We start from the raw sequence: 72,089 nt of genomic DNA on the forward strand, positions 1-72,089 counted from the left end.
GTTTAATGCACCGTCAGTGGAGTGTTGCATCTGGAGTAGTACAGGGCCATGCAACCCCCACTTTCAAATATTGGCCCGTGGAGGGCCAGCCAGAGTCATTTAGGGAATGACCAGTCCAAAGGAAGTGGAAGAGTCCAGTCCGCAGTCTGATAGCAGTGTCATTGGCGATCAAACAGGTTCTGGCAGTCCATGTTGAGGTCCAAGGTGAGTGTCGCAGAGTGTATCGGGGACAGTGGAAGGTGATGATGCAGAGGGCAGAACCAAGCTGAAACTGGCCATGATTCGGAGATGGATGCTACTGCCTCCTTCTGACCATGAGGGTAGATTCATCTGCATCTTGGCCCTCTGCTGTTTCATGTGCCTCACGTGTGGGTGGTGCTGGCCTTTCTCCAGCACTGTGTGGCAGTGACACCTCAGGGGCCGGAGGTGGAATGTCTGCCGCACTGTGTGGCACTGACACTTTAGGGGGCGGAGATGTGGATGTAGTGGTAGCAGCAACATGCATCAGTGCCAGGCCTTGTGGCAGCAATGCCATAAGGATGGTTTTGAGGTAATTGTGGAACCGCCGGTGTGCAGCCGTGGCAGCCGCTCCTTCCGCATTGGCCCACTCCATGTTCTCCATGAGCCTCCGCATGAGTCCAAACAGCCGGGCGAGCTTGCTGGAGCCACTCTGACTAGACAGTCGTTCTTGTCTCACAGTCAGGACTCTAGCGATGTCAGCCATGGTTCGTTGGAGTGCATGGAGCGGACTGTGGGTGTCCGTTAGGGACTGTGAGTAGTCCCTGATTGGACTTAGACAACCACATAGTTTGTCTGCCATGCGGTCGAAGCCCACCGGCACCTGTTCAGCCAGCTGCTCCTGGCATCCCAACACACGGCGTTGGAAGGCCTTGTGTTCTTTGTCAGGGTTCTGGGAGGCAGCCGTGGTGGTGGGTGCTGCCTCCAGTGTGGTCTGTGCAGGGGGGGGTGGGTTCTCCTCATTGCAGTTGGGCTGTCCTGCTCCTGGAAGTGTGCTGTGGAGACTGTCAATGAACTCTCGGAGGGCGTCGCAGTCAAAGATGTCGTGGTCCTCTTCGTCATCAGAGAAGAGAGGTTGTGACTGCTCTGCAGGAGGTGGTGATTGTTCGTCTACAATGTGAAGGGGAGATGCATTTTAACAATGTTTTCACATGTGTTGTCGCATTGTACATGTTTACAGACAGACTGCATGACTGTGTACATCATGGCTGTTTCGGAGGGGCTGCCCATTTGCTGTGGGACTGTGGACATTTCAACAACATCACGGCTGTGTGTTTGCACTTGTACATTATCAACTCACATTTCCCTGCAATGCCACTTATGATTGGCCAGTGACTACACCCAGTCGGCACCAGTTGTGTCCTCTGTTCTGTGGTGAACGTGTTGCAGTTTGTGCCACTTCGTTGTCAAATATTGATGTGCTGTGCATGTGAAGTGTGTGTACCGCATTTTGGGGGAGCCGCCCCTGCAGCTCTTATTTGGCTGCCCCTTATCCCTGACATGCGGTGTGCCTCTGACTTCTGTGCTCATACAGTGCTGAAATGTTGTATATTGGGTACATATTTCTCTTTGTGGGAGTTGGGGTCTGGGGCATGATTTGTCCACAGCTGTGCTCTACTTAATTGTGCACTGGTGCCATTGTGTCCATCTCCCCCCGTCCATCCATCCCTGGTCGTTACTCACCCTCTTGCTGTTGTGTCCGGTCCTGTTGAGCAGTGTCCGGTCCCCCAACTCCTGCCACCGTCTCCCCACTGATTATTGTGGCCACCATTTCCTCCATGTCGTCCAGCTCCTCCTGTGGCGCAGGGCTGCCACCTCCAGTCTGCATTGCTGCCTTCCGGTTGTTGGCGAGTTTCAGCTTGGTTTTGCGCTTGACATCATTCCAGCGCCTCTTGACCTCGTCCATTGTCCTCTTCAGCACTCCAACTGCATTCACCTTGTCCACGATGGCCTGCCATAGTCCATTTTTTGTCACCAATGACACAGTGGAGGTGACGAACAGTTGTTGATGATGTTCGACCACCTCCGTTATCAGGATCCTGTTCTCCTGCGGACTGAAGCGCCTCTTCCTACTCTTCTTCTCCTTGGCCTTCCCTGACCCCGCGGTCCCAGGCAGGTCCTCGGTGGGGCTTGTGGGGTTCTGTTTCTCCTCCGTACTTGCTCCGGCAACACCCATGGTTCTTCGCTGTAGTTTGTCATTTGTTTGTCTGTTTTTTTCACCTTTTAAGGTGATTGTTCCCGCCTGACACATGTGTAGTGCAGGCCTGTGGCTGGTTTTCGCAGATTTTTGTATCGCGATTGGCCTCATCGCAGCTTTTTTTGCATTTGTGTTTCGCATTTTTGCGACGTGGCGTTGATTTTAACGCGACCATTTGACGCGTTGTCTGGTAACTATCGCATGGTACTGCCATGTTGTGAATACCTGATTAACACGGTGTAAATTTCCCGCGATGGACTGCGATGTTGATGGTTGGATTAAGTAACTTTTGTGATGGTTATCACACGTTCTTAAGAATATACCCCTAAGTCTCTAAACACAAAGGCTTTCAGAAAGAGACAGAGGGGCATATGTATCAAACGATTTTGTATTTGCAAATGCTGCGAATCGCAAAAAAACAGCGTTTGCGAATACAAAATCGCAAAAGGAGATGTATAAGGAATTTATGCCTCGCAATCTTAAGGAATCGCTAAATTTGCGATTTCTTAAGTTTGCGTAAGCATTTGAGAAATCGCAAATTGCGATTTCTTTTTTTTTTTTTTTGAAAAGATTTTATTGTGCATAAAAAGGGTTACAAACACGGGCCTACAACCACCAGGGCCGGCCACTAGCAGTCGAAGTGTTCCAGCATATCAGAAAACAATGACTGGCCCACAGGGGCTCCGCACTATCACAGTAGATCAGACTGCACATAAGGGAAATCAGAATACACACTTTTAGTATAAATAACAACAATAAAGAAAAATACAAAAATACAACAGACAAGGCGAAACGACTTATAAAGGGCGGCGAACACCAGCCGGGGGAGTCAACACACCAACCACCCGAGGGCGGTCAATAAAAAGAGACCTGAGAGGGAGGGGGGGGCCACGAGAGAACCAAATCTGCAATCCAAAGTACGAGATGCACTAGGAACCCTCAAGGATCAGGGGGACGGGGCAACCCCGGACGTTTCCACCAAAGGGGGAGCACAGATAGACCCACGATACGCATTCCACTGCCCCCAAATTTTACCCCAAGCCCCCGGTTTACCACGAGCCACATACACCGTTTTCTCCCTGAACATGCACCAGTCCATGTTCTCCTTCCAGACGGACACGGTGGGAGGCCGCTGGGAACCCCAAAGCTGTGCAATATCTCTCTTTGCAATCATGTTCCCCGAGGCCGCCCACCGAGCCTGAGCCGCATTGCAGTCATTGGGCTCCCATACATTCAGCACACAACGACGCACCTCCGGCAGCAGAGCGACCCCGGTGACTCGTCTCATAATATCATGCACCCGGCGCCAGTATTCCGCCACCTCGCGGCATTCCCATAGGATATGGAGAAAGGTAGCACTGAGCCCGCAGCCACGCTTACAGAGTCCGTCGTCTGAAAACCCCATCGAGACCAGGCGGGGGCCCGTCACATATACACGATGGAGAATCTTAAGCTGGACCAGGCGGAGACGGGCCGGGATGGCCACCTCCTTAGGGGATGACAGTGCAGTCTGCCAGTCCTCATCGTCCAGCTCCACCCCATCTCCCGTCCATGCCTCCCGAAGACGCACCAAGAGGTCAGCCCGATTGTTTATCAGTTTTTTGTAAATCAGGGAGATAGTACTGTCGGGGACGTGACCATCGAGTATGCGGTCCTCGAGAGGCGAAGAAGAAGGGACCGTGGTCCCCTCCCCAAAGACCGAAAGCAGGGCGTGTCGAACCTGTACATAACGGAAGAACTCTCTGTCACTAAGCTCATACTCGCGCTGAAGCGCCGCGAAGGATTTAACCGCACCTTTAACCCACAAGTCCCCCACTCTGCTGATGCCGATCGTATCCCAGCGCTCGAAGCCTTTCGTTGTCCAGAGGCTTCCCAAGCGGTCTGAGTCGAATAGAGGAGTGGCGCACGTTAAACGCTCACTCCAGCCCATCGCAACGTTAGCCGCCCTCCACACACGGACCGCAATCCTGGTAGGGCCCGTAAGGGCCCTACCAGCAGACCGCGAGTAAAGCGCTCTGTTATAGTTACCGCCGGGGAGCAGGAATTTATCCATCTCATATGCCGGGTTCGAACCAGGAGCATACGTAGCATGATTAATGGCAGACAGCTGGGAGGCCCAGTAGTACCGTCTAATATCAGGAAGCGCGATGCCCCCGTCATACCAGGAAAGAGTCAGCTTGGCCAAAGCGATACGCGATCGCCCGTCCCAAACCAGTCTCCGCTGCAAACTCTCCACCTCCCTAAAGTAGGCTGCAGGAATGACATCGAAGGAGTTCTGGAGTGCATAAAGGAATCTGGGAAGGGACATCATTTTAAACAGCGCCGCGCGACCAAGCGGAGACAAGGGCAGCTTACACCACCGAGCCGTGTCTGCCCTCAAACGCCGAAGTGGAGACAGGAGATTCTGCTCATAGCGGACCGCCGGATCCAACGAAACGTACACCCCCAGGTATTTAAAGCCGGACTGAGATATTTGGAGCGGAAGCCGAGGCGGAAAGAGAGGAAGACCACCAGAGATAGGATACACACAAGATTTGGACCAGTTGATTATCAGACCCGAGTTTTCCCCGAAGGAAGTAAGGACATCAAAGAGAACATTGAGCGACTTCCGTGGTGAGGTGAGATACAAGAGAATATCATCCGCGTACAATGAAACCCGATCCTCGAAGCCCGGGGCCCACCGAAGCCCTCTAATCGAGGGCTCCCAACAGAGCCAGGCAGCGAGCGGTTCCAGGGCGAGAGCAAAGAGCAGCGGGGACAACGGGCACCCCTGCCTAGTTCCCCTCCCGAGAGCGAAAGGTCGAGAAACCCGCCCATTGACAACCACCTGAGCCATTGGTCCAGCATAAAGGAGCTTCACCCAGCTAAGGAACCCCTCCCCAAAACCAAACTTCGCCAAGACGGCCCAAAGAAATGGCCATTCAATGGTATCAAAGGCCATCGTGGCGTCTAGGGAAACCAATATGGCCGGTTCAGCGAAGTACTCAGCCCTAGCGAGGACGCCGTGCAGACGCCGTAAGTTGAGAGCGGTATTACGATGTGGGATGAAGCCACATTGATCCGGATGTATCAAGTCACATATAACGCTCAGCAAGCGGTTGGCGAGGACCTTAGCAAGGATTTTGGGTTCGGCATTCAGCAGGGAAATAGGCCTATAGGAGGCACAGCGGTCACGTGGCTTACCCTCCTTGGGAATCACCACTATAGTAGCCAGACGCTGGTCGTCAGGAAGGGAACCCCTCTCAAGCGATTCCTGAAACATATGACGGAGGAAAGGCGCGATTTTATCCGGGCGCAACTTATATAGTTCAATCGGCAGACCGTTGGGGCCCATAGCCTTGCCCGAGCGGAGGGAGCGAATCGCAGTAGCTATCTCTTCGACAGACAAAGGGGCATCCATCAGCTCGCGGTCCTCGACGGATAAGCCGGGCAGGGCAATATCCTGAAGCAGAAGACGAGAGTCGTCCTCGTCTCTATCAGACACCGGGGAGTACACTGCACGGAGGTGGTCAGCAAAACACTCAACAATCTCACCAGGCTCAGTCACACACACTCCATCCGACACCCGAAGCTCCGGGACCACACGATTCACTCTCTCCTTCTTGTCCAACCAGGCAATCAGCTTACCCGCTTTGTCTCCGGCGTCATACAACCTACCCTGCTGCTCCCTATACATAGTCTTGGCAGCATCAGTGACGAGAGACTTATATTCAAACTGCTTCAGGCTGAGGGCATGCAGCCCATCCGGGGTGACACCCGCCTCCAAGGCTGCCTCCAGCCCCGATATTTCAGTCTCCAGCGTCACAACCGCCTCTCTCTTAACCCTCTTGGCCTCGACTATCTGGGACAGGGCATGCCCGCGGAGCACTGCTTTGAAAGCTTCCCACAGGGACACCGAGGACAACACCGACCCCTCATTCTCAGAAAAATATTGATCAATCGACTTAATCAGGCTATCACGGATCCCGGGGTCTCGCAGGTACCAAGGGTTAATAGGAGCGATCCGCCCAGCGGACCGCGACCCGGTGTCAAAGAGCAACCACAGTGGGGAATGATCAGAAATACCCCTGGCCAGGTGTTTGACCTCTCGAATCCGAGTAGCCTGGGCCGCGGGCATAAGGAAATAATCCAGTCTGGAGAGACTCCCATGGGCCCCAGAGTGAAAGGTGTACTGACACTGTGCCGGATGCATTAACCTCCAACAGTCCACCAGACCGAAGGTCTCCAGGAGCCCGCCCAGCCACGCCTGGGCAGCAGGGAGGGCCCTGGGCGGATGACGGTCCAGGTCACCCGAGACAACCGAATTAAAGTCCCCACCCATAAGCAAAAGACTGTCAGGAAGCCCAAGCAACATACGACCCAAGTCTGAGAAGGTGGAGTTCTGGAGGCCCGGGGGAACATAGACCGAGATCAAGGAAAGGGACTGCCCCTCCCACCCCCCAGTCAGAGCCACATAGCGCCCTCTATCGTCCGGGACCACCCCGGTGACCTCCAACGGAAGTGAAGCTCGCAAGAGAATGCCCACCCCTCTCGAACCAGTGGTGAAACCAGAGTGGGCCACAAGTCGATATCCCCCCCTGTTCATAGCCCGACAAACATTGCCAACCAGATGCGTCTCCTGTAAGAACACCACATCAGGAGTCAGACGACGCAGATATTGCAGCACAACACCCCGTTTGATACGGTCCCCCAATCCATTGACTCTCCAAGACATCAATCTCAACCCGTCCCCCCCCATCCCCTCCAGTAGATCAAGGGCCCCCTAGCAAAGAGCTCAACACCCAAAGATGAACCATAACCAATACTTCGCCTTGAAAACAAAAAACACAAATGCAAACAACCCCACCCACCCACCAACCCCCCCCCCAACTCCAACACCCCCCACCCTGCACCCCTGCGGTCCAAGAAACCACCCCAACTTGCAGTGTGCCTGTCGCCCTACAAACCCCATTCTACGAGAAGACCCCGGAGGAGGGAGGGGACCCGTCCCCGCCCGCTCCCCACACACAACATAGTGAAACAAAATGCACAAAAGAAGTAGAACCCAGCCGAACAGTACAACATGGCAAAGTCCGGGACCATAAGTCACTCCAAAGGAGACCCGCCACCCTCGGTACCGGCAGAGGGCCCAGTCCGGTCACCCCGGTCCGGCAGCGAATCCAGCCAGTCACTCACAGTCGCAGGAGAGTCAAAAAAGGTAGTCCGATCAATTGCGATTTCTTAAATGCAATGTAACACGCACCCAAGTTGTGCGATTTCTCCTTAAGAAATCTCAAATTACCACCAACTTCAAGTTGGTGGTAAATTGCGATTTCTTTGAAATATGCACTTTTTTGCATATTTCAAAGTGCCATGTGGTGCACATACATGCCCTTAGGGCATGTATGTGCGCCATATGTGCACACATGCTGATTTCAGGGGTGCATCAGGGTGTCATCATGACACCCTTGCACCTTTGAAAATATTCTCAATTTGCGATTAGCAAATAGCGATTCGCAAATTGAGAAGGACTTCCCATTCATTGCTATGGGCCTCCTGGCCCATAGGAATGAATGGGAAGGTATTCCTTAATTGCGATTTCACAATTTGCTAATCGCAATTAAAGAATTTTAAGAAATTGCAAAATTTGTGCAATTTTTTTAAATACATCCCGTTTTGCAATTCTCGAATAGCGATTCTCTAAAAATCGCTATTTGAGAATCGCAAATGGAGATGTTGATACATATGTCCCAGAAATCCTGAAATGTTAAGGCGCCTTCTCATAATTAGCAGGGTGCACGAACTAATGCATGCACTCTGCAGCTATAAGCATTATTGTTACCGTGGTTCATCCATGGGGCATCATTATGAGGCCCCCGTGATTGGACAGGTCATTCCTGCACCGGAATGACCTTCACCGATTGGTATGGTAACTCCGATGGTGAGAAAAAACACATCATTACGCCTTGGGCTCTGGTGTCCGCATGAAATGGAGAATAACCAAACTTTCCCACAATTTACTGCATCCGAGTCCCCTGGTTATTCCTCATTGTCAGCCACAGTTTCGACTGAAGATTTCAGCTGCTTTAAAGTGTCTGATCTCAAGGATTTAGAGTGTTACAAGTAATCCCACAGGGCCTGGGAACTCCTCTGCCTGCCCAAAATGTTGTGGCTTAAATTGATGGGGCCTCTGAGACTCCCATACCTCATAGATATTCATTGAACTTGGGCTGAATAGGAGCCTAAGTGCAGGTCCTGAAGCCCTGAGGACCCCCTGTCCCTCCGGGTCTGCATGGGCCTGCCTTACACCCCTGTCGGCCTATTGAGTTTAAGAAGAAACTTGAAATGAGGGCCACAGATGGGTCAAGGGGAGCTGCCCTCGTTAACGTCACCATCCTCCAGGAAAACGATATTGGAGAGCGTTTCTTTTCTACCGAGTGCGCCTTTGTGTGTATTTTTTTTTAACTTTTCTTCTTGCTACAGCATTGGCATTGTTTCATAATGCAGTTTAACACACAGAGAGAAGCGACATCCTGCTTCTGCCTGCAGCTTTAGTCTCTCAATGGCGCGCGCTGTTCTAGTGCAGACGTCATCAGCTCCTTTCTAGAACCTTCGCTGCCGTTTCTCTTCACTCGCATTTTGTCTCGCTAATAAAATGCAAACCCTTCTGAGTCCCCAAGGCCCCCCAGCCCTGGCACGGAGCTCAAGGAGAATCGTTCTTGGCTCCTGGAAACAGAAAGGGGGGCACTAGGGCGGGAGGGATGGAACTGTGCCATTTGTGTATTTGCGAACATTGCCACTCAGCAGCAGGCAGTTCCCTTGGCAACTGCAAATTTTCATTTTGTGGACCTCATCGATGACGAGGTGCCGAGCAGCATGTGGCAATCAGGGGCCACGGATGAGGAGTGTTACACCTTGTGCTCTGCCTGGCTCTGACACAAAGCTGGCAGAGGTTTGGATAATGTCTGGGCTGTGGAACAGGAGGAGGGGCCCTGGCTATATGTTCAAGGCAATCTGACACAGCGTTGCACCATTTTTAGGTCTGGCTTCACAGCGCTGCCGTCTGCTGGACCTCTTGTTAGCAGTTCTTTAAAATATTGTAGCGGCTATTTATCCGGCTGCCGGGTAAATAGTGAATTTTCTCTGCTATTTACTTGTCACTGCCTAAACAGAGAAAATAATTTACTATTTGGCTAGAGGCCTTGAAAATAGCAGAAAAACATCACTATTGATGCGGCTGATGGCTAAATGATAGTGATTCTGCACTGTTTAGTGGGTGGCCGTGCAAATAGCAGGAAAGCTTCACTATTTACTTGCCCGCTAGCTAAATAGTAGAGATTCATTGTTGGCCACCTGGTGTGCAAATAGCAGAAAAGCTTCACTATTTACTTGTCTGTTTTCTAAATAGTAGAGATTCTGCACTGTTCAATGGCAAGCGTGCAAATAGCACTATTTACCTGGTCATTAGCAAAATAGCAGAGGTTTTGTACTATGTGGCCAGCAGTCAAGCAAACAAAAAACCTCCACTCATTACCCAGCTGTTGGCAAAACAACAGACATGTACAATCAGGCCAGCACCCATGCAAATAGCAAAACAATCTAAATCTTTATGCAGCTGCTGGTTAAATATTTTAAATTATGTATTATTTGACAAGTAGCCTAACAAGTAGCAAATACATTTAATTATTTACCCTGCAGCCGGCTAAATAGCAGAAATGATGAACTGTACTGTAGCTAGCCTTGCCAATAATTATTTATCTGGTGGCTAGCTAAGTATAACGCAGTGAACCCTCCTATTCACAAAAATCCTTTTACTAGTCAAAATAATGTTCCAACTCATACAAAGGGTTTTGTACTTTTGTGGCCACAAAGCTTGTCATTTTGCAACATGAGTCCCTTACTGCTAAAACTGAGTTTTAGTGAAAATAATTTTCCAACTCATACAATGGGTTTCGTACTTTTGTGGCCACAAAGCCTGTGATTTTGTATCTTGAGTCCCTTAGTGCGAAAACTGGCTTAGATGCAGGCACTGATTTATACGCCTAAGGTCCCAAATTAATTTTTGAATGTTTCCAAGTGATTTTTACAGGCATGGAAATGAATGCCACTCCAATACACCATGGGCCAAAACAGAGTGACTTGGGAGGCCCTTTTTGGAGCTGTCTCATGCTCCACAAATGCTCCTTCACGTTTACCTGCAAAGGTGACTAATGATAAAGATGATTGGAGCCTTTGCAAGACTAGTTAAAGCTGTTTACTTTTCTTAAGCTATGTACTCGCTCTTATTCACAAAGCCATGGGAATGTCACAGGCCAGATATAGGTTTACCAAAAGTTTCCATGTTATCAGAACACCCCTTTTTCTGTAGCCAATCAGTGCATCCTGGAATTATTCATTTTGGTTCAGGTCAATTAAACAAATCAGACTAAAACACCTGAAAACAGTGATTCGTAAAAGCAAAACACAGAACTGGACTTTTTTATCCATCCCGGTAATTCTAGGGTCTCCTGCTATCCTTTTCTGGTTGTGGTCTTCTCGATCCCAGTCCATTTGCTTGGCCAACCTTGGTCTAATCTCTGTGGCTTTGGTCCTTCTGTGTCCAATCCTTCTTTCGACTGGTCTAATGATAATGGTAATGGTCCTCTTTGGTCTGTCTACCTAGGTCTGCAACTCCTGGCCTTGGTCGTTTCATCCCTCTGGTCCTCGTCGGTGCACTCAGGCCCTCCTTGTTGTTATGGTCCAGGGCCTTCTGTTCCCCCTACCCCCCAGGTCCTTTTTCTCCTTCTGGCCCTTGTCTACTGGGACTGGATCTCCCTATTCCACACCCTTTTGGCCCTCCTGATCCTTTTTATCCTGGTTCCTAGTCCTGTTTTTCCTTGTCTTGTTTCTCTTCATCAATTTGTTCCTGGTCCCTTCTGTCATTGGTAACCCTAGTCCTCGTGGATTACTTTTCATTGGGCCTGTTTTTTTTGTGCTGGTCCTCATATCTCTGGTCATGCTAGCCCTCCTTGTACTGCACCTTCTGGCACTTATTTTCCTATTGGTCATTATCTTCCTCCTCTTGGTCCTACTGCTTCCTTCCCAGATGCCTCCACAAAGTCTTTAGTCAGGTACAGCCTCCAAGCTTGGCACTCAGATTTGTTTTTGGCTTCCATATTTTTTTAATTGAGGAAACACTGTCAAGGATAGAAATGGGAGCGCAGCAACTGTGCCTGAAACCCAATCTTCTGGTTGGAGTCGGATGTAAAAGTGTGTTTATTCAGCAGGTGGCTACATTAACTACACAGATGCATTACGTATCTGTCTCCTGCTTTCACTTCCCCATTTGACAGAAGTCTCATTACTGGGTCTCACTCAAGTTACCTCCTGCAAGCGTCCCACAGCACTGTTCCCCAAAGCACTAATTTTCTACAGTAAGTATTCACCTTGTGTGGCCCAGATGCAACCTATCTGTCTGCATTCCCTTTTGCCTGCTGCTTGTTGATTGCTTCTGTGTTGCCAGTTTTTAAATACTAGGTAAGCGCAATCCCCTATAAGAAGCAGCCTAAAGTCTGCACAACGCCTACCAATAGAAGCATAAAAAGAACCCAGCCACTAAAAATCATCAAAAAGCGGACCATGAACGCTAAAAAACAAAGTATTTGTGTGAGTGAATAAAACATTTATGTAACATGCTTTAAAAGCATACTCATTTTTGTTTGCAGACAGCCAAATACTCCTAGACTCCAGCATAAAATATGTGTGCCATATCCTGAAGGTCCTAAAACCGAAGTTTGAATCCCGCATTTCTTATTTGAATAACAAAATAACATAAATGTTTTTATTCAAAATTGATTTGACTGTTTTTAACCTATAATTACCTTAGCTTAATTCATGCACTTACCTTTGTACAAATTATTGTATATTTGTATATGCACTTCCTTTCAAATGTTTCATTTATCTTGCATCCCCATTACAAGATGGCTACCACCCTACCATTGCCTGGAGTCCCTTTTTTCTTCATGGCTGCCTAAATAAGGACTTGCTTCACACTATTTAGCTGACTACGGGTCAAACTATACATCATCCCTACTATTCAGCCTGTGGCCAGCTAAACAGCAGAGCTTATGTACTATTTTGCCAACCGCTCGGGAAAAAGCAGAGATTATGTACTATGTGGCAGTTGGCCGGGTAAATAGCCACTTCCTTATAATATACATTCAGGCCTATTCACAAGAATAAACTTACATATGAGTAAATCTGCACATGCAAGCTTACTTTGGGAAACTTTACTACGTTTCGCTATTCGCCATTTACGAGTGTAAAGTTACTACTCAAAAGTGTAGACTTTCATATCTTCACCCCCTGGAATTGCCAAACGTATTAGTTTAAGTTATTGCAGCCAGAAAGGAGCAGTAATAAGTGCATACATGCCAACATTTTCAAACTAGGAAGTGGGAGATTTTTAAAATAAAATCGTGGGAATGTAATTTCCACAATGGCTTATATTGTAGCAGATGCAATTTTAGGAGGAACCTACAATAAAAGCCATTTTTCGCTTAAAAAATCAGAAGTTTCCCTCCTGATCTGGGTCTATAGGCATCTATCAAAGGACAGCACCACAAATGGCCAACTACTAATACTGCAATACCTTCCCATAGAAAATAATGAAGGAAGGGACTTAAAATAGAACCCCATTGGAAATAATGGTAAATTAAACAAATTTATCTCGACTTTAAAAAAATGTCTGTACGTTACATGAAATGTTAAAAAATTTCTTATACTTCAAGACGCACGTTAGGATTTTTAGGGCGAAGAAAAAGGTCAGCACTGCCTTTGTAGTATAGTTATTAGTTCCAAGGATAGCCCTGTGCCTTTTCTTTCCTACCTAGGTATTCCCTTGAACACTCACTAAGCATGGAGCCCCCTAAAGACTAGCAGAGCCGCTACTTTTTCTAAAACTGCCGAGGCTCTCTTAACTTTTCCCACAGATTAGGCCACAACCCGATCAAGGAACTTGTGGCCATTTATAAAGCCAAATTCTGTGCCATCACCTCCTATGGGTCCGAGTTATGGGGCATTAAAAATCAGCTGAGACTAGAAGCAATTGAGAATGTTTTTATCAAAAGACTACTATCTGTGCTGAGTAGCACAAGCTCTTTTGTTTGCCACTCTGAGGTTGGAATTGGGTATATATGATTTTATAAGGCTGCAACGATCACTCCTGTGGCTGAGAATTTGGTCTAGGAGCCACATCACTTTTAACAGAACCGTGCTTGCTGACTGCCTGAAACTGGGCCGAGGCCTGGCCATTCCCTGGATAAGCAGCCGCGGTGCGTCCATTAGGGCGCTTGGGCGTTGCCCCACCAATTAATTTGAGGCACTCGAGTAGTAACTAACAAGGGTTGCCGTTGCCGACAGTCTTTCACTGACTCACATGATTTATTTAAATCCCAGGCAGGCCGCCAGAGGCAGTCAGCTCAGAAGGGGGCGGGGCAGCAGGAGTTCAGTCATCATCAATTCATGAGTCATCATGACATCGATAATATGGTGCCGGTCGGTGGAGCGCACACAGCAAGAGTGCGCATGTTCTGTGTATGGCTTAAGGAATTTTGCACTAGCCCGAACATGCGTACTAGGCTGCTCATTAGAAGAGCGAGGGTTGTTCCATGCTGCTCTTCTAATGAGCAGCCTAGTGCGCATGTTCGGGCTGGTCACAAAATGTTTTAAGCCCTAAACAGAACGTGTGCACTACTACTGCCCAAGCCAATCCTGGCGCTGCTGGAGCAGCGTCTGGATTGGCTGAGACAGAGACGCAGGCGCCTGTTTGAAGAGAGCCTCGAGAGCTGTGGCAGCAGGAAAACGAAAACACGGGACCCGGGAGAAGGTACGTTTTATTTTATGTTTTTTAAACCCCTCCCGCCGCTTCCCTCCCTACCCCATCACGCGCAACCCCCCCACGCGATCCCCCCACCCGCCCGTCATGCTGCCCGCAACTGGCTGCTAACTGTGTAATAATTGATGTCCTGGATCACATTAGACTAACATGGTGGAATTTATTGAGCATGTTATCGTACTGCAACCGGGTATCACCCTTAGGAATGTAACATTCTGAACCCTCTATCTCGCTTGTTCTGAATTTTGGTAAGCAAGCGATCAGCAATACACAGGCCCAGAAAGTGATTATTTTCACCCCTCCCTATATCTTTTTGTTTGTGAAATCAGTCAGTCATCTTTTGTCATGTTTTCTGGTGTTGAAAAACAACTATTCCTGAATTTAAATGTAGACACCAGACGATTGCCAAAGGAGTGAATTGTTTGCTATAGTTTCCCATTTATTGCGCGGATGTGCAGGGACGTTTGCAATCTCACAAAGCTCTGTTATTGAAATTGTGCCATCGAGGATCATTTATTAATTATGAGATAACGCGCAGCGCACGCACTCGGAATGGCAGCCATTTTATCTTCAATAATCAAGAACAATTCCAGCCATCTATTACTTGGCAAGCCTTGCAGATAGCGAACCGTGGCACAAAAAACGCGTTGATGGAGAAAATGATACAATTTCTTGTAACTATTGAAAGCTGAACTGTTTAAACCATTTTTATTCTCGTATAGAGGTATGAATTTCACGTTTGTTCTGCCTCGCCTCTTTCATCGGCATTTTATTTTATAATGAAAGCAGCCAGGAATGATACCCGTCATCAAAGCTCAGAGAAAGGTCTATTTTCAAAAAACAGTGAATGAATTAACCTGAAGTTACATGCACGTCTATACAATTTCACATTACTTGCCAGCACTCTGAGGGTTAGAGTCCTGCGTAATAACAGTAACACCACAGGTTAGTGGGCATGTCTTCCCCTTCATAAGTTGGTAAAGTTTGGCGGACGTCATTTTTACAGAGTCTAAGCTATTATGGATCATAGTGCCCGCCTACTAGATACTACTGTAATTCTACGGGTTGAAAGAGCGTCTACTGAACACGTCACAGGCCTTCTTTACCGGCAGACGCTTGCCTGTGACGTACACACAGCGAGGGCTTTCACACGGTTGCTACCAGATGGTGTTCATTTTGGGAACATATGCGGTTGCAGACTTCTACTTTACAAGGTACCGCAGTGCCATTATTGAAGGATAACCTATACAGGTCCTATCGACAGGGTCTGTGTTCCTGACACTGATATGCTGTGTGACTTACTTTGGGGGAATGTGTTGTCTCGTTGTTATGTGGCCGTGACCCGGTTATTATTATGGTGAGTGAGACTCTGGGAATGTTCTTTGATTGAGGTACAGTCACAAAGAGGTAGAGTGACACTGTAACATATGTGTTATGATTACTGCACCCTACCTGAAATATTAATGCTTAGTTAGGTTGTGATTACTGGACATTACTTGTATTGTCATTGTCATTACATGTTCTTTATTTGGACACTCTGGAACCTTCATGTCACCTGCATCCTGTTTGTACTGACCCCCTCTGCCCATCACCAACACCCCCTGTATAAACATCTGTCTGCCTATCCTGACACCTTGACACACGTCCTGTCCATCACCTACCCCATGCCTGTTCGGTCACTCCCTCTATCTACAACCCACAGTCTACGTGCCTGATACACTGTCTATTCTGACAAACACTGTACCTCCATCACCCATCTGTCTCTTCCTGTTCTAATGAATGACACGAGAACTGTACATCACTTACCTCCCTGCCTGGTCACACTGTCGGTCTATCACCCCTGCGCCTGCCTGTGTCCATCACACTGTTTCTTCGGTCCCTATTTGTAGATCTCTGACCTGACACATTACCTGTCCATCGCTTGCAGGCCTCACCCTGAACCCTTCTCTTTATCTCATTTTTTGTTTCTGTTATTTTCATCACCAATTCCGTCGGTTCTTATTATTGCTTGAAAATGCACCATTTGCACACTGTTTTTTCAAAATTTTCTCGGAGGGAAACCCCCTGAACCCTCCGTAGGTTGTTCAGGCTCACTCGCTATGCTCACAGTGAACTACAACAACTGTTTTATGCCCCACCACTTTCAAATGTCACCAGCCGCCCCTGTGGATAAGGTATATCTGCAACACTTGCCTAAGTCTGGGACGTAAAGGACTGTTCATTTCTCCAAGTAATGGGGCAGCTGCCTCTCACATTTCTAGAAAGAATACCTTTTTAGCGAGTCAAATGGATGAGAGAATTCGGAGGGTTGTTGATAAGCCTACTGTCTAGGGGTATATGCCAATTTGTGTAAACACTGGCACTGCTCCTTACTTACAACAGTGTGTAACGAGCACCACAGATTTTTGTTAGTTGGGTTTAGACTATGCACTGTGCACTTTCTGGTTGCCTTTCCTCTTCAGGGCTCCTATTTCCGTAGTTTACCTGCTTGCCCCTGCGATGAACACTCAGCACAAAGCACGATTCACCTTATGTTTTTCTGAAAATTTTACTCATTGCTGAGAATCCACTACTTGCCACCTTTTTAAAAGAAGCGAACATTTGTTATTGCAAAGCAATTACCTAAAGGGTCTTCCATCGGTGATTTTTTTTTAAACTGCTACATTTATTCAATGTGCGATACAGCAGAGGGAGACGTTGATTATGTAGTAACGGAAGCACTTTCTTTTAATTTGCGTTTGACTTCATGGACCTTTTATACTTTATAACTATTTGTACTTAATGGCTTTTATTGTCTTTTAATGGTATCTCACCTGCTGTATGATTTTATTGTGGTTTGTTCTTATTTGTAAAGATCCATTACTTTTATACTTTTATGGTCTAGCTAGACCGAATTAAGTTGCTTCTGACTGCATATATTTTAAAAATAAATAATATCTAATGAAACAGTATTTTAATAACATTAATTTAATTTATATATAAATGCAATTTTTTAGTAATTTTTTATGCATAATAAGTAAATGCAAACATTTTACTGTAGATTAGATTTTTTAAGTAAATCTTTAAATAATATTTGTTAGTTAACTTAATAGATTTAAATTAATTGAATCAATATTTTAAAAATAAGTTATTAGTTGAAAGTTACTTTTAGTAATTTTACACATGTAGGCAGAGGTATCTACCACTGGCATGGAGATCTCTATGGGGAAAAGTGTAAACGTTTATTGAACTTTATTAAAAAATAGAAAACATATTTTATTGTATAATATTGTTATGTAGTTTTATATATGTATTTTAATTGTACAACACTATTAAAAAGTTACAGGGATAAAACTAACTTCAAATTTAACATGTAAATATAGTGAAATAAATTCTGTAGTTTAAATTATAAAGAAAAATTACACCTAAAGTAAAAGAAAATATTAAGTATTGAAAATATTCAAACTGATACACAGAACTAATTAAATTCCCACACAGATAAAGATAGGAGAGGAGGAGGTGGAACTTCCGCAAATAGGTTTGGGAAAGCATTTTGCATTACTAATAAATGCAGTGTGGTCAACAGGCCCCCCAGTGTACTCCGCCCAAAGAACATATACTTTCTCATCTCATTCTATTGGTAGTTAGATGTATCATTCTACCTGCTATGGAGTGCTTGCATTGGAATGCACAAGGTATTATTTCTAATATGAAAAGTAATCACATGTTAAATTCTTTATTTCATAGATGCATTGTATGAAGAAAGTAAAAGTTGTTTTCCCTAATGCAGGTTTATTTTAAATGTCTAAGCTATGATTCAAAATTTAGGCCAGACCTATTGGCGTTGCCAATGCTTGTTAGATATGAAAATATGCAGCACAAAAGAAGCTTGGCTCACCTTAGCAAACTACACATTACTCAATGCCATGCATCACTCCATAAAGAGATTTCACACCAGAATTAAAGTCAAACTGATTGTCTCCCTGCCCTAAACAGGGTAAGGTGACCGCCCGGTATCGGGAAAACACACAGTTGTCCCAACATGCAGGCTCAGTGCCAGCCCCATTTTTATTTCTTTCAAGATGCAGTATCCCATTTTGGGTGTATTTTTCCTAAAAAACCAAAACGTTTGCCAAGCAGGCACGCCAAGCAAAGCTTCAATACCTTCACCACAGCCACCCATCGCTTGCCTTACGGGATCTCTAAATATGGCAGGAGGTCCTCTACCAGAGCACGGACGTCTTAGGGCCAGATTAAGAGTTTGGTGGTGCGGGGTGGGACTGCCACGCCGGCAGAACTCTCCAGCCCCCCCAAACCTGTGTACGCACTGCCTGCCAGATTCTGACTTTTTGTGTCACTGGCAGGCGGTTCTTTGGCAGTCCCACGGCGTTATTGCTGAAATAGGCACCTCAGTGGGAACGTCAAAGACAGTACCTGCACAGCATGGACTGGTGCAGTCTATGGCGTGCAGGTACTGGGGTGCATGCACCCAGGGGGGCAGAACATGTGCCACCCAGCATGCACCCCTGGCCCTGAGGCACAAGGTTTCCTCTCTGCCGTGGTTTTCATGTAGCAGGAACTGCCATGAAAATTGTGGTGGAGAGGAAACTCGTAATATGCTTGGCAGGTCCGCAGCAGTCCCGTTAAGCATATTGCAGCCTTACGCCACTGCTAGGTATCTCTGATCCCTGGCACGTGCGGCGTTGCAATGCCCTAGTTGTAATAGGGTGGTCGGACCGCAGGTGCGGCAGTGGCTGGACTGCTATCGCTACCTCCCCGTGAGTCTGGCGGTCCTCAGACCTCCAGACTCGTAATCAGGCCCTTGGGGCCATATTATCAAGAATGGCGATAACATTATCGCCGCTTTAGGGGCAGGAAACTACCACTAAAGTGGCGATAAGGGGCTTGATAATATGTCCTAGAGAATTCCAATAGAAGCCCAGGTTTGATGTCCTTCACCAGATAATGTTATCGCCATTCTTGATAATATGGCCCTTAGTGTTTCCTGACCAGGTTTGCCGGCAGGCCACGTGTCAGGGCCTGAATGACCGCTCTGTCAATTAGACATACATTTCTAAACAGTGGTAAAAAATCACAGGCCTGTTTCTTTTACGAAAAGAGATACTCGAGAATCCCGAAGTCATCCCTGTTAGGCATCTGCACAGATAAGATGTCCAAAAAGACTACATTAAAAATCAAGAAAAGTTCGGTAACCAAACAAAGACAAGCTGATTTCAGCGAACCAGCAGGAGCTTAATTTCAAAGCACAGAGTAAAAGCGCACACGGCGAGCGAGGGCTTTGAGCAAAGCGGAGAAGGAGAAACACTCTAACAATTAATGTTCAAATGTCATTGATTTTCTAAGGGCTATTATGTTCCATTAGGTTAGTGGCTTCTTGTATGACTAGGAGTGCTACCGCCAGGCCGCAGCGGCATTTATTTATTTATAGGTTTTTGTGAAGCGCTGCATGCTCCTTGAATGGCGTCTTAGTGTGCTAGCAATGGAAAGCAGAAAGTAGACAGATGTCGGATGGCATGGTCCAGATGTTCTTTAGATCCTCAGATAGAGAATGATGCAAAGTTTTGGGTCATATTAACATGGAGGAACATGCATAACAATATCCACTGATAAACTAGATAAAATGTAGTGTTGCAGCATAGATTGAAAAGCCTTGAATTGGAGCCCATTAGGCAGAAACAAGGGGCATATCAGCAACAACCGGCGATAATTATCGCTAAGCGCACTTAGCGCTAGGATAATTATCGCCGGCTAACGCTGAATTTTATCGCTGAGATAGCGTGCTATCAGCAACGCTTATCTCAAAAGCGATAAAATTCCAGGTGCAAGCTGCCAAATGTGCGATTATCGCTGGAAATCCAGCGATAATCGTACAATGTTTGGCGATAGCTTGCTGAAAGGGCAGGGCAGACTCGGCCATGATATCCACCTTCCATTGGATATCATGGCTAAGTCAAACTAAAAGCAGGCGTAAGGAAAGTAGCGATAACCGCAGATAGCGCTACTTTTCTTATCACTATGCTTGTTAGCGTGCACATTGATAATTGGAGAAATGTCGGTTAGCAACATTTTTCCAGTTATTTTGGGAAGGAACGCCCACTTTGCATCTCATTAACGATGCAAAGCTGGGCTTTATTGTGATGGGCGCTAAGTCAGCAAAACACGCAATAGCGTGTCTTTGCTGATAAGGCGATGAAATTATCGCCACTTTTTGTCTGAAAACAGACGCAAAAGCGGCGATAATTTCATAGCGCCGCCTTGATGATATGCCCCTAAGTCTTGGACATCCATGAACAGGGGGCTGGTACTCCACCTGAAGCAGAGGATGTGGCATAATAACTAGAGCGGTCGTCCTCGAAGCTGGAGAACCGGGTTTGAGTCTCGGCAGGGGCGTTCAACATCCTGGGTTTCTGGGCAAATCACTTAATCTCCCTGTGCCTAACAAAAAGAATGTGTCTGTCTGTAACACAACTGGTGCTCACGTAAAGCACTCTGATAGCTTCGGGTCCAGTTCGCGCTATATAAAACTAAAAACGTTTTGGGGGAAATCATTGGCTATGTGAATGGTTGATGTCAGAATTTAGGTTCTGATGTTAGTACGAGCTGAGCGGTCCTGTATACATTTTTCAAGACCTAGTGCCTGATTCACAAAGGGATATCTATGTAATGAAACCTCAACACTGGTAGATTTCTGCCTGTGACTGGGTGGAGATCGCGGCCTGGATGCTATTCACCGATTTCGGGTGGAAATTCCCGTACATTGTGGGGTTTACAAGTCTCCACTCCCTTACAAAATGGATGATCTTACAACAGAAATTCTGAATGCAAAGTTACTAGAAGACCAATGCAATGGTTAGAGGTAATAAACCGTCACCAAGACCTGTCTGCCTCACCACTTTTCACTTTATCAGAAATCTCTGATTCTTTGGACACAAGCCAAAATTCAGCATTTGACATCTTCTCTGCACTTGACACCGCGCATAGCATGACCACACCCAGCACCCACATTACCACTCCGTTACACACCCTAAGGACTGCAGACTCTAAGAACTCCCTGGAACCGTTCACTATGCTTCTCGACTAGACATAATCTAAGAATTTCAAGATCTCATCTCACCCTCCAACAGCACCCTCAGTGAAAAAACCTGGGGGCATATTATCAACAAACAGCGATTATCGCTAAGCGCGTTTAGCGCACTTTTCCTTATTGCCGGCCATCGCTGGATTTAATCGCCGAGATAGCGTGTTATTATCAACGCTTATCTCCAAGGCGATAATAAATCCAGTGATAGCGGGGAAATGCGGGAATATCGCACGTAATCGAGCGATAAAAAGTCAGCGATAGGTAAATCCTTGCTAATACGACATGGTGCACTTAGCCGGACAATCCACCTCCCATAGCCAAGTCAGGAATTTTGCAGATGTTAGATTTCACCATTAAGGAGGGGCTTAGCGCGATTTTAATTGTCGCTATGCGGGTCCGGGGCATCGTTGTAAATATCGCAATGCTGTATTCCCATGGAAGTTATGTGAGGAATGCCTACTTTGCATCTCATTAGCGATGGGTGCTAGCACAAGGAAACACGCGCTAAAGCCTGTTAGCGTGTCCTTGATAATTCTGCCATAAAATAATTGCCGCTTTTCGTCCGAAAACGGCCGCTAAAGCGGCGATAATGTGCTTGATAATATGCCCCCAGAACTCTACACGATCAATGGCAAATCTGAACTCTACAAACTCACCAGTCTTCATCCAGTGTGATGCTGTCCCAACCGTGCCCTATGGATGATGAATTTTCTTTCTACTTCTCAACTACAACCTCCCTGATCTTCTCCATCCAGAGGATATTCCTAAACTCGCACACAGACTTCACACATATCTCAGAACGCAACCACACTCACCAAACGGATCAGTTCCTTTGTACTGCATTGCCACTTTTGAAGTGTTTTTTTTAATGTGGAATCACAAATGTATACAATTACAGAATGAATAGCAAACACGAGTTCAACCATGCCTTGGTACCAGATTTGTAGAGTTGACACTACTGTAGAATAGCAGTGAGTTGAAAAACTGCTCATGCATCATCTTGTGAGATCTGGTGCACAGATGTGATTTGTTGGGCCTCTGGTGAAAAGACACTTTTGTCCAAAATAGCGAAAGAAACAGACAAAATCTTTGGTCTAAAAACACAGGAATTGATCCTAGATAATTTTACCCCAAAATCAGACATTACGGGCATATTTATAAGCCCCTTTTGTCACCGGAGTGTAACTTATTTTGAAGCTCCGGTGGCCTTGAGGAATTCCTCATATTTACAAGGGGGCGATAAGCCACTTAACCTGGCTTAACACCACCTTGTAAATATGCCCCTTTCCGCCACAGGTCCGCTACGGCAAAGGGGCAGGCAGTGGTTGTTGCTGTGGGCGTTCAACCGCAACACCCATTGCTTTTTTACGCTGCCCCAGATTTACAAGGCTGGGGCAGTGCCAAAAACAAAGGCTAGGTAATACCTGGTCTTAGAATGGCGACACGAGGATAAATTATTTCTTCTCGTCTTTTGCTCTTTCTTTTCTGTAGCACACATAGAAAGAACAAATCTCCATTATTGATGGTTTATGTGTAGGAAGGTGTCCCTTCCTGCACATAAACAATCGCCCTCTGCAGCGCAGTCACCATTGCAACACGGCGGCAGGGTAACAGTGCCTGTGCTGGCGCTAGACAGCTTCTTTAGCACCAGTGCTTGAGAAAACACAGGGGCGCGCCATAGTTTTGTAAATGCGGCGCATCCCTTTATTTTGAAAATGTTGGAGCGCGGCGTTGCCAAATTTGGTGTAACACAGCCCTCTGACATTTTCTTGTACATATGCCCCTATGTCCCACTATGCTCTTGTTAAGGCTGTAAAAGACACAAAATTGATGGACGAAATGCTGAACAAATCAAAACATTCACCCCCAGTCAATAGATCTGGGTTAAATCCATCATTATTTTGCTCACCATGCCACCCCAGTTTAGACCTGGCCATATGCAAATCAGCCTTGACCCTGTGCCTCATGGGAACAGTCCAGCCCGAACTGCCAAGCCAGGTCCTCCCTGGACCGGAAACAAGCATCCTATGACTGGTTTCGGGCTTTCAGCCCTAATCAACCGGGATAGCTTGATTCCAGTGGCACAGTGAGGCAGGGACCCACGTCTGGGCATACCCGGCGCACTTAGGGTAAGAATGCAACAGACACACAATTGATGGATGGAATGCTGAACAAATCAAAACATTCACCCCTAGTCAAGAGATCTGGGTTAAACCCATCATTTATGTGCTCACCATGCCACCCCAGTTTTGACCTGGCCATATGCAAATCAGCCTTGACCCTGTGCCTCATGGGAACTGTCCAGCCCAAACTGCCAAACCAGGTCCTACCTGGATCGGAAACAAGCATCCTATGACTGGTTTCGGGCTTTCAACCCTAATCAGCCGGGATAGCTTGATTCCAGTGGCACAGTGAGGCAGGGACCCACGTCTGGGCATACCCGGCGCACTTAGGGCAAGAATGCAACAGACACACAATAATGGATGGAATGCTGAACAAATCAAAACATTCACCCCTAGTCAAGAGATCTAGGTTAAATCCATCATTCTTTTGCTCACCATGCCACCCCAGTTTAGACCTGGCCATATGCAAATCAGCCTTGACCCTGTGCCTAATGGGAACATTCACCCCTAGTCAAGAGATCTGGGTTAAACTCATCATTTATGTGCTCACCATGCCACCCCAGTTTAGACCTGGCCATATGCAAATCAGCCTAGACCCTGTGCCTCATGGGAACAGTCCAGCATGAACTGCCAAGCCAGGAACATCCTAAGACAGGTTTTGGGGTTCAGCCCTCATCAGCCAGGATAGCTTGATTCCAGTGACACAGTGAACCCACGACCCACGTGTGGGCATACCCGGCGCACTTAGGGCAAGAAAGCAAAAGACACACAATTGATGGACGGAATGCTGAACAAATGAAAACATTCACCCCCAGTCAAGAGACCTGGGTTAAATCCATCATTCTTTTGCTCACCATGCCACCCCAGTTTAGACCTGGTCATATGCAAATCATCCTTGACCCTGTGCCTCATGGGAACAGTCCAGCACAAACTGCCAAGAAAGGTTCTCCCTGGACCAGAAACAAGCATCCTAGGACCGGTTTCAGGCTTTCAGCCCTCATCAGCCAGGATAGCTTGATTCCAGTGGCACAGTGAGCCCGGGACCCACGTCTTGGCATACCCGGCGCACTTAGGGCGAGAAAGCATAAGACACACAATTGATGGACAGAATGCTGAACAAATCAAAACATTCACCCCAGTCAAGAGATCTGGGTTAAACCCATCATTTATGTGCTCACCATGCCACCCCAGTTTTGGCCTGGCCATATGCAACTCAGCCTTGACCCTATGCCTCATGGGAACAGTCCAGCTCAAACTGCCAAGCCAGATCCTCCCTGGACTGGAAACAAGCATCATAGGACCGGGTTAAGGGTTTCAGCCCTCATCAACCAGGATAATTTGATTCCAGTGGCACAGTGAGCCCGGGGCCCACGTCTGGGCATACCCGGTGCACTTAGGGCGAGAAAGCAAAAGACACACAATTGATGGACGGAATGCTGAACAATTCAAAACATTCACCCCCAGTCAAGAGATCTGGGTTAAATCTATCCTTCTTTTGCTCACCATGCCACCCCAGTTTAGACCTGGCCATATGCAAATCAGCCTTGACCCTGTGCCTCATGGGAACAGTCCAGCCCGAAATGCCAAGCCAGGTCCTCCCTGGACCGGAAACATGCATCCTAGGACCGGTTTTGACAATAGTACACATCATGGCAATTTCACTGAATGTGGGAGGTTACATTCCTGCCACCCACTAGATGCAGGAGCTTTCATGTTACCTGAAACTAGACATTGTCTAAAGGATGCAGGGATTACAAAGCATTCTGAGTGGCCTAGAATCCATGATTCAGTTGATAACATGTACTGTCAGCCAAACTGGGAATCCTGATGAATTTGGTAATTTTCCATGCAGTATTATTAATTTTAAAATTACTCCCATGGTTCCAGGTACAAATTTGCTAGGTGAAACCTGGAGAAATTTGTGATCGTAAAATGGCTTGGAATTTGGGAATGATCATGTGGTAAATAATTTAATTACCGGGACTTAATTTGATGCGGAAAATCTATAACAATAGCTCAGTAAAATAAGAGGCAGAATCCGTGGTATTAGAGGTTCGGAACGGGCTTTATTCCATAATCAATTTAAATCGATGAGCTCCAGATTCCATCACCACGAAGGTTCAGGAAGTGAAGACCCTACTTTATTGATAGGTAATCATTTTTATACAATAGGCATTACAGTGAAACAAATGCAGGAGGCGTAACAATTGATAGTAAAGATAAAACATACATGCGTAGCAAAAGTGGGTGTAACTAGGCGTAACTAAAGAACGTCATCAGGTGTGATGTCATAATAGGGTGGTTTCATGAAAGAATTTCGCAATGTCAGCAGAAATACTTGGCAGAAATGCGCGCGCAGCAGCATGACGTGTGATTGACGTGCAACTAGGGGGTGAAGGGGACTTGACATTTAGCTCTACATGTGGCGACAGAAGTCTGGAGGGTCAAGTCAACCTAATCCCAAATCATATCTAACATCCTATGTTTAAAGAACTGTGTTATCCAAAAGAGAGGTCTCTTAGAGTAGAATCTTATTCTATACTGACTATACTGACTATTAGTGCGTGTACAAGCGTCTAAGTGTCTACACTAGATGCGAGGGCAGGAATCTTCCATAGCAACAGGGCTATGAATTACTTGCATAAAGACAGAGAAGCCGGGCCCTTTGCTCGGTAGCTGGAAGAATGTTTACTTAAACTACTAGACAGGAATGCATTGGGTAGGGAGCGGAGCAGATAATCACAAGGTGAAATACAGTTTTTGGCAGGCAACAGGCTGATGTCAGGCACCGTTAGCTGCGCAGAGAATGAGGACAAAGTTCATGGATACAGATGTGAGCTCAGACTGGAGCTTTCAGAGGCAGAAGGCAGGAAAAGCTTGATGGCAGAATCAGGGCCTACTTGCCTGGACTGTAAAATGGCATAAGTGAACCATATAAAGGCGGTGGCCTTTCATACTTAGGAATGGAATATCCGACCCATTCATGGCGAATCTGAAAGAGGACATGTTGGCGGTGGACACACATGTGTTTGCGTCTTCATAACTGGAACTGGAGGGAACATACATGTACTTGTGATTTATACATGAAACCGTTGGGGTCCAAGATAGGGGACATAACTGACCAGAAAAATCCATATTTCCACATTCCCTCCTTGTCCCCTACTTGCCCGTCAAGAGATATCAATCTTCATTAATCCATCGATCTGTTCATATAGCATCATTTGTTCTTCTTTCTTCTTCCGTGATGAATGAAATCTTGGTGGTGGAATACATGATGTGGCACACAGACCACAGATCGCTGGTCCACATTGTAGACATAGACAGCAACTGAATAATATGAGGAAGCCAATACCTAGGAAGGATAGGACCTTCCATCCAAAGGTAGATAATACACTCCAAAACCAACCGGACCAAGTCCAGGTGCCTGGATTCTGGTGTATCTGGCTTACAATCTTATGAAGGCGAGTTATGGCTTTATATACAGATGGCGAATTTTCTGGTATGAAAATGCAACAACTTGATCCGATGACCCTACAAGCTCCGCCCCTATCGGCCAGGATGACGTCAAGGACAAGACGATTTTGAAGCACAACAATCCGCATAGCAGACTGCTCTTCTGTTAAATTGCCTAAGGCGGAAATAGTTTCGTTCACTACTGCTTCAAGGGTTCTGGTTAATCTACGTATCAGCTTACTATTGGTAACTGTACCTATATAGGGAAAGAGACCTTTATTGAAATCTGTATATTTTTCCCAGGCTGTCTCAGTGTAATCGACTATTGGGAGATCTCTCCTTTCTCTATTGTGTACTAAATGAGTATTTCTGTGATAATCAGGAGGAGCTAGGAAAACAGGTGGCAAAAGGAATCCGATGTAGCAGGTACCATCCCAATCTAGTGGCAAACGTATGTATGCCGTCTGACCACATATGAAGTAGGAATGGCGGGAAGCTCTAAATGTAGACTTGCCTTGATCACTAAATTCTATTACAGTGGTGCATCTACTATGGCCCATATGTATGGAACCATTCTTTCTTACACATAATTCACCTTTTACTGGAAATACTGACATGGCGGGCAAAATTGGAGTAGCTTCGGATTCGACATTTAAGATCATGAGATTAAGCGTAAAATTACCTAATCCATACACTTCATTTTCTAGATCAGTTCCTGTTCTTTTGGGAAGTCCCTCCTTGTTGGGGTGACAGACTTTGAGTAAAACTAAGTTCAGATTTCCCCATACCCAGTTATTCTGGTAAACTGCAGAATTCGAATCTAGGGAATTAATTAAACTAAACCATGCTCCACAGGAGCCGTTGTGTGTGAACGGGTATGGAAAGAGAGGTAGAATTCCTTTATAGTTCTGATAGGGAGGGAGTCGGCCACATATCCAACAATTTGTAGCATTGCTAACCTGATGGGAATGATGTAACATACTAATAAAAGTGTTATTGCGCAGCGCAAATCTATAAGACAATTCATGCGGAGGTAATTCACTAAAAGAATGTTCAGCAGTAACATTATAAACATGTCTAGAAATAGGATAATATATGTGCAACAATATACTTGCAGTAATTATTAAAAGACTTAAGGAAAACAGAATTAATAACGTCACTGTGCAATGACTACGCAGTGATTTACAGTACGCATGTCGTTTCAGCTTTATCCTTTTGTTTCTTTCTCTATACAGGTCTAAGGGGTACATGTCAGAGACAAATTCGACCGCTTCACCTTGGAGAGGACTTAAACAATCAAATTGCCTGACTGGTTAGACCTAAGTTTTAGTTTATATAGTTCATGGCTATTCAGTTCAACCAAAGGAAGTTTTGAGTCAATCGGGGAAGACACGCAAGGTGTGTCATTTACGTCTGACGGTAGTCCATGAAATTTCTTGATATGACTTGAATGTATCCAGCCTTTTCGACCTTCGATCTTTACGGCTGTCCTCGTCGTTAGCAGTACGAGCTGAGGTGATTTCCACCTAGGATCCAGCTGAGACTTCCGATCAAAGTTCCTCACTAAAACCAAATCCCCTGGAATTACGTCATGGGGTTTCACCTCGGTGTTGTCGGGAAAGGCTGCAGCTACCTGTGAACGACAAGATTGTAGTGCAGACATCAAGGAAGCCAAGTAATCTGTCAGCATATTACAGTCAATATCAGTTATTTTGCGTGGTATAGGCGTCCCCCACATATTTGGTGGTCTACCGAAGATCACTTCATAAGGGGATAGCCCTGTTCGAGAGTGTGCTACCATTCTCATGTAAAAGAGTGCAACGGGTAAGGCTACTACCCAGTCGACACCTTTCTCTCTGCATATTTTTGACAATCTAATTTTCAGGGTCTGGTTATGTCTTTCCACGAGACCTGCTGCCTCGGGGTGTCGGACACAGTGAAACTTCCACTGATAGCCTAACAAAAGTGAAACGTGTTTCATTAGTTCGGATGAGAACGGCTGGCCGTTATCTGAGTAGACAACACGTGGTAAACCGTACCGTGGGAAGAATTCTCGAACTAACTGTTTGGCAGTAGTCGGGGCAGTGTAATCTGAAACCGGGTATGCCTCTGTCCAACGGGAAAGAGCACAGACAACTACGAGAACATATTTGAATCCTCGACATCGTTCCATCTGGATATAATCCATCTGGAGGACTTCAAAAGGGTGATCAGGAGGCTGAAATCCACCCTGTTCTACGGGAATGCTTTTACCTGGGTTAAACTGACAACAGATCATACAGGTACGAACTTTTTGTTTAGCTGCTGCTCGTAAATGCTTGTTGAACCAAATGTGTTGGATGCTGTCTAGCATAGCTTTTTCTCCTAGATGTGCTGGACTATGTACAGTGTTAATAACGACTTGGACCATTGAATCAGGAAGGAACCACACAGATTTTTCCTTCGTCATCCATCCTTGATCCGTTTGGATCCCTCCTAATTCAGTCCATTTCTTTATTTCGTCTGGTGTAGCATGTGTCTGTATGTCGATTACGTCAAGAGCGGGATCCTTAACCATCATGCAATGTGTTGGTGTCGGGACTATTGTCTTTGTCATGTCGGATGTTTGAGTTTGAGCAGTCTGTTTAGCTGTTCTGTCAGCTAGATCATTGCCTTGAGAAATGATATCAGTAACTTTCGTATGAGCTTTACATTTCATAATTGATATTGCAGTGGGTAGATGTATTGCATCTAATAAGGCATGAATAAGGGGTCCGTGCTGAATGTGGGCACCGTGAGAAGTTAAATAACCTCTCTCTCGCCACAGCACGCCGAAGTCATGTACAACTCCGAATGCATAACGTGAATCAGTGTATATGTTGACTTTTTTATTTGTGGCTTGAATACAGGCTTGTGTCAGAGCGATGAGCTCTGCTGCTTGAGCGGACAAGGTATTTATGCAATTTGTTTCAATGATTTCAGTGTCTGTTGTGACTGCGTAAGCGGCCACTAGCTCTCCTGTACCTGTCCTCATACATGAACCATCTACATACAACGTCAGGTCTGGGTCTGACAATGGGACGTCTGTCAAATCTTGTCTGGGTTTCGTCGTGATAGTGATAACTTCAATACAATCATGTGCAAGTGGGTCTGTTCCATTTATAGGTAACAGTGTGGCAGGATTCAATGTACTACAACGTCTGATTTCTATATGTGGCTGAAACAATGTTAATTCGTAACCAGTAAGTCGTGCTATAGTCAAATGTTGTGTTTGTGTGCGGTTCAAGAGAACCTCTACTGCATGTGGTACTTGTACTGTCAATGGATGTCCTAATACTATGGCATCGCTTTGTCTGATTGCTAAAGCTGTTGCTGCCACTGATTTCAGGCACGCAGGCAAAGCCTGAGCTACGGGATCTAATGCACTAGAAAAATAAGCACATGGTTTGTGTGATCCTGCTTGTTCCTGTGTGAGTACTGACAAGGCAGTACCTTCGCGTTCTGTAACGAAGAGTGTAAACTGTTTATTGTAACATGGTGTTGCTAAAACAGGTGCTTGGCATAAGGCTTTCTTTAGGGTTTCAAAAGCTTGTGTATGTTCCTGAGTCCAAGGGAGAACAGTCGATGTGGCTGCCTCCTGTGTTGTCAATTGAATGAGTGGTTTTGCTAGAAATGCATACTGAGGGATCCACTGCCTACAATATGAAGTGAGGCCTATGAAAGCCCGCACCTCCTTTTGTGTCTTGGGTATCGGCATATTTGCAATTAGCTGGATGCGATCTGGTGTAAGCTGCCTTCCCTCCTTGGACAGCGAGTGACCAAGGTAAACAACTCGCTGGACACAGAATTGCAGCTTAGAAGGGGACACCTTGTGCCCTTTTTCGGCCAAAAATTGTAATACCGTCAGTGAGGCTTTTTCACATTCAGGTTCGCTTCTAGCGGTGATCAGCAGATCATCGACATATTGAAGCAGGGCAGTGTTGACTGGCATGTGGATACTGTCGAGTTCTCGTTTCAGTGCTTGGCTATAAATGCTGGGGCTTTCTGTAAATCCTTGAGGTGCGCGTGTGAATTTAAAGCTACGTCCATTTAAACTAAATCCGAACAAGTATTGGCTTTCCGGATCTATTGGGACGCTGAAAAAGGCATTCTTGAGATCAATTACAGTAAAGAATGTTGCTTCGGAATCAATGGCTGTCAGTAATGAAGAAATGTCTGGGACTACGGGGTATTGTGGTACTATGCATTTATTTAATTCGCGCAGATCAATAACCAATCGATATACTGGCGGGGCTGTTGGATCGGTTCGTTTAAGAATCGGAATTATCGGTGAATTACATACATTGGAGTCAGTTTCCACAACCACTCCTTGGGTAATAAGCTCGTCAATTATTTGTAGTAAAGCCACTACAGCATCTGGGGGTAACTTGTATTGTCGCATTCGTGGAAGTACCATTCCTGCCTTTAGTGTGACTCGATATGGTGTAATGTTCATGCAACCAACATCTGTAGGGCCTTGTGCCCATAAATGTGTCGGTAAAGTCTGTAGTCGGTGATCCATGTCTCGGGACACGTAGTGCCCTGTGAAATCACGTAAAAATAATCTTACTCCTTCCGGAGAACAACATATAATAGCTCCTAGAGCTTTCAAAGTTTTTATGCCTAACAAGTTTTCTGGACATGATTTAGTAAGTAATAAATCTGTAGTTCGTGTCAAGGGACCAATCGTAAGTGGAAGAGGCTGTGTTACTTCGTTAATGATAGGTTTTCCTGAAAAACCAAGGGAAATATTCTGTGTGCCTGAGAGGGGTGCCCCTGGAACTTCACTACGTTTTATTGTTGTTCGGCTTGCCCCTGTATCGAGTAAGAATTTTCTATCTTGACCTAACAGTTCACTGTGTACATAAGGTCCTTCTTGATCTACAGGGACCTCAATAAGGGGTAAGCCAACTTCCCTCTCTAGGCTGTTTCATGAGTATCGTTGATAATCAGGATAGTCATACTGTGCGGTCTGATACATCTGTCGGACCGTTGTTTGTGTGGCAGCAATAGGCTGCGGTGGTGGAGCTGGCATAGACTGTTGCGGAACTGGCATGGACTGTGCATGCTGCGGAGTTCCTTGTTGATTCTGATCCTGTCTAAGTGGTCGTGGTCTTTCTTTTGCGTTACCTATGGCAATATTATGTTTTAAAACTGGACAATCGTGTACATAATGACCTGGCTGTTTACAATAGTTGCATGTCCCTTTTACAGGACCTGTTGAAACACTGGACTGTGTTATACCCTTTTTATGACCGTCAGTTGGTACTGTCTGGGAAACTAGCATTTTCATTTTCGTGTCTTTCATGCGTCTATGTTCATGTTCTTGTTCTTCTCTAATTCTATTGTGATGGTACTGTAGCATTTGTAACATTTGTGACGGAGTGTTACCTTGCCAGGTACTCTCGAACTTCAATACTCTATTCTTAACTTGGGGCAAGGCATTTTCAACTAACTTTGTCACAAACAGATGTGGATACGACTCGCTACTTGCTTTTATTCCACTATTTATACCAAAACATTTCTCAAATCGGGAATAGAAATCACTAGTGTCTTCATCTGATTTTTGTTTACAGGCTGAGATTGCACCCCAGTCTTCCTTTTTCGTAGTTAATAAACGTGGCAGTACCTGTACTAGTAGACCTGGTAGTGCTTTGATCTTGTCCCCGAGCCCTGAACCTGGACCTCGAGCTTTTTCTTCGTTTTCTAATGCTGTCCAATCTATCTTCTGGTCTCCCACCTCCCAATCCTTTTCCTTGAGTTTTTCGTAAATGCCCGCAGGCATTAATACCTTCAATATTGTCATAATGTCGGGGTAGGTATATTCTCCCATGAGTAACATATCTTTAATTTCACGGTGGAAACCCGCTGGGTCTTTGTCATGACTGGGTACCACCTTCTTCATTTCTAATAGTTCTATTTTAGATATGGGTGTGTATACAAACACACGTTTAAACTCATTGTCATCACCCTTTATCGGGTGCACTTCGCGTAAGGGATTCTGTCTATCCATGTAATACGTCGTTCTTTCCTTGATGGGTAGTGAGACATGTTCAGGACATACAAAAAGAATGTACTGCTTTCTGGATTCTAGTATTTCTCTAATTAACTTAGTACCGGAACCTCTCCATTTATTCGTGAGTAATTCAGTCAATATATCAGGTAAGGGACCAGGATCGGAGTGTTGGCTTTTATATAATATAAGGAGTTGTTGAATCATATAGATACCAGCTAAACGCTGTTCATCTGGGGCGAGGTTTAAAAACGTATGTACTAGTGTATCATCACCATATTTTCCAGGACTATCAACCCAGTGAACGGCTGACCTGGCTAATTCTTGTTCGTCCATAGAATCGAGTATATGATAACCCCTTCGTTCTCGGAGTAATTTGTCAGCGGCTTGGAATGAATGTTCGGGGGACCTTATATTTATTATAGGAGTTTGGAATTCTCTGTTATTATCTGGACGTATCGGACATATCGGATCAGTAAAGCATCTAGTATTATTGCAAGATCTTCCTCTACCTACATAGGCCATAGTTTCTAACTGTCCTGTGGGCAGTTCTAATTCTTCCTCGTCCTCGGTTTGTTCTGGTTCGTCTCCTGCTAATCTTTCCTCGTGTATTCGTTCTATTTCTTTGCGGATCTTTCGGCTCATAGCTACTATACATGATCGTTTATCGTGTCTCCCCTCTGATATATTCTTACCCCATGTGGTACGAATTTGCATTTCTTCCGTATTTACCCCTGGTTGATCTTGATTTCTGATCACACAGTTTATGAGGAAACGTAACAGTTCCCCCTGTATTTCCACCTTCTGATACTCCATGGCTCTGTTAATACTCTCAGGGTCTCGCCCTGACTGAACAAAATGATATATATTTTCTAAATGTGCAGTCATTCCTGGTAGCTTCCCTAAATATATTGCAGCTCGTCGGATACGTAATGATGCCAGCATCATTTCGTCCCCTTTTCCGGGCACAGGGTCATATCTACAGTCTATTAGAAGTTCCTTGAGCGTGCTGGGAGTTACTAGTTTGGGCGTACGTTGGTGGGCTATTTCTTGAAAGGAAAGTTTATTTGTTCTGGGTGGCGTAGAAAAAATGCTTGATGTACCTCCGGTAGCACCACCTGGGGTGCTGGATGTGAAAGGATTCGTTGAACGTGATATAGCAACCATAGGTGTGGATGCGGATGTAGAAACAGATGTGCTTGCCGGAACTTGTGTCGGAGTTTGCTGTTGCAGAGGAGGAGGGTCTTGGCGTTGAACCCCCTCGGCAGGCGGTCTATGTGGCGCAGCATTAGCATACTCGGGAGCTGCGTCGTCTAAATAAGAGGAAAGAAAAACATCTTCTGCGGTTCTGGGATGCCCTTTGGGATGTGCTTTTATCGGAAACAATGGGGGTGGCAAGTCTCTTGGTATCTCCGGAGTAGCCTTAGGTAGTCCTTCGGCCAGAAGAGGATACATACCATTCACAAGGGCATTCCTTTGTCTGTCTGTTTGTTCTGACTTTACTCGAGTACCTTCTTCAATTAATACACTTTCTCGAACTTTATTTGAATTCTCCTTACTCTTCTCTTCCTGTCTACGTGCTTTTTCTGTACGTCTATATGATTCTTTACGCCATAATTCAATGGCGTCTTTCTGTGATTGTCTAGCTTTCCTTTTCCATAATTCTTCTTCTACTTTCACAATGCAATCTGCATCCCAGGTCCCAGCTGCGGGCCACCTCTGACTTTCTGGTAATTCCTTGGTGTAGTCTACCCATAAATCAAGAAATAATATGGCGTCTAGGCCATGTTTATGATACATGAAGTACCCTGGAGTGTCCCTAGGAGGAATGGGAACAGCTTCTTCAAGTACCCCTTTTCTAGTTGTGATCTGTCTTAATTTCGAAAAGAGCGGCATATTGAGAACTGATCTGATCTGATACCTAATTTTGAACACGTTTAATACCATAAAACACAATAATAAACAGTCATTCACACCACAATATACAGAACGTATTTAAAACATTTTAACATTTAACATTTAATGAATAAACAATGATGGTCATTTAGGGAACTAGTCACTAAGCATAATACTCGATACTAACTAGATAAATTCTGAATTATATACTAGACATACTTGATATACTGCTAAACAGTACAGATACACTGCTGAAACAGTGCAGACCGGATTTGTGTACCCAAACCCGTCTTGACCGGCACAACCTATGTGCACGTCAGAACGCCTCCCCGATAATGGTACTCACCGGGTAGCTCGGAACGGAAGGCCTCGGAACTGAACTGAACTTGAACCGGACTGGACTCGACTCGGAACTTCGGAAACTTCGGAAACTGGTGGGCCTCTGTATACCTCGGATCTTGCTCTCTCAGCTAGGCTCTGGTCGGGATACTTCGCACTTCTCACCGCCTCGTCTGGGTGTTGATCGCAGCCTCAGTTACCCCCGCTCGGCAGGAGGGAGATACAGGAAATCCTGTGGGTACGCGTTGTTGTCCGTCCAGCTGTGACAGGAGACCGGGCCTGCAACGCACCGTCGGCGCGTGAGATGAGAAAGTGTCCCTGTTCGGGCGCCATTCATGTGGTAAATAATTTAATTACCGGGACTTAATTTGATGCGGAAAATCTATAACAATAGCTCAGTAAAATAAGAGGCAGAATCCGTGGTATTAGAGGTTCGGAACGGGCTTTATTCCATAATCAATTTAAATCGATGAGCTCCAGATTCCATCACCACGAAGGTTCAGGAAGTGAAGACCCTACTTTATTGATAGGTAATCATTTTTATACAATAGGCATTACAGTGAAACAAATGCAGGAGGCGTAACAATTGATAGTAAAGATAAAACATACATGCGTAGCAAAAGTGGGTGTAACTAGGCGTAACTAAAGAACGTCATCAGGTGTGATGTCATAATAGGGTGGTTTCATGAAAGAATTTCGCAATGTCAGCAGAAATACTTGGCAGAAATGCGCGCGCAGCAGCATGACGTGTGATTGACGTGCAACTAGGGGGTGAAGGGGACTTGACATTTAGCTCTACATGTGGCGACAGAAGTCTGGAGGGTCAAGTCAACCTAATCCCAAATCATATCTAACATCCTATGTTTAAAGAACTGTGTTATCCAAAAGAGAGGTCTCTTAGAGTAGAATCTTATTCTATACTGACTATACTGACTATTAGTGCGTGTACAAGCGTCTAAGTGTCTACACTAGATGCGAGGGCAGGAATCTTCCATAGCAACAGGGCTATGAATTACTTGCATAAAGACAGAGAAGCCGGGCCCTTTGCTCGGTAGCTGGAAGAATGTTTACTTAAACTACTAGACAGGAATGCATTGGGTAGGGAGCGGAGCAGATAATCACAAGGTGAAATACAGTTTTTGGCAGGCAACAGGCTGATGTCAGGCACCGTTAGCTGCGCAGAGAATGAGGACAAAGTTCATGGATACAGATGTGAGCTCAGACTGGAGCTTTCAGAGGCAGAAGGCAGGAAAAGCTTGATGGCAGAATCAGGGCCTACTTGCCTGGACTGTAAAATGGCATAAGTGAACCATATAAAGGCGGTGGCCTTTCATACTTAGGAATGGAATATCCGACCCATTCATGGCGAATCTGAAAGAGGACATGTTGGCGGTGGACACACATGTGTTTGCGTCTTCATAACTGGAACTGGAGGGAACATACATGTACTTGTGATTTATACATGAAACCGTTGGGGTCCAAGATAGGGGACATAACTGACCAGAAAAATCCATATTTCCACAGACTGGGAACCGAAAACAGCCCTGGCACACTGCTCGGCCGGCCCCCCTGGTAGGGAGGGGTTGTGCGGCCGAGGTGTTTGCTAGGGCCGGTTTCAGTCGATTTTGTTACAGCAGGCCGGTATTGCCGGCCCTGGTAACAAAAACGGCCCCAGGGGCCAAAAACCAGCCCCCACCCTGGCGGCCCACTGGGGAAATGCCCGGTGCCTGCTACAGCCAGTCCGTCCCTGGGAATGATATGTGTGAATTAGTGCAGACTGTGCGCCTTCTTATGTTCTTGCCCTATCTCCGGGGGATTAGTTACAATTTTGCATCCCAGAATTTCCATAACCATGATATTGGTAACCTAAAGAGAGAAGATATGGCACCAGAATTACTGATGCCCTTACACTGAGGACCACTGACAAAACCTGGCCCATCCCTCAACCCAACCAGCCACCCTCTCCTTCCAGTCTCCCAGGCCCCGCACATTTCATATAGGCTGTGATGCCTGCACTGCAGAAACCCAACACGACATCAAATATAGGTCTGATCATTTGTATTTTCTGTGGCGCAGTGAAAATGAAAAGAGGCTTTCATTCAAGCACAACCGGTGAGTCACGAAAATGTCATAATACGGCAGAGAAAGAGAACACATTATAAGTTAAAAGGACACGGGAGAAACTGAAAGGTCTTTTTATTTATTTCCCAATGGTTTACAGAGGCAAAATAGACTTTGCAGACTACTGAGTCTTTTAAAAGTAATTTATGAAGCTGCGGTTATAATTTGATTCCATTTGGATCTGCCCTGGAGCCTGGTGAATCATTGATTGTAAGAAAGGAAGCCGTCAAGATGCCAGGAACTAATGAGATGTACGTGATGAGGTGGTTACAGCAAGTGGGTGGTGGTGAAATTGGCAGCACCCTAGACATTAAAGTAGCATTCATCGTAGGTAACCATAGGTTTAGTTGGTGGTGGACTTCATTTTTAGGCTGCCTGACCGCCGAACAGGGGGGCATATTAACAAGGGCTGGCGATAAATATCGCAAAGCGCGCTTAGCGCTTGCATATTTATCGCCGGCTATCTCTGGAATTTTTCGCCCGGTTAGCGCGTTATTAACAACGCGCATCGCCGAGGCGATAAAAGTTCCAGAAATAGTGTGGATATCGCCGTTTTCCATGGTGGAAAACGGCGATATCCTTGGTGCACTTCACCATGCCACTGCACTTTATGTCACTGCACTATACGACACTCTACTCTGCGTCACTCTGCTGTATACCACACCACTCTACTCTAGGCCGCTGCACTCTGTGCCACTTTACTTTACTTGGCACCAATCTACTTGACGCCACTGCACTCTGCACCACTGCACTCTACAGCACTGTACTGTACACAACTCTACTCTACTCTACACCAATGCACTCTACTTTACGCCACTGCACTCTGCTACTGTACTCTACGTCGGTCTACTCTACTCTATTTTTTTATTTACGTATTTTATTTTATTTTACAGAGTTTTATATAATGCGAACTTGACCCGAATAGGGTATCAGAGCGCTTTACATAGCACCAGTTGCATTACACGAGGACACATTCATTTTTGTTAGGCACGGGGAGATTAAGTGATTTGCCCAGAATCACAGGATGTTCAGCGTCATTGCCGAGACTCAAACCCAGTTCCCCAGATTCGAGGTCGGACGCCCTAGCCGTTAGGCCAACTCCTCTCCCCTATGTCACTCCATGCCACTTCATGCCACTCCACTGTACTCCACTCTGTGCCACTCTACTTCACGCCACTCCATTCTACACAGTGACACTGTACCCCATCCCATTCCATGCAATGCCATTCTACTCTACCCCACTCACGCCACTCCACTCTATATTACTGCACTCTATGCCACTGCACCCTACACCACTGCGCTCTATGCCACTCGACTGTACTCTGCTCCACTCTACTCTATGCCACTGCACTCTACGCCACTCCACTCTTCGCCGTTCCATTCTACTCCAAGCCACTGCACTCAATGCCAATCTATTCTGCACCCACTGTACTTTATGCCACTTCACTCTATGCCACTCTACTCTACTCTGGACCACACTACTCCTCTGGACTCTACTCTCCACCATTCTACTTTATGCCACTGCACTCTATGTCACTCCACGCCATTTCATGCCACTCCACTGTACTCCACTTTATTCCACTCTATGCCACTCTACGCTACGCCACTCATGCCACTCTACTTTACATTACTCTACTCTACTCTACACCACTCCACACCACTCTATGCCACTCCACGCCATTCTATGCCATCCCACTCCCCTCTACACCGATCCAGTCTTCCCTACTCTGCTAGACTCCACTGTATGCCAATTTACTCTACTCCACTGCACTCTACACCATTCTACTCTACAACATCCACTCTACTCTACTCTATGCCTCTCCACTCCAATATACATCATTATTGGCCACTCCACTCTATGCCACTCCACTCTATGCCACTTCACTTTATTCAACATCACTCCAAACCACTTTACAGCCCCCAAAGCCACTCAATGCCACTCCAATTCACTCTACTCCACTCCAGTCTAAGCCACTCCACACCACGCTACGCAAAAACACACTCCACACTACTCTAATCCACTCTGTGCTACTGTACAACATAGGTAAAAGTCATTGGCAAAGCCAATAGCTGTCTCGTAGACAAAGCCTATAGGCTTTTCCAAAGCTTGTTTAAGGGGGAGTGGCTGCCAACAATTTGCTACCTGGCCTCCAAAAAAAGGAATGTATATTAAAACTGAGGGCCATATTAGCAACATCTTGCGATAATTATCGCAAACCGCTCTTAGCGCGATTTTTTTTATCACCTCCTATCGCTGGATTCTATCGTGGAGATAACGCAGTATTACCAATGTTTATCTCCAAGGCAATAAAAAATCCAGCGATAGCGGCGAATCCCATCTTTAACGTGAGATTTCCAGCGATAAAAATACTATCGCTAAGGAAAATCTCGCTAATAGGCAGGTGGGGACTTAGCCGCAGAATCCACCTCCCATTGACTATTATGGCTAAGTCAGGTTTTTACCAGGTGTAAAACCCTGGCGCTAATCGCGGTTAGCACGCTTTTTTTATCGCGCCGCGGGATTGCTAATAGGCGATAGCTGTGTTAGCGACTGCTTTCAGTCGCTACCAGTTTGGGTACGTCCACTTTGCATGTCATTAGCGATAAATATCACTGACATGCAAAGCGGGCCCCAAACCGGTCGATATTCCCTGGAAGCTGTCGCTAACTGCTGGTAGCGACAGTTTGGTAATTGGGCGATAAAAAAATCGCTGCTTTATCGGCAAAAAGTGCCGATAAAGCGGCGATCTGGCCCTTGCTAATATGCCCCTAAATTCACTGTAGTGTTGGAGGGCAAGGGAGGAGCGCGTGGGGTGAATAGTTGAGGGTTAAGCAGCATGGAAAGAGGGGGTATAAAATTAAAATAAAGTCAGGTGAGGGGTGAAGGGGCATGTTTCGCACAGTTGGAAAGTGCCCAAACTTATCACAAGTTCAACACTCTTTAGATAAAGGAGACCGAGTCTTAGGGTTACTATTTCTTTTTACTAGTTGATAGAGCACGGGACAAGCTTTACGAGTTACATGCTTTACAGAGAACATTTTTACTGTTGCAGAAGTATCTTAAATTTATGTCACTGTTCACAGAACAGTATGGTGTGTGGGCTCCATTTGTGACTGGGCATGATGTAAGGGAGGGTTGGAATGGAGATAATACCAGACAGCACATTTATTTTACTTACACTTTTTAAGTTAAACGTTTACACATATTTCTATGGTATTACTCATATTAACAGTTTTAGCGACAGTGAGACTTTAAAACCTTGCTAGCTGGCATAACAAACCACCTCTGTAAATGTGGAGAAGCTACCAGATTTAGGTCTTGATAAATTTCCCTTAGCATCAAACTTCCTTTCTTTCACTGTGGGCGCCGGTCTGCGCTCCCAGTGGAGTGACACCCTGCGTTTGGCAAGGACTAGGAGCATGGCGGTCAGCTTATGACGAGCATTAGGTATATGCTTGACATAGCCAAGGAGACACACCAACGGGTCAGGGTCTTGTCTCACAGAGGTGATATCTCTAATGGCCGCACATACAGCCTGCCAGTAGGTAGAGACCTTTGGGCACAGTCAAGCCAGGTGCGAGAAGTCGGCAGCGGGGGCAGAACAGCGTACTCACCTATCGCTACTAGGAGCCCTATTCTATGCAGTGAAGCGGGGGTACGATATAGTCTGTGCATATATTTAAAATGGATTAACCGCAAGCGGTAGTTTGGCGACAAGCGCTTTCTCTGAGTGCAGCAATACAGCCAGACGTCTTGGGGGAGATCTCTGCCAAGGTCCTCACTCCACGCTGTGTGGGCTCTGTCAGAGCTAGCGGGGGAAGCGGCAAGCGAAAGAGCATAGAGCCTCGTGACTAATTTACTAGGGGAGCTAGAAGAGTATACCAACTCGAGGGCAGCAAGCTTCGGTGGAGGCTTCGGAAATGTGGGGTGGGGTTCTTTACAAGTAGCTCGGATTTGGTAGTGGAGGTGCCGATCTGGCGTCCCAGCATCTCCGGGAAGGACGAAGAAAGTATCGGCAGGGTAGAGGTCAGCAATAGTGGTGAGGCCTAATGACGCAGCGTGTTTAACCATGCCGGACGTTTGGAGGGGAGGAAACGCCGAGTTACGAGCTAGCGGCATGGATGGGGCATAGAGTGTAGAGAGGCCAGCCAGTTTCCGGAGTCTGTTCCAGGCCCAGTGCAGACATTCCACTGTGTCTACTTCGCCTAGGTGCAATAAATAGTGCGGTCTGGAGTGGCCAAGGAGCAGCAAGATCTGCTTCGACGGCAACGTGGGGTGGGAAGGGGGTTCGGTGGAGCCAGAAGTAAAGAAAGCTGGCATGGGCGCAGAGCGCGTACAGGTGAAAGTCAGGCGCACCCATGCCCCCGAGGGACAGGGGGAAGTGTGAGAATGTTGTAAGCTATTCTGGGTTGTCAGCCAGCCCATACCAGCACGATGATATGTGAATTCAGTTCAAGTAAAAAGTGCGAGGTGAGTGGGAGGGGGATGTTTAAAAAAAGATATAAACATTTTGGGAGGACGACCATTTTTGCTATCGCAATGCGTCCCGCCAGCGACAGAGGAAGTATTTGCCAAACCGGTAGCTTGGACTCCAACCAATTCATAGCGCGTCCAAAATTAGAGCGCCAGAGTTCGTCAATGTCACGACTAAGCCAGACACCGAGGTATATTGTGGGGCCGGATACCCAGACAAAAGGGTAGTCTGGGGTGAAGGGTTTAGTGGCATCGGTAAGGGGAAAAAGAATAGACTTACTCCAGTTGACCCGGATGCCGGAGAGGCCCCCAAAGTGCACAACCTCCCTCGTCATAGAGCCGAGATTATCTTGCGTATTGCGGATGTAAAGCGTGACGTCATCCGCATACATGGATACAACCAGGGCCCGGGCCACGAAGCCAAGGCCACGCCTAGCGTGGTGTTGTCGGAGCCACGCGGCGAGAGGTTCTATAGCGATGGCAAAAAGCAAGGGGGAAAGAGGGCACCCCTGCCTATTGCCCCTCAAGATGGAAAATGGCTCTGTGACATGTCCATTGATGCGGATGCGGGCTGTGGGGATGGTATAAAGAAGCTGGATCTTCCACACAAAGCCTGGACTGAAGCCCAGGCGAGGGAGGAGGTAGAAGAAGAAAAGCCATTCAAGGGTGTCAAAAGCTTTAGTAGCATCTAAAAGTGCCGCAACAGCAGGAAGAGACGGGTTAATCTGGTGAAGCACAGCAAAGATGGTCCGAAGGTTATGTGACGTGGCGCGCCCGGGATTGAATCCAGATTGGTCAGGACGTGAGATCAACGACATTAGAGAAGGAGACGAGTGGCCAGTAGTTTAGCGTAGATTTTATTGTCACTATTAATGAGGGACAAAGGGAGGTAGGAGTCGCACAGCTCAGGGGATTTGTCAGGCTTAAGGAGAAGGATGAGCATGGCTTCCCGAAGTGAAGGGGGAGGCAACCGCACTCTAGAGAATCATTATACATGGCAGCTAGGTGAGGAACCAGGAGGGGCGCGTATTGCTTATAAAAGGCCGAGTGAGGCCATCAGAGCCAGGGGCTTTGTCCCCGGGAAGTCCTGAAATAACAGCGGATATCTCCTCCTGGGTGAACGGCTCATCCAGGTACTTCCGGTGTGCATTACCCAGCCACAGGAGTTCGATTGTGTCAAAATATTGGTCAAGTAGTTCGCGGAAGGGCGCCGCACCTGCAGAGTAAAGTTGGGCGTAAAAAGCGGAGAAGCGGGCGATGATATCCGAAGGGGAAGTAATTCTGTCAGTGGGTCCACTCTGTATAGCAGTGACATAGGAGGATGCATGGGGGTGCTGGAGTAAGTTGGCAAGGGTCTTGCTGGGGTGGTCACCCTCTCCATAGCGGCGTGCCTTCGCCACTCTGCCTAGAAATGCCAGTTCTTTATCCGCCTCTTCTTGGAATTCAGAAAGTTTACCCCGAATCTGGGCTAGAGTTTCAGGCTGAGGGTTGAGGGATTGTTGAAGGTCTAAAGCTTTGATTTCAGTCTTGAGGTGCGCAAGGGTGCCACGAAGGGAACGCAACACTACGGATTGTTTGGAAATACACTCTCCCCGGATTACTACCTTGAAGCCCTCCCAGAGGGTAGAAGGGGACTCTACAGAGCCGACATTCAGCTCAAAATAATTGACGATAGCAGTGCGGATCTCCTCCTGGAAGACTGCATCCCTGGGAGTGTGTGGTGGCAGCCTCTAAGCAAACATGTGGTGCATGAAGAGTGGGAGCCGTAGGTGTAGCTGCATGGGAGCGTGGTCGGAAAGGTTGCGGGCATATGGTCTGCGGATGTAACCCAGGAGGCGGCGTCACGAGTGGCGAGCCACAGGTCCAGACGGGACCAGCACCCCCGCGAACCAGACATGCAAGTGCCTTAACGCCAATCCAGATTGGTGTGTCTCCTCATGTCAAGCAAAGAGTGGTCGGAGATGATCGCATTGAGAAGGGCGTTGGACTGGGGGTGCTGCGCACACAGACCTGAGCGGTCAAGCGTCTGGGAAGGAGCAATATTGAAGTCACCCCCCCAAAGGAGTGGGCAATGACCCAGGGAGGAAATCAGTTGCTAAACCTTAATAAAAAATTCAGGGGTGTCAATATTAGGACCATATATTGCGGTAAGTATTAGGGGTTGTGTGAGGAGTGTACCTTTCAAAATAACATAGCGGCCCTCGGAGTCAATAAAAGATTGAGTGGTGTGCCAGGGGAGCCCCCTACGGAGCAGGATGGAGACGCAGCGGGAATAGTTAGAATAGAAGGACGAGTGGGACTTGTCCTAATGTCGCGATTGCAACCTGGAGGAGGTAGCAGAGAGAAGATGGGTTTCCTGGAGGAAACAGATGTCAACCTGGTGGCGTATGAGGTGTGCGTGCATAAGGCGTGCCTTACGGTGGTCATTTAGACCTCTAATGTTCCTGGTCCAGACTCTAGTGTCAGCCATTGGAGGTGAGACGGGGATATGAAATGATGTATGCCAAGCGTGCCAGAGTGTTAACAACAGCGAGTGCCGGGATATACGAAATGCGATTGAACGCCTTATGTGACCAATAACAAAGAACAAAACAAAGCAATAAGAAAACCAGGCCTCTACGAGGAGGCAACATCCCATACCATAACCCCCCCTCCAACCCCTCAATTAGGTTGAGCTAAGGGGGGCACCCCAACTGGGAGGGGAGCAGTCATGGATCGAGTAGGGAATCCTCCAAAGGAGGCAGGGCTCTGCCAGGCGCACACCCCTGCCACTCTAGGACAGGGTGGCCAAGCCGCAAATGACAGCGGACATCAGGAGCTAGAACAAGAGGAACATTAGGAAATCCCTGCCCCGAGGGTGCATCATAACAATACAAATAAGAACTTGGGTATCCATGGCGGCAACGGTGCTAAAGAAGAGCGTGGCAAAGCGAGTATAAAATGGACCAGAGGTGATCTACCACAAGCAATCAGGTACCCAATAACACATTGACATGTGAGTCACGTATAGAGTAAACACATGTGTGGCTACAGCAGTGGACGGCTGGACAGTTAAGTCAGTGAACATCAAAGCAAGCAACCTGAAAAGCAAAAATCTTGCAACGAGGAACAATATCAGTCATTGTCGCTCAAACCGCCACTTTCGGCTAGCTGGGAACTGGGTGGGGTGGAACGGTGCTGTTTATCTAGTTTCTTACCGTAGGCCAGGACATCTTTTGGCTCGGTAAAGACGTGCATTTGGGAGCCTTGTTTGACTCACAGCTTGGCCGGGTAGGCCAGGAAATAGGAGACGTCATGCTTCTGAAGCAGCCGTTTGGCCGGGAGGAACTCGCATCGGGCAGCCTGCACCGCTAACGTGTAATCGAGATCAAAGGCAAGAGAGTTGCCCTGGTGACGAATTGCACCCTTCTCCCTGGCAGCACGGAGAACTGCATCACGATCCCGAAAATTTAACAGTTTGGCAATTATTGGACAAGCGGCAAGTCAGGAGCAGGCCTCGGACCCAAAGAGCGGTAGGCCCCCTCGACAATAAAGACAGGGGATAAGACATCGCCAAATAGGTCACGCAGGAGCTGCTCAACAAAGCCCTCCATTTTGGAAATATTGGATGATTCCGGGATGCCTGTAATGCGGAGGTTGCTCCGCTGAGAGCGTGCTTCCAAATCCTCATTTTTGTTCTTAATGAGTTCCAGCACTTTGTCCATTTGGAGAAGCCTTTGGTGGTCACCAGTCGCAGCATCTTCAACATCAGAGACCCTTGCCTCCACATGGGCCAGATGCGAGTCATGTGAGTCCACCCGGGCCTTAACAGTGTCTAGGTGAGCAGACAGTTGGTCAAGTTGAGTAGAGATGCCAGAAACGGTGGCCTTCACATACAGCATGATAGCTTTTAGGTCGTCCTCTCGGGTTGGGCCAGCATCAGTCTGTGTAGCAAGGTCGCCCGTATCTGGAGGAGACCCATCCTGCCGAGTCAGTGTGCGCTGGTCAGAGGCCAACTTATGCTGTTTGGGGTCTGCTTTCCCCATACCCAAGCCGCCACCGTCACCCAAAAGCACCAACAGCACCCCAGGGAAGCAGGTGTGATGGGATTGCCTGAGGGGAGGCGGAGGCCAGCAGGGAACGCGGTGGCCACAGGCAGTGCAGTGGACGATTCAGCTGACACGTGCTCCAGAACAGGAGGTAGAACCAGAGAGGAGCAGACACGTGTTGCGCCGGCAAGCAAAAGCAGGGCTTATATAGGGGGCCAACGTCGATCCTGCCGCCGGAGCAGTCAGTGTATAAACCAGATGGTGAGGCAAGAAGTGAAATGGGCAGCGGTCCCCAAGGAATGCGAGGGGTGCAGCAGGAGATAGGCCACAGAGGCAGCACATCAGACAGGCGAGGCCTCGGAAGTGTTCTGGGGCTGGTGTGGCGATCCAGGCAGCAAAGTCGGCGATCACAGGGTGGGCCGGTGCACAGCTCTAAGCCGGGGAGGCAAGATGGCGGGGTCACAGCGGGGGGCCTGTGAACGGAGGAGCAGCGGACGACGGGAAAACGCCAGGAGCACGCCACCCACGTCACGGGGCCAAATCAGCGCAGAGGAATAAGCAGAGCTAACAGAGCGCCAGAGGCGCTCAACAACGGGAAAAATAGCCCGGGCCCGCGGTATGGCCTGTGCGCCCCCAACCCTGCCACAAGCCACCCCTCCTGCAGAGCCCCCTTACTGGACCGGGTGGACAGCTGGGCTTCAGGGCCAGCAGCGGGCTGCCACAGATCCAGTGAAGTTGCGCAGGCAATGCCGCAGCACCTCGGCGTCCCGGTATAGCCTCCGGCCGCGCTCCGCCAGGCCAAACAGCCACGCGCGGGCCAGAGGAGCTCGTCAGAAAGTGGCGTGGCGGTGGAGTCGGGCGCCCGCTGAGGGATGTCTCGTCGCCCCTCGGTGCAGGGCGTTAAGAGCGCTGAGGCAGGAGAGTCAGCTCTGAAGGAATCCGCAGGATGATGTCAGATTTAAGGCTTGGCCGGCGGAGCCCACTTAGAGTGTGGCCATCTTGCAGCCGGCTAAGCCACTCCCCCAGACTCCACATACTTGACAGAATTCTTAACACTATTTCTCATGCAAAGAGTTTGCTATGAAGCATCAGTGGTGCAACACAAAATTATGCCCCCAGCTCTCCATGATGCAATGAGGGGCCTCCTATACTTCCAAATGTCACACACATTCATAGGCATTAGAATAAACGGAGGTCCCACAAGAGGAGGGCCACCCTGTGCCTCCTGGGCTACAGACTCTGCATTTCACCCTGTGAAGCATGGTGGTTCTAACACAATACTTTAAGGCTATCACAATGAACAATGACTTTATCATGAGCTTATGCAATAGAGAAACCTTTGAAATCAAGGTAAAGGTCGAAGTCCCTGGTGCTGTGTCTGTGAGACAGCTCCAACTCCACAGCGACGACAATACCACCAGCAAAGGCATCCTCGCTTACAGATGCCCAGGACCTCGAACCGGCCTCAGCGACTCCGTGTAGAAGAGGACACCGTGGACAAGGTCGGCTTGCAGGTGCGATGGTAATGTGCAACAGGAATTTCGTACATGCTCCTCTGCCTCTCCCAGGCACCCTCTGAGTACCACATGACCAATAATCAAGGGTATGACAGGGCCGGTTCTAGGATTTTTGGGGCCCTGGGCAGAAGGGTCCCTCTAATTTGCATAGACTTGACCCAGTCAGGGCTATCTGCCTCTCAATAGATGCTCTTGCTCCTGAAGCTGCAGCCCTCCCTCTCAGCCACCTACAAGCACCTCTTAACAGCTCATAAAGGGCTGAAGTTGTGAGGGTTGCTTATCTCCAGAGAGGGTTAAGAATGCCAGGGAGCTAAACAGCAGGGCAATAGTCCTCCCGCTGCGCCTCTGCGTGGGTGGGGGGAGGAGGCCTAATTACAGGATAAAACTAAGGAATGTGCCTTCTTGCAACTGGGACTGCCCCCACCGCCGGGTTCGCCTCGCTACACCATAGCAGTGAGGCCAGGGGAGGGGGCCCCCTGAGGTGGTGCACTTGCAAGGTGGCACCTTTCATGCAGTGCCCTGACTATGTCGCATTTCAGCGAGGCCACAAGTTGTAGGGCTGACCGCGGGGCCCTGGGTAGCGGCCCACACTGCCCATGCCCAGCGCCGGCCTGGTATGCTCACTGCAGGAGGTCCTCTGCAGGGCCTCCATACTCACTGCAAACTGCATTATAGTTCTCCACTGCCTGGAAAAGGGCGTGGTCACTAGAAACCCTGGCCTACCCTCAGAGAGACCTGATAGGCGTTTCTTCCAATGGGAAGGCACCCCAGTTTCTGCAAACGACTTCCTACTCGAGTAGAACAAATCGAAGGAAGGAGGCGGGTAAGTCCTTCCCCTTCAGATTTCTTATTATACAGTTGTCCATAGAGGGGCAGCAGAACAAGTCTAGAGTACCACAGACTGAGAACCGAAACTGCCAAAAATAGCTTGGCCAGCCCCAGGGAGGGGGGGATTTGCTAATGTTATGCTGCTTTTATTGCTGGGGGGTGATATTGCAGAGCTGGCCCCCAGTAACAAAAACACCCCCTCCAGGGGTCTAAAACCGGCCCTCACCCTGGCGGCCCACAGGGGAAATGCGCGGCGCCCGCTACGGCCAGTCTAGCCCTGACCACAGAGTGTCTTGAATGCTGCCTTCTCTCCTTCTCAGACATGGTCTTAGGCATCGGAGGGGGCTTGTAAATAGAGTTTGTAAGAAAAAAGGGAGTACAGGCCTGGAGTACCACAGAAGGTCTATGGTGCCACTGTCCCTCTTTCTCATGGAAGAGAGGTGTGCCACCAGTGTGAGGCTCAGACCCTGCGTATTATAATCGTATAACACAGCGATGGACCAGTCATGCTGGGAGAGAATGAGAGATAAAGACTGAAAGAGAGAGAGAGAGAGACATCACTATGGACAAAAGATCTTTATGAAGGTGTATCGCTATAAAATATTTGTTCACAATAAACAAAATACTCGCTATCATACTTAAGGTGTCATTATAAGCACAAAATGTGCTTACTCATGACAAGCCAGTTGGAATATTTATGGAAGGGAAGTAATAGAAAGTTCACAACCTCGCTTTTTTGGCACGCTCCTGTTATCTGTGCTGTGCTTTTTTTTTAATAAGGTGACTTCACATTCATGAACTTTAACCAGACTAGCCCTCTAACTTGCTGTAATAAAAAGAATGTGAAAAAGGAAGGAATGTGATGCAGTACTGTGTAATTACTGTGTGATCCTATTGTTCTGGAAAGGGAACGCTGGCAGCCATCTTTGAGTTTGCACTCACCCGCCCACAAATGACCCAGAAGTAAGAGACATTTCCACCACCACCACCACGTCCACCACCACCACCATGTCCACCACATCCACCACCATGTCCACCACCACCACCACCATGTCCACCACCACGTCCACCACCACCACATCCACCACCACCACCACGTCCACCACCACCACAACATCCACCACCACCACATCCACCACCACCACGTCCACCACCACGTCCACCACAACCACCACAACCATGTCCACTACGTCCACCACCACCATGTCCACCACCACCATGTCAACCACCACCACGTCCACCACCACCACATCCACCACCACGTCCACCACCACCACCTCCACCACCACCACCACGTCCACCACCACCACGTCTACCACCACCACCTCCAACACCACCACGTCCACCACCACCACATCCACCACCACGTCTTCCACCACCACCACATCCACCACCACCAAGTCCACCACCACCACATCCACCATCACCATGCCCACCACCACAGCCACCACCAACACCACGTCCACCACCACCATGTCCACCGCCACGTCCACCACATCCACCTCCACCACCACCACGTCCACCAAAACCACGTCCACCACATCCTCCACCACCACCACATCCACCACCAACACATCCACCACCACGTCCACCACATCCACCACCACCACGTCCACCACCACCACATTCACCACCACATCCACCACCACCACCAACACCACATCTACCACCACCACCACATCCACAACCACCACCACCACGTCCACCACCACCACATCCACCACCACCATCACGTCCACCACATCCACCACCACGTCCACCAACACCACCTCCACCACCACCACCACATCCACCACCACTGCCACACGTCCACCATCACCACCACCACATCCACCACCACCACGTCCACCACCACATCCACCACCACCACCACGTCCACTACCACCATGTCCAACACCACCACGTCCATCACCACCACCTCCACCACCACCACCACGTCCACAACCACCACATCCACCACCATGTCCACCCCCACCACATCCACCACCACCATGTCCGCCACCACCACGTCCACGACAACCACCACCATGTCCACCACCACCACCACCACCACTACCACGTCCACCATCACTACATCCACCACCACTACGTCCACCACCACGTCTACCACCACCACGTCCACCACCACCATCACGTCCACCACCACCACGTCCACTGCCACCACCACATCCACCACCACTACGTCCACCATGTCCACCGCCACCATGTCCACCACCACTACCACCCGTGACAGGTGAAGTGGTACTGGAGGGCAGAAGTTATAGGAGTGTCAACCCCGGCTGTACATGGGACATTTAAGGATGCATTGGGTGCGAGAAGATGGGAATAGGGGCTAGAAGTATTACACCAGACCCAAGATACATTTTAAAGAGGAGCAATGTCACAGGGGCTCCTGTAAAAGCACTCGAAGCATCTCAACCGCACAGTGGCATACCTGCACGAGCCACTCACTCAAAACAAACATTGGCATAGCCAATAGGTCTCGCCTTTGGCACCTTACAAGTGTTTAGCCATGCAACACTTGATGTTGTTTCACCAAGGATATTGTGCTGGATAACTAAACACTTATAAGGTCCCAAAGGCGAGATCTATTGGCTATGCCAATGCTTGTTTAAAATAGACGCCACTTCATGACATCTCCAGAGTGGCTGTTTCCAGTTATTCGAGCCTAGTTCACAATCCTGCATACATCTCCAGACCTGTAAGCACGTGGAATTTCCATGAACAAACTCATGCTTTTCCAAATGTATCAGTCCACCTAAAACTTCAGAGTGTTCTCTGGACATGCTAACATATTACAGTCATAATTTTTTTTTAAACTTTATTTATTGTTTTTCATCTCTTGATGTTACATTAACAGTACAACAGTATTCTTCCCCTTCTCCAATGATGTCAACAGCTTAATGCTCACAACAATAGTTACCATGTTATGTGACAGTGCGTTCAGTTGTCATAGTGGGTAACATATAGTAAAATTCTTGATCAAATTCACAGTCTTAACTCCAACCTGATGCATTTACTTATTATTTGCATTGCCCTTCCCGGCCCTGCGTGCCTGCGCATTCATTACCCTACCTCCTTTGATTCTCTGTCCACCATGTCTACTGGGTGCCCTCCTCACAGGCCCTGTTATTCAGATAGTCTGTCAGAGGTTGCCAAAGGTCTCTGGGTCTTGATGTGGGGGGTTGCAATTTAGCATATAGTTCACTATTGGTATCACAGTACGTCAAGCTTTTAAGCCACAGTTGCTGTATTCTTCTGACCCCAGTGTATGGCCAACTCTCTCTTAGCCAGGAGTAATGCTATTCCAACAAATCTGCGCATCGCCTTGGGGATATCCTCGGCATACCCCAACACGGCTAACAATGGGAATGATTCAATCTGTAAGCTTGTCATTTGTTGTAGTGCAATGAAAATGCGTTCCCAATACACTGCTACCCTACTGCATGTCCACGTCATGTGAATCAAATCTGCTGTTGGGGCCTGGCATTTAGGGCATTGTACCGTACGGGACGGGTCTATGCTGGCCATCTTTAGCGGTGTCATGAATATCCTACGTAAGTATTTGTAATGTAGCAGTTTGTGCCTGTGGTTGCAGGATACGGTGCGGTGAGTGTGCAGCATTCCCACCACATCTTATCTGTAAGCGGGTGCCCCAGGTCTGTTTCCGATGCACTTCTTACTTTGGCATCATGCACGGGCATTAACTCCAAACCAGCGCAATACAGTTTTGAGATGAATCTGTCCCCTTCATTATCTGAAATAAGCATCTTACTGGCACATGCATCAAAGCTTTTTGCGATCGCAAACGGCGCGATTCACAAAAATCGGCCGTTTGCGATTGCAAAATTAGCTTTTGCGCTGCATCAAGGGTCAAGGCCCTCGCAATTTGAGAATTCGCAATTAATTGCGAGTTCTCAAATTGCGATTGCATTTAAGGAATTGCATTTTGCAATTCCTTAAATGCAATGCAAGAACCACTTTGAAGTAGCGATTTCGCTACTAGGGAGCGCAAATTACCATGAAGTTGAACTTCATGGTAATTTGCAAAAACTTTGAAAAATGCATAATGTGCATTTTTCAAAGTTGTAGGTTACACACACACGTCCTTGGGACATGTGTGTGTGCAACATTTGTGCACAGATCAATTTCAGGGGTGCAACAGGGTGTCCTTTTGACACCTTTGCACCCTTGAAATTGCATGAGCAATTTGTGAGTACCAATTGGTACTCACCAATTGCGCTTGCAATTTCCCATTCATTCCTATGGGCCTGTCTGCCCATAGGAATGAATGGGAAGCTATTCCTTATTTGTGACTCGCTATTTGCGAGTCGCAAATAAGGAATATGTAGGAATCGCTATTATTATAGCGATTCCTACATGCATATGATTTTGCGAGTCCTTAATTGCGAATCCTTAATATTCGCAATTAAGGACTCGCAAAATCCTAGCTTGATGCATGTGCCTGCAAAGCGGTATGAAGTTATCAGGCTCCAGTGGATAAGTAAACATACGACTCGGTAGTGCATCTGTCTAATACAACATGGTCTAAATGCGGGGCATCTGCAAAGCGATTGTTTTCGGTGCACGAGAAAAGGTGTCACCCTGGAAATGCGTCCCCAAATGTACATAGACCATACCTCCGCAATGTGCACTTTACTAGTGGTTCTGATGGGATAGGCACCCAGGGATTATTTATCAAGGGAATATGGGATGCGTACATCTCGGTGCCCCCCCTGACTCGCAGCAGCTTCCTCCAGGCCCAGCAGGTAGTGGACACTGTTTGAATATCATATTTATCTTGTGGCAACCCCGCAGGTTAGAGCACTAGTAGTGGCACTGGGGCAACCAAGTCTGCCTCTGGTTTGGCATATAGTATTCTGGAATCTGGGTAGTACTAATGCCATGCAAAGCTGCCATGTGCCTCCATGTAGTACAGCTGTATGTTTGGGACTCCAAACCCTCCTTATTCATATGGAAGGACCAAGGTGTCCCACCCAATCCGCGGCTGCCCCTCTACCCAAATCAGTTGCATCAGCTGAGTACGCAGTTGTGTAAAGAATGCATTAGTGAGGGGTATAGGGATATTATGGAAAAGGTACAGCAACTGTGGCAATACTACCATTTTTATTATGGCTATCCGGCCTGCCATTGGCAGCAGCAGTCCAATCCACTGGTTCATTTTAGCATTTAGTTTATCTACTACCAGGCCATAGTTTAATCGTAATATTTGCTCTTTGTTCTTGTGTAGAAGGATCCCTAGGTAACGGTTCTCAGTGTCACGCCATGTCAGCGGGAACCCTTTGCATGTACGATCCCATATATTTGTTTGAGGAAAAACAACAGATTTTTGCCAATTGATATGCAATCCCGATAGTTCCCCGAAATGTGATTTTGTGTAGCAGAGGCACCAGATTTTTAGTGGGGTGCCTGACATATAATATAATGTCATCCGCATATAGTGTCACAAATACTGAACCCTATTTAAACTGCAATCCCCTACGCAGATGATTTTTATGAAGCTGCCTCGCCAGGGGGTCCATTGCTAAGATAAACAGGAGTGGTGATAGTGTGCAGCCTTGCCCAGTGCCTCGTGTTATGTTAAGTGAGTGGGTTGTCGTGCCGTTTACTCTGATGCACGCAGTAGGGTAATAAGTGATATGAACCCCGCCGGGCAGCCCAATTTGCGCAGCACGTCCTGAAGAAAGGGCCATTCAAGCGAGTCAAAGGCCTTTTCTGCGTCCAACAGTGTCGCCGCTGCAGGCACTCGGTCATAATTGAGTTGCGCACATTACGTTTCCCTTTACTCCTCTCTCCTCTGTTTGGTTGCCTTATTAAATTAGGTATATTTTTCTTATTGGGAACCACAGAGTTTGGCCAGGTGACTCACAAGCATATTACTATTTTTAAAACACTTTAGTTAGTTTGCAGCCCCATAAGAATTACAAGTTTTTTTTATTTTCACTTGGGAACTTTAGGATCCTGAAAACAGCTGAAAACCCCGGGTAAATGTTCAGCGCAGAATGAGGAATTACCAGGATAATGTGACAGGGAATTACTGATTCCCCCAGCAGTTCCTCATTTCTTAGTGGGTTCTCAGGGTCCAACTTGTAATGGGCTATATTTTGCCCATGCACGGGTACCGGTGTGCCTATTATCGGTAATACTGGGGGAGGCATACATATGGCTCATTCCCTGGACCACTCATAATGAGGTCCTGTTGGTGATGGTGACATTTTGTAAGGCAGATTCCTAATTGCCTTTGCCAAATTTTTTGTTACGTAGTTGCTGGTCTAACTGTGCTTCCCTTGCCTTGTGTAAGTTTGGATGTATGTGTTCCAAATAGTCACCTAACATGTGAGTCGTGTTCGACAACCAGGATTTGTTGATGGAACTCCTCAAGTGTGATAGTGTAGGTTTCTATTGCCTTTCTTTCCTCTGGCTCCTTCAATTAAAAAATGTTTGTTAGAAAAGTACAGCTTAACTAATCATGGATATCTTAGAAATTATAAACCTATGTTAGCCCACCCACTCCAGTAACCATAGTTTTTCAATTGCATATATCTTCATTATAGACTCTGGAGCTCCTAAGTAGCTAAGGGGGATATTATCCAGAAACGGCGTTAAAATTATCACCGCTTTAGCAGCAGGAAACTGCCGCTAAAGCGGCGATAATGGGCTTGATAATATGCCCTTGAGAATTCCAATTGAAACCCATGTTCTGGAGTCAACATGGGCTTCTATTGGAATTCTCTGCGGCATATTATGAAGCCCATTATTGCCGCTTTAGCTGCAGTTTTCTGCCGCTAAAGCGGCGATAATTTTAACGCCGTGCTTGATAATATGCCCCTTAGTTTTTAATTTGCATATATCTCCATTACAGAAAAGTCTATAGTTACTCCTCAATATTCCAACCGAATCCATACTGGACCAAAGGTGAGTGATGGGTGTAATTATGGGGGATTAAAAGTCTGGCCACATAAACATAATTAAACAAAAAATGGTCACTCAGGCGCAGCATCCTGTCACCCTGCTCCCAACCACAGTCACTAACTGATCTCACTTGATATCCTCTAAAGAATTGTTCACTGGTCTACTCCAGATCACCATTTGTTGAGGATTCCCTCTCACTCTAAATAATTTTCAGGATGTCCTAGATTGCAGGTGGATGATGAAAAAAGGCATGGATCTCTGCCGCAGGTCCACACCACTCATTGGGGCACAAGAGACCACCAGACGGAAGCCTGTATGTTTAATTAAGTATTTCTTTATGAGCTACAGATCCCGGTGTCATTGTTGTGTTGACCACATCAAACATGAAAATGTAAAGAAGTCTATTACCACCAAGGACCCCTTCCCCTTTGTGACTGGCATTGAAAATATTTTTTAAGAGCAGGCAGTGCCCGACGGCCCACTGCCTACTCTTAAAAAATGAAACAGTAACATTTCATTTTTCTTTTTTAAATGCATACCATTTTCCTTTAAGGAAAACAGGCTGCATTTTTAAAAAACTGCTTTATTGACAAAGCAGTCCCAGACATGGGGGTCTGCTGACCCCAGCAGGCCACCGGCCCTGTGAGGGCTAGCCATTCCCAATGGGGTCGCAAATTGCACCTGCCTCATGAATATTAAAAAGGCAGGTCATTTGCAACCCCATTAGAAATCGCAAACAGTGTCTGAGACACTGTTGTAAATTCCAAATTGCAAGTCGCAAATTGCGAGTCACATAACGACGTAATTTGTGACTCGCAAATTGGAATGGTCGTACATCTGGCCTTAATTGTCTTCAGTTCAAGGTGGCTCCTCAGGTCTTGTGCATGGGCAGCCTTGCCACATTACCTGACATTTTACATCCCTCACTCAAGATGATGCCGTCCTCCACACTGACATTCTGCACCTCTAGACCTGTGATGATTAGCTCGCCAAAGCATAGTGCTGTGGACTGCTCTTCTATACGCAATTGCTGCTGTATTACACCGATGTTTGCTGAAATACAATCAGTCCCGCTCGTTTATCCTAAGATCCGACCAACAAACTGAGACTGAGGAATTGCTGCCCTTGACACAGTACGCTTGACAGTCTTGTTTCCTAGCAGCAGCACCAGTCGCCTGTCCGTTGTGACTTGGGCCTCCTAACTCCATTACGATTGTACAAGCTCCTGTTAGCTTGGCTCATAGAAAATTTGTAAGGACACTAAATGCTAATTGAATCTATGTCTTCATGTAATATATCCCTGAGGACCTGGACAGAAGAAGTGTTATAAATATTGTTGTCCTCAATTCTTGGCATCTGTGAAGGACAAGATATTTATTTGCCTTAGCTTTATTTCTCCAAATGTTCTCTCTTGGACTCCATGTTGAAAATTGAGGTAATGGTAAAGACTTTGAAAGTCTTGTGTTGGGTCAATTTGCTCTCGTTTGTGGATTCTGGTTCTCATCAACCTTGTTGCCCGGCCCACAGACACCCTTCTTTGTTGTTTTCACTTTAATTTTCTTTTCCTACATAGAGAATTCAATCAAGGTGACTTTTCTCTTGATTCTGTACGTGTCCCTTGAGTATCAACAGACGCAGCTCTCACGGCATATGTACATCCTGGATACCCCATGAAAGAGATTCACCAGCCACAGATGGCCCAACTCTGGCTTAGGACTTTGTTCCCTCTGCTGTGGTAATCTCAGAGTGATGATTTTTTTGTCTCAGTTTCTTTTCTGGCTACATTTTCAGCCAACCCATTTGGTATGTGCACCCTATATTGCTGCAGAAATTGTAATTTCAAGATCATACAATCGGTGAGCTAAAGCCCTACACTCCTGTCTGTCTTCCAAGTTTTTTCTCAGCTCTTTTCTATGCAACTGCAATTCTGGGTTGTCACAGGTGCACTGTAAATTATGTTCAGTGTTCTTGCCAGTCACCGTTGTTGCCACAGCAGCAGCAGGGAGAACCTATCTACCAGTCTGCCAGTAGCACCAGCTCTATCTTGGTGGACCTCTTGCTCATATGAGGCAGGTAGGAGCCCCTCATAATTCTAAGCCCGGTAGGCTCTGCTCATCTGGGCCTCACTAAAGGTCCTACCTCCCTTTTTTGTTGTTGCAGTTTTATAGGGCGCAAACTTGACCCAAAGGTATTGGAGCACTTTAAATGAGCACCAGTTTTGTTACACAAGGAAATATATATTTTTTTTGGTAGGCACGGGGAGATTAAGTGATTTTTCCAAAATCAGAGGATGTGTAGCCGACCCCGAGACTTGAATCTGGTTCCCCAGTTCCAAAGTCTGCAGCTCTGACCTTACGCCACACCCTCCCCTTTTGTGGCATCTGAAACGGACCCTTGCAAAAAGTCAATGAATAATCGCCATTACTTCACAAGCTCTGCTTTTATCTTTTAAAAATCTCCTTTTGAAGGAACTGGCAGGAAAATCCCAGTTGTATTTTTAATTTCATAATATCAGTGTTTGGGCCAGTCCTTGTCCAAGGGCTGTAAGTGAGGTAGCTGGGCTTTACTTTGCCTTCGGGAAGTTGAGATGTCAACCTCCTCTGTTCCTCTACTACACCCTTTGTAACTTCTGTTTCAGTTCCCTAGCCATTTCCCTATTTTCATGAAGTCAATGACCTCTCTTCTAACTACTGCTTTATGAGCCTCTCACTCAGTGAGTGGTGTAGCTGAAGCTTTCGCTGCCCGGGGCTGTCCCTGAGTTTGCCGCCCAGGGACTGCCGCTGCAGGTAAGAGCGGGAAGGGAGTCGACAGACGACGAGGAGGGAAAATAAAGTTTAAAAAAAAGAAAAATAGTTATCTTGCACTCACCGAAATTGCTCATCTCACCTGCCTCCCCCAAAAAAGTGGCACCCGAGGCGGACCCGCCCCCGACCCCTTTCAGCTACGCCACTGCACTCAGCCCCACAGTCTACCATCTATCCCTGGCTCTTGCAGTTTCATTAGCACGTCCGCACCTATAAAGCGTCCTATGTACGTTTCAGTCCACATTTGCTAAGCAGTGTGCTTATTGCGCTGCTAATAGAGGAACACTCACCAGACATACTTTTCCTTACAGAAACCTGGCTATCTCCCGAGGCCGATCCTGCGGTCATAGCAGCCATCCCACCAGGCTTTCGAATCTCCCGCCAAGACTGCCCCAAAGGGAGAGGAGGAGGTGTGGCGATAATCTACAAAGAACAACTTCACTGCCGAGTAGTTCCGGAAATCATTACGGACTGTGAGAGTCTTACCTTCAACATCGAATTAACACCCAATAGTTGCCTTTCCGGCACTCTTATCTATCGTCCTCCCGGCCCCCCGAAGCAGTTCCATGTCAGCCTACCATCTAGCGTGTCTGAACGTCTTAATACCACCTCTAATTATATCCTGTTGGGTGACTTTAACTTTCATTTTGAGTCATCCTCAGACCACGTAGCACTGACTTTAGCAGAGGACCTAGCAGCTCTGCAACTCTCCCAACGGGTCCCCTCTGCCACCCACGTGAAGGGCCACCTGCTGGATCCGGTCTTCAGTAACTGCCCTGGCCTTTTAACCAGTCCACCAATCCCCCTGCCTTGAACGGATCATTTCTTGATCCCCATCAACTGGACTGTGTTTAAAAACCCTGAGCCAACACCTACCACGAGATTCACGAGAGCGTGGTCCCGCCTAGCGGCTGACAAGTGGTCCAGCAAACTTGCTGAGAATCCACCTAGGACTTATGCCAACCCCGACCTTGCTCACCAGGCCTACGTCAACTGGATCATTCAATCCCTTGACGTTGTTCTACCTAAAAAGAAAATCACGCTCAAACGCTCCCACAAATCCGCCCCGTGGTATTCGGAGACTCTTAGAGACAAGAAACGACTCTGCAGGCAATCGGAGAGACGTTGGCGTTCTGACTACTCCACAGACAATAAAACTCTTTATCGAGAAACCATTAGCGAATATAAAACGATGATAAAAGCAGCACAAGCCTCATACTTCTCCGCGAAAATTTTACTTACCAAATCTAAGCCCAAGGAAATCTTCCAGATCATCAACACCCTCACTAAACAGTCCCCTTGCCTGCAGGCGGATAAGTCCACTACCCACTGCGACGATATTGCAGAGTTTTTCCACCAGAAAAAAAGCTCTATCTACTCCGCCTTTCCCTCGAGAAACCCTAACCCCTCTACCCCTTTTCCCGATCCCGATACCCCCTCATCCACTTATCAGTTACCTTTGCTTACTCACTTCCCCCCTCTGGATCTCGCCACTCTTGATTCCCTGGCACGGAAAGTACAATCCGGATCCCCAGAAGACCCAGCTCCACCAGACATAATAATGGCAGCCTCGCAGGTCACCCTACCCATTATTAGGGAGGTCTTAAATGCCTCCATCTCTTCCGGTGAGGTTCCCACCGTATGGAAACAGGCGATGGTTAGAGCCTTATTGAAAAAGCCTACCTTGGACTCCACCAATCTGAGCAACTACCGTCCCATCTCCCTGCTCCCATGGGCAGGTAAGATCCTGGAGAAATATATTAGTTCACAATTAATAAACTTCCTGGAAGATAACCACCTACTGGACCCCACCCAGACGGGCTTCAGACCAAAACATGGGACCGAGACCGCCCTCCTCATGGTTACAGAGGAAGCCAGAAAAATCCTCGATCAAGGAGGATCAGTAGCAGTGATCCTCCTTGATCTTAGCGCGGCCTTTGATACGGTCAGCCATGTCACTCTGCTGGAACGCTTATCCCAAGCCGGGATTAAGGACAAAGCCTGGTCGTGGTTCCAGTCCTTCCTAGAGAATAGGTCTTTTCGCGTGTTTGAAGGCGAATCGGTGTCCACCAGGAGACCTTTGAATTGCGGAGTCCCCCAGGGCTCTTCTCTGAGTCCTGCTCTCTTTAATCTGTACATGAGGCCACTGGCTGATGTCGTCCGCCCATTTGGAATAAAGATCATTTCCTATGCGGACGACACGCAGCTGGTGGTCTCCATGACGCAGGCTGCCAATCCATCTGCTCGTGGCGGGCTCAGAGAGTGCCTGGAGGCAGTAAAGACCTGGATGTCCCTGTCTTGCTTAAAACTGAATGGGGACAAAACCGAGCTCATGCTCCTAGGTGCCTCAGATCTCAGCCTCCCCACCTCCCTGTGGCCGCCTAGTTTGGGTTCTCCTCCAACTCCCAAAAATAGTATCAAGAGTCTTGGAGTCTGGCTGGATAGATCTCTGTCTTTTAATATACAATCCACAAAACTTTCAGCTACTTGTTTTGGCATCATGAGGATGTTAAAGAAAATTCTCCCTCTCCTCCCTCTGGAAGCCAAACAAGTAGCCGTACAAGGTCTTATCCAGGCACGCCTTGATTTTAATAATGTACTATATCTTGGTGCTCCTGAAGCCACTCTGAGAAGGCTGCAGACAGTCCAGAACTGTGCAGCACGCATTCTACTCGACCTTCCCCGCAGACAGTCAGCGAGGTCTGGACTGGTATCCCTCCACTGGCTACCGGTGCGCCAGAGAGTAATGTTTAAAGCTATGTGTATAGCTCATCAGGCCTTCTGGAACGCCGGCCCCAGGATCACTCGAGACCTAATCACCCACTACATGCCCAGAAGAAGCTTACGTTCTAGTCAGACCTTCCTTGCAATGGCCCCCAGAATTAAAAGAACCAGATCCGGAGGCAGAACATTCTCCTACAACGCGGCAAGGGCCTGGAACGCCCTGCCGCTGTATCTCAGAGCCAACCCCAAGCTAACGGCCTTCCGCAAACAGCTGAAAACCTTTTTATTTCACTCAGTCTAACTTTCTCTTCCCTCCCACTTCTGGGCCCACTGGTCGGATTACTGGTACTCCTAGCACTTGGACGCCTCCGGGCAGCAATTCGCGCTCTACAAATGCACTTCCAATTCCAATTCCTAAGTCTAAATTTCATCAACAACCATGAGTGATCTGATGCAGATTTGTCTGATGAGGTCATTTTTAAATGTGTGCGTCTCTGTGTATGGAATATTGAATAATCTACTCATGAGAGCCTTTTGGGGTGTGATGAGAAGACTGAGTATGCATTCCAATCACGTTCACATCCTGCGATGCTTCCATTAAAACCTGGCCGTAGGGACTAAGACTGTGGGAGACCTCTGGGTAAAATGGCCCTCTTACTTCAAGGATCCTCAGTACGAGATCCTGTGTAATTCTGGGAGCCCAGTCAAAGTTTGGGAAATATTGAGGAAATACCCATGGAAGTGGACCCCAAATTATTGATTTTTCTTGCAATTGCTCTTTTCTCAGGGAATTCTCAGGGTTCAACCCAAAATACCTGTTAACTCCGCACCCCTAGAGTTACCAGGACCCTGGTATCATTAACTCCAGGTGTTCAGAATTATCACCTCCACATCTGGAGGATGTATTCAAAAGGCAGTTGGAATTTCCTCCAGACTCTACAACCATTTTGGGGGGGAAATCTCTTTTTATTGAGAATACAACAAAGTGTACAGCAGCAAGTATACCAGATAGGTCCTGTTCATACATAGGTTAGATAACAGAGCAGTTTACTTTTTCCACCATTAACCCCGATTCCCCTATAGTCAAGTCCATTGAAGGCAGCTAGTCTTGGGGAGACACCGCCCAGCAGAGTGGATTGGGAAATGCACAGATTTCCCCTGTAAGATTTCCCCATTTGTCTCAGATCTGTTGCCATTTCTTATGGCACCCCCCATACTTTCATAGACGACTTTCTCGGTCACCATGCACTAGCCCATATCCTTTTTCCATTCTCCTTGGATTGGTGCCGCTGATTACCCCCACCATTGGGCAACATTGCGTTTAGCACTCAACAATCATTTTTAACACAATCTCTAGATCTCTGATGTGACTTGACCGCAGGTGAGCTCATGCCGGACCATTTGGATCTGTTCCAATTCTTCTGCCTGCTGTACCTCAGAGTGAGATGATAATGGCAAGAAACAATTAAAAGAACTTGAAAAAACTATTGAATAACTTAATTTTACAACAAAGTGGTCAGTATAAACTGCATTTTTAGGTAGAGCCTGGGCAGCGAATGCGCTGTTTTGCAGCATGCTGTATTGGAGTATTGAATAGAAGCCCCGCCCACTCTCTGTCCATATTTGTTATTGGCTTGTGTCATTGCCCTTTGTAAATGCTTGCTTCTGATTAGTTAATAGGCTTATTAGTCTCTTCTAAGTACCGTCTTCTCTTCTTTTGTAACCTCCCTTGAGGACTGGCCCTTTTACTTCGGTTATTAAATGGTGCATCTTTTTTAGTCTGTAAGCACTATTTTCTTTAATGAGTTTCTCCTACTGCAGACACACAATGCGTTCCTGCAACATTGAGCAACCGATGCGTGCTTTCACTTTCCAAGCAGCCCGGGACAAAGGCGGACGCTTCTTTGAATAGGTTTCGCATTTATAAGTTTGAGCTATTGGCATTGCAAATGACAATGCCTTTTATTTATGTGCTAATTAGATAAACAGATACCTAAGAGGCATTTTCATTTACAATGCCCCTAGCTTAAAGTCTCGCAAATGCGAGCCCTATTGCATGCAAATGCTTGTTTCTTTTATAGTGGTACACACCTCGATATTCTCTTTAATACTTGCCCTGCCGATTTCCTGCAGACCAGAACATTCGTGCACGTGAAACGTGAGCTCCAGCCCTATTTTTCCCACACACTTCTTGTTCACCTTTTTGTTTACCGCTCAGCCGAAAGCAATACAAGAATACACTAGAAACCAGATTACTTACTTCCTGTTTCTGCTTCCTCAGTATTTCAGTAGGCTGGAGTCACCGTAAATCCGGTCAAGGGTTATGGACGACATATCAACAGGACCGGACTGGGAACAGAAACCGGCCCTGGCAAACTGCTCAGCCTCCCCCCCCCCCTCCCCCCCCCCCGGGGTGAGGGGGAGTGCAGCCGAGCAGTTTGCGAGGGCCCGTTTCGGCCGATTTTGATACCGGGGGCCGATATTGCCGACCCCCGGCATCAAAAACGGCCCCAGGGGCCCAAAACCGGCCCCCACCATAATGGCCTACCGGGGAAACGCCCGCTGCCCGTTATGGCCAGTCCGGCCTTGCATATCAACTTCACTAAAAATGAAGCAGCAGTCCTGATACCTGGGAAATGTGTTGCAACAGTGTGTTTGCATAATTGTACATTACATCTCTACATAACACTCTCTACAGCTTGTCATGAGTGAGCACATTTCGTGCTGGAGAGATGGATTGCCCCAGTGAGAGGCCATAAAGTGAGGGCATTGACCCTTGAGAGGCCCGGCTGGTGGCCCTTCGAGCTATTCCTGATTGTGCTATCTGCTGCTGTGATAGCCACTATCTTATCCCCGCAGGTATTTCCCCCACAAACCCCCCACAGCTTATTCCTTCATTTCCCTGTATTTGTTTTGACTGCATTTTTACCCAGTTTCCTTTTATGTTAAACTTCTTGGTCATCTTACATCTCAGTATTTGTTACAAGTGCTTGTTAACAACTTCTGTGTGTGTTGAAGTGCATACAAAGAAACCTACCTCCGAACACAAAAGGCAGCAAGTTAAAGGCAGCCATAGATGTTGTGCTGTTTAGAATATGAGTCTGTGAAGTATTTTTAAAATGACTGAAGCACAGTGTCATTTGACATAGAGGGCCTCGTTTATTAAAAATGTCGCATCGATGAGTGAAAACAACGATGCAACACTTTTCAGTGCACCCTTGTCGCGACACCATGAATGCGTCATATTTACTGTACGGCATTCCATATCGCAAGGAATTACAGATACGTCAGTATTCCTGATGTATCTGTAGGCGCAAAAGTGGCGCATTGCTGTGTCTGAAAACAAGTCTTTGCTGTGATGTGGGAGAAGGCATGTCCTCCACTTCTGCTTTGGTCGATGCAGGGAGTATGAGCAAGTGAAAGGGAGGCGGAGCGTAGTCTTCTCAATGGTTGGTGGAAGTTCAGGTGTTGGCTAATGTAGGCAGGTTCTTGGTTGTGTAGAGTCTTGTGTGTGTGGGTCAGCAGCTTCAATTGGCATCTCCTCTGTACAGGAAGCCAGTGGAGTTTCCTGAAGTGGGGTGTGATGTGGGTTCGTTGGGGAAGGCCGAGGGTGACACCGGCTGCGACATTCTGTATGGTCTTAAATCTCTGTAGAACATTGGAGAGGGCTAAAAATATGGATAGATAAAACATTAAATAAACATGGTATTAACATTTCCTAGAGCATTCTTAATGGTTCACATAATTTCTCCACCTAAAGGTTTCTCCTTTTCTCTCAGACATTACTTTGAGGTTCCATAAGTGGATGGAGGAAACACAACAGCTTCATCTTCATTCCTGACTGAAGAACTGGTGCTGGATACATGAAAACAACTGGCGCTAGGAGTTGGCTCCTAAGTGGTACCCTTTAATTCAACCCACCCTGTGGGTACTCCAAAAAGCATGCAAGTCTGGACATACTCCCCACTTCTCCCATGTCCAGCTCCACCACATTCTTCTTTACCTCCGAAACAGAGAATTGACCAATAGACTTGGATTTGACCTTTTTCTCCAGTGCCGTATATTCACTCAAACTAGATCACCCATGCAGCAGGAACTTTCATGAACAGCATGCTTGGAGTCATATATTTGCTTCTAGCACTGCTGATAGTTTACACATAACCAACCTTAATGGTTGAACTACACTAGTAAAGATATTTACACATTTTAATTGATCTTTGGCCAACCCAAGAAAAGACTAGGTCTGCTCCTTCTCCATTACAGGAGGGACCTCAACAATGCTCTCCTCTAATTCCAATCTAGGGTTTATGCCTTTCCCTAATATAGTGTGCCCAAATTACGTCACAGACCTGACCCAAAATCTACGTCTTTCCTTCCTTAGAGTGAGGTCACTAATAATACCTCCTATATCTATGATCTGCATTCATGTTTAGCAGTATACTTTTAATGCCGTCAGTGGCTTCATTGCACACTCTAGCATAGTGACCCCTTTTCCTTTTCCCACACTTTCTGCACACAGCGCATAACAGTCTGCACTAATGGGCGAATGACTCAGGTTTTCACATTTAAAACTCTTGCCTCTGGATTTCATTGCCCAGACTTCCTCCCTTCTATACTACCCTTCTGCACCATCGTGCATACCGGGTGGCGATATTGCGGACCCCCGGCAACAAAAACGGCCCCAGGGGCCCAAAACCGGCCCCACCATAATGGCCTACTGGGGATACGCCCGGTGCCCGTTATGGCCAGTCCGGCCCTGCATATCAACTTCACTAAAAATGAAGCAGCAGTCCTGATACCTGGGAAATGTGTCGCAACAGTGGGTTTGCATAATTGTACATCACATCTCTACATAACACATGTCAGCAGCTTGTCATGAGTGAGCACATTTCGTGCTGGAGAGATGGATTGCCCCAGTGAGAGGCCATAAAGTGAGGGCATTGACCCTTGAGAGGCCCGGCTGGTGGCCCTTCGAGCTATTCCTGATTGTGCTATCTTCTGCTGTGATAGCCACTATCTTATCCCCGCAGGTATTTCCCCCACAAACCCCCCACAGCTTATTCCTTCATTTCCCTGTATTTGTTTTGACTGCATTTTTACCCAGTTTCCTTTTATGTTAAACTTCTTGGTCATCTTACATCTCAGTATTTGTTACCAGTGCTTGTTAACACCTTCTGTGTGTGTTGAAGTGCATACAAAGAAACCTACCTCCGAACACAAAAGGCAGCAAGTTAAAGGCAGCCATAGATGTTGTGCTGCTTAGAATATGAGTCTGTGAAGTATTTTTAAAATGACTGAAGTACAGTGTCATTTGACATTGAGGGCCTCGTTTATTAAAAATGTCGCTTCGCTGAGTGAAAACAACGATGCAACACTTTTCAGTGCACCCTTGTCGCGACACCATGAATGCGTCATATTTACTGTATGGCATTCCATATCGCAAGGAATTACAGATACGTCAGTATTCCTGATGTATCTGTAGGCGCAAAAGTGGCGCATTGCTGTGCTGTGTCTGAAAACAGGTCATTGCTGTGATGTGGGAGAAGGCATGTCCTCCACTTCTGCTTTGGTCGATGCAGGGAGTATGAGCAAGTGAAAGGGAGGCGGAGCGTGGTCTTCTCAATGGTTGGTGGAAGTTCAGGTGGTGGCTAATGTAGGCAGGTTCTTGGTTGTGTAGAGTCTTGCGTGTGTGGGTCAGCAGCTTCAATTGGCATCTCCTCTGTACAGGGAGCCAGTGGAGTTTCCTGAAGTGGGGTGTGATGTGGGTTCGTTGGGGAAGGCCGAGGGTGACACCGGCTGCGACATTCTGTATGGTCTTAAATCTCTGTAGAACATTGGAGAGGGCTAAAAATATGGATAGATAAAACATTAAATAAACATGGTATTAACATTTCCTAGAGCATTCTTAATGGTTCACATAATTTCTCCACCTAAAGGTTTCTCCTTTTCTCTCAGACATTACTTTGAGGTTCAATAAGTGGATGGAGGAAACACAACAACTTCATCTTCATTCCTGACTGAAGATCTGGTGCTGGATACATGAAAACAACTGGCACTAGGAGTTGGCTCCTAAGTGGTACCCTTTAATTCAATATTTTTATCGATCCTTAGCTTTTGAAACCGTGTTCTTGGTGTAGTTATTCACACTGTTTCTCATTGTTTCTATCGTAGAGAAAGCGGTTCCTTCCTCTATTGTTGAAGATTTCAAGCGGCAGACTGTGCATGCAGTTTCAGACAATGGCTGTATGCCACGCATGCGCAATGGAAACAAGCGATTGGGAGTTAGTATCGGCCCTCCTGCCCATGCGCGTTTCCGTCATTAATCGGGACAGGCACTAGCTTAGCCCCCTCTATCTTTTCTCTCACCTGCGATCGCTCTGGTCCTAACTTGGATATATAGCGATTGCAGATCCTACCGCCTACACCTCAGGTCTTAGTTCAAAGACCGCCCCGGGGTACCGACGGATAGGTGAGTCTGGGAGCAGTGTTCTCTCGCTTTGCAACTGTGGGAATTTTTCGCTCTTTGATTTAACTTTGTAATATACTGTTCCAAGCATACGTAACTAATGGGAAGTTTTCAGTCCAACCTCTCTCATTCGTAGTTGTGGTTGCCATTCTTGGCACATCTGTTGTTTTGAACGTTTGGAGACTTACATAAACAACTTGTCCTCTATGCTTGGAGGCTTTGACTTGGTCTCGATGCTGACCTGTACAAACCATCAACATTGAGAATATAGCACGTACTGTTGCGCACACTTATCTTTTTCATACTTATGGACAGTCTTGTCCTGTTTTCTCACATTTCTCCACATTGTACATAACGTACTTTTAAACTACCACTGATTCTTGGTGGTGTTAATGACCATGTTGCCATTCATAACATTACATGGGTGTTTTTTCATGTTCTTAAGCCATGCTTAAAGAGGAGAGTTTTTTCAGGTGTAACAACGTGCGACCTGTTTTTTCTTTCTCCTCCTGTTTCTTCTGATTTAGAGCGGGGGCCCTTTCCCTGAGTTGAGACCAAGTTGAGGTGAGGGCAACACCCAATTTATATGGGTAAGTGCAATTTAATTTACTGTATTGAATGCTTTACAGCATTATTATATGCGTGTTTCAGAGTCATTTGAAATTAATGACCCTTGGCTGAGTTCTTTTTAGACACTAGGTTATTTGTATTTCTCAAATTCTTTTTTTGTCCACAGGTACCCGGTTTTGATTTCTTCTGAACTGACCGGTGCGGTAGGAATATTTTATTCACACAAACCCCCTTTTGGATTTCTTTTTTTCACGTTTTCACATTGAACCACAGCAGTATCATAGGTCCTGATGAAAAGCCCTGATACTTTTTGATCAAAAACGGGCAGAAACATGTTGACCATTTTGCTATGGACATTAGCATGATGACAAACTTATTTGTGCTGGATTGCCATATTGCTTTTTAAATATGACAGGGGTTCTCTACCAATAAAGAACATTTGAGCACCCTTAGCCATTTTTAGTTACACAATTATTATTTAATACTGCTGACTTTAGGATCTCCTTCATTGATCTATGGGTACAATGTTATCCCTGATAAAATCCTTGGGAGATCTGACGACAATCCTCTTTTGTTGCGTCTTCTTTGCACGTGACCAGATCGCTATTTCAGGAACTGGTTCGGCATGTTGAAGTGCACAGACCCAAATGATGATAAAAACTAACCACCTTAAGTGATTGATGGGTCCTGTTCAAGGAGGTTCTCTCTTATAGAGCTGTCAGATCAAGAATGGGGAATACTCTGGCCTGTTAGTGTTGAATCTTTACTCAGCTTGAGACCCGGGTTGTTTCAGTGTTTATTACCCTTTAATTCAACCCACCCTGTGGGTACTCCAAAAAGCATGCAAGTCTGGACATACTCCCCACTTCTCCCATGTCCAGCTCCACCACATTCTTCTTTACCTCCGAAACAGAGAATTGACCAATAGACTTGGATTTGACCTTTTTCTCCAGTGCCGTATATTCACTCAAACTAGATCACCCATGCAGCAGGAACTTTCATGAACAGCATGCTTGGAGTCATATATTTGCTTCTACCACTGCTGATAGTTTACACATAACCAACCTTAATGGTTGAACTACACAAGTAAAGATATTTACAAATTTTAAATGATCTTTGGCCAACCCAAGAAAAGACTAGGTCGGCTCCTTCTCCATTACAGGAGGGACCTCAACAATGCTGTCCTCTAATTCCAATCTAGGGTTTATGCCTTTCCCTAATATAGTGTGCCCAAATTACGTCACAGACCTGACCCAAAATCTACGTCTTTCCTTCCTTAGAGTGAGGTCACTAATAATACCTCCTATATCTATGATCTGCATTCATGTTTAGCAGTATACTTTTAATGCCGTCAGTGGCTTCATTGCACAATCTAGCATAGTGACCCCTTTTCCTTTTCCAACACTTTCTGCACACAGCGCATAACAGTCTTCACTAATCGGCGAATGACTCAGGCTTTCACATTTAAAACTCTTGCCTCTGGATTTCATTGCCCAGACTTCCTTCCTTCTATACTGCCCTTCTGCACCATCGTGCACGTCAGTGCAAGAGGGTTCACTTCCAACTTCATTAACCTTATTGGTACCCCACATCTCCTTGACCCAATCAGAAGTGTGCTGTGTAGCTTCCACAACAGCAATCGCTTCTTTAAGGCTCTGACTCTATTGGTACATATCACAAGTTGATCTCTCACTGAGGAGTCCGTAAGATCACCTAACTCTCATATGCATGCAAGTGAGAGGTGTGGCGCAGCGGCCAGAGCGGCTAACTTCGAAGCGCGGGACTCACAGTTCGATCGCCGGCGGCAGCTCTGCTCAGCACCACGTGACTCTGGGCATTAGATCACTTAATCTCCCCGATGGCCCCTAGCACCTTGAGACCCTTAGGGGTTATTAGTTTGCACTTAACAAATTCTGGATGTATTTTTTATTTTAAGTGTCTTGAAGCACGCCGGATAGCTACCAACTTTCTTGTCCCCACCTTGAGTTGTTATTTCCTAAATCCTAAAATGTGTTACGTTCCAAAACTACACTAATTCTGGATCCAAAATGATTCCCTAACATTCTAATAAATATTTCAAAAACATCACGTGGCTCATTTTCCCCTACCCCAATGGGGGTTTCATAAGTGCTTTCTTAAATGTTCCTCCATTCTAAGTGTGAAAGAGGATTCCTATTTCAACTCTTATTGCATTAAGTTACAAATTACAAAGGGGCATATTATCAAGGGGCGGCGATAATATTATAGCCGCTTTAGAGCCCGTTTTCGGGCGAAAAGCGGCGATGATATTATCGCATTATCAACAAGGACACGCTAGCGCGTGTTTCCTTGCATTAGCGCCCCTTGTCAGCACTCCTCCCATCGCATCGCTAATGAGATGCATAGCAGGCGTGCCTGACAAAACACCATGTGAAAATATCGCTAACCCAGCTTCATAATATTAACAACGAGGGTTGGTGATATTTGAAATCATGTTAAGTATGCCTTAACGCAGGAATTTAACGTCTGTTAAATTCCTGACTAAGGCATACCTAACATGGGGGGTGGATTGTGGGGCTAAGACCACAGGCCCTATCACCAAGGATATTGCAGTTTTCCATGGAATATCGCTGGAAAACCAGCGATGTTCCATGGAAAACACCGCTATCACTGGAATAATTATCGCCATTGCGCTATGCGTTGTTGATACAGCGCTAGCTTGGCGATAATGTCCAGCGATAGCCGGCGATAAAAAACCTCACCCTAAGAGCAGCCAGCGATAATTATCACTGTGACTTGATAATATGCCCCAAAGTTTCTTCCAGCGTTCCATGGAAAAAGATGGTCACCTTTCTCTGAAAGAATTGGGGGTGGTTGTATACTTGCTGCTGCCTTTGTAAACCCAAAGAGTAAACAACAAAGTTGTAGTAATTGGCCTGTAACAATTGTACAGAGCTCCTACTACAATGAATTAGAGATGTGTTTACCTATAGCACTTATAGTAAGTTTGCAAATTCGGGAATATTCTTACATCGATTAAGTCAGTGCCATCTGTAGTTTGTGCAGGGGCGGCTCTTCAACTAAGGCGGAGGAGCGTCGCCCCACTGCTCTCTGGGCAATGTAAAAGGAAAAATAAAATGATAATAACACAACATTAACAACGTTATGTTATTATCATTTTATTTTTATTAAGGAGCCGGGTTAGGGCTGGGCAGGGCTCGGCTATGTGACGTCAGAGCAGGGTGGAGGAGTAGTGGTGGGCACCATAAGTGCGTATGATGGTCTTGGGCCAGACAAACCGTCAGGCACACTTAGCATTTCCCACCTGACTGTATTGTACAGCCAGGTGGAGAACTGACACAGGGTCCCAGTCCCTGTCTGAGCGCTGAACCAGGGCGCTCAGACCAATCCCAGCGCTTCTCTCATGCTGGGAATTATATTCCAAGCATGAGAGAAGCACTGGGATTGGCAACTGGCAGTGTGCACCAACTACTGGAGTTGAGGATCGGGAGAGACGAGCGAGGTGGCGGCTGCCTGAGCGGAAGGTGAGTAAAATGTTATTTCTTTTTAATTAAGTCTTCTTGTTTATATTCCCGCTCCCTCTCCACCCCACCACTTCGCAATGCTTGCAGCCGCTTCTGAGTTTGTGTCTTGATTTATTTATCCAGCGCTGTGAGGCATTAGTAGGGGAAACAACTGATCACCAGCATGAGGAGATCTATGCAACTGGCCACCACGACGACGGTGTGACGACACTTTGAAATACTAGGTGCATCGCGTCTTCCTCGTCATTGGAAGAGATCTGAGCGCAAGGTACCTGCGCTCCGGGTACTCCAGAGCATGTACGGCAAGCAATGGGATGTCTCCATTGGGATCTCACTGGCGACTACTAACATTGAATGTCAGACAGGCAGAATAGGTGAGTAATAACCTGGCTGCTATAACACTCATGATCAGAAAAGTTTAATCCTCCATAACTGATAAGCCTGCATTTGTGGTAAGGCGCCACTCCTGGTTCGTGGAGAAAGGTGATTGTGGTGGTTCACATAAGTGCCTGTCTCCCACATGAGCTCACTGCTGACAGTAGTGCAGTTAGTTTCCCCTCTGAGGATCACCAAAAAGTGCTGCAGTCGAGTCAACTCAAGCAATCAATCAATCAACCATTTGTAAAGCGCGCTACTCACCCGTGAGGGTCTCAAGGCGCTGGGAGGGGGGGGGGGGAGGTGCAGCTACAGATCAACAGCCAGGTGTTGAGGAGTCTCCTGAAGGTCAGCAGGTCCCGGGTCTGTCCCAGGTGGATGGGGAGGGTGTTCCATGTCATGGCGGCGAGGTGGGAGAAGGATCTGCCGCCGGTGGTTGTTCGGTGGTCAAGTCTTTATTAGCATCAAAATCAGAGCAGGGTGTGCCTCCAACAACCATTCCTGTCCACTTCCTGTCTCCAACCATCTCCCAGAATTCCTGCCACCAAAGTTCTACCAGTGACTCTATCACGTGCTGTATGACCTCACTGGCCGCAGTGCATGACTGGAGGAAGCCATAACAGAAACCCAGGTGAAAGCCATCCAGAAGACAGTGCTGGGTAATATTCTGCTGGGGTTGAACTGCAGCCTCCAGTTCATGAATTTCATTAAAAAAGGGAGCTGTGAAATTGAC

This window comes from Triturus cristatus, chromosome 10 (genome assembly GCF_964204655.1).
Source record: "Triturus cristatus chromosome 10, aTriCri1.1, whole genome shotgun sequence".
Classification (NCBI taxonomy): domain Eukaryota; kingdom Metazoa; phylum Chordata; class Amphibia; order Caudata; family Salamandridae; genus Triturus; species Triturus cristatus.